Source organism: Lycium ferocissimum, chromosome 4, assembly GCF_029784015.1.
Source record: "Lycium ferocissimum isolate CSIRO_LF1 chromosome 4, AGI_CSIRO_Lferr_CH_V1, whole genome shotgun sequence".
NCBI classification, from domain to species: Eukaryota; Viridiplantae; Streptophyta; class Magnoliopsida; order Solanales; family Solanaceae; genus Lycium; species Lycium ferocissimum.
The window spans coordinates 15,294,666-15,366,754 of record NC_081345.1 but is presented as its reverse complement, the minus strand read 5'-3'; the positions used below and the strand labels follow the sequence as shown (position 1 = coordinate 15,366,754).

Genomic DNA, 72,089 nt, shown 5'->3' with positions numbered 1-72,089 from the left:
GGATGGGCTGAATTATTAATTCAATGAGATTTGAATTAATCCTATGTTTGGTTGGTGGGATAAACTTTTTAATATCTTATCCAATCCCATGTAGATGGGATAAAAGGTGGGATAAGGTGGAATTAGTAATTCCAGATAAATGGTGGGATTAGTAATCCCATCTTATCCCACCCAATCCCATCTATATGGGACAACTTATCCTCCTACCAAACGACCCCGCGGCTAGCCACTTCATATTCGGAGTACATGATTAATAGGGAAACATCAATAATTTGGCATTATGGGAGATCATAGGATGATAAGAACAAATTGGATTTTGTGGCTTTCTGAAACATGTGGGATCGCATCTGATCCACTCAATAACTCATGACAATGGCAGTGACACTCATATTTTTCTTGGGTCTTTTTTTCCTTTCCAAGAAGCTTGAATTATTGTGTGAAGTTAAAATTAGTGTTGATCTGTTTTCTATAAGCATTCCCGTAACAACAATGTTTATATTATCTATAGATATGATTTTGCGACACAGAAATTAATTTGAACAGAATGATAACACTTTCTTATCACGTGTGTAGGTGCACCTTCAATACGTAGAGGGAGGAGTCTGGAACCAAATGACCCAAAAAAAAAAAAGAGCAAATGAACCAAAATACGCCATCAAAAAAACTAGTATCAAAGTATCTTTAACGCAACAAATTACTACGTTAAAGGACTTAACCGTAACGACAAGGTTTAGTCCAATAGCGCAGTAATTTACTGTGCTATTCTGCTTTTTTTTTTTTTTTTTGGTTAATTACTCTTTCTTTTACATTTTCACACTTTTTACGTACTTTAGCCTTAGATTAATCATGCTTCGAGACTCCGGAACTTCAATATTTTATATAGAACCCGACTTATTTTTGTGCTATTAATAAGGTAGGCTCAATACAACAAGGATACGCAAAACTTCGGATTGATGTTTTAGTGGTTGAAAAATGCTCGAAGTAAGTTTTTGTTTGAAAACTTGTTGTCATTAGCTTTAAGTTGTTTATTTTTTAGGGTTTAGATTTAAGCGTGTTATTTTTTAGTCAAAATTGCATAATTCATACCAATCTCAAAATAATTAAATTGCATCATTCATAATAATATCAAAATACTTAAACTAGTTCATTAATAACACATCGAAACTAGTTAAAATACATTCATCAAAGAAAGAAAAAACTTAAAATAGATTCATCAATTTATGCCGTTGACTAGATGTTTCGCCACCGCGAAATGTGTCGCCACCGAGAGATGTGCCGCCACCGCGAGATCTACCGCCACCACAAAAGTTTCTTCCGCTACGAGAGGTACTTCCACCACGAGATGTACTTTGACCACTGTGCCGTAAGGGACACTTACACTTATCATGACCAACATGATTGCAAAATGAGCATTTTTGAGTATATCTCCCTGGTGGACCATCCATTCCATTAAGAATACGAGAGTATGCTCGCTGTTTCAATTTACGGATAAATGCTTTGTTAGCAATCATGGAAAAAGGCTCTGGTGGCCAATAACTCTCATCACCAAGTGGGTAGAACCTTCCGGCGTGCGTTTTTACATAATTTTCCACTGTATATATTTCTTAGCCACATATTACGAGGCGTTCTTTCCCATTATGATAAAACACTTGAAGACAGGAGAACATGGCATGTTGTATGATTTCCACTTGCCACATGTGCACGTTCTTGGTATCTCACAAATTGTGTGAACGTTATAGTTTAAATATACGTTTTGCATGGTTGTACTCCATCTTGTCGCGTTGCTAACACTTAAATTTGTGATACTCGAACAATTGTATTGGTTTTGGCATCCATTTTAGACCGTCTGCTGCAAATCCTTTGGCCACTTTTGATCGAGTCATGAACCACTCCACAACCTGCATAAAAGTCATTCTCACCATTGGGTACTCATGCCATTCTCACCATTGGGTACTCGTGTAGATTTCAACACGCCATTGAATGACTCAGAGCTGTTGTTGTTAGCATCCCCCATCTCCTACCTTCATCCTTGTGTAATGTCCATTTGTCTTTATCGAATTCATTTAACCAGTGGTAGGCTCCTCATCCGTCACCTAATCAACTCCATCCGTATATGAAACTTCTTCTCCTGATGCTCTGTTGCAGCCGCCCACATCCAATTGTTCAATGCTGGGCTTCGATATTTCTACTGAAAATTTACCTTCAAATGCCTTAAACAATAACGATGGTAGGCAAAGGGCAGCTGCCACCCATGCAAATTCCACATATTGCTCAATATGCCAGCATGTCAGTCTGATAGAACACATATATCCATTCAATCCTTGATAACGCCATGTCTCTATGCTCTCATTAGCTGCAATTGTAAAAGCCAGAGGGAATATAGATCCATTTGCATACATTCGAACAAGGGCTGCTTATCGGACGGATCGGGCGGATAATTACATTTAGCGGTTCGGCTTAACAGTTATCGGCTTTTAAAAGTACTAATCCGCTAGCCAGCCTAAAAGATATCGGTTGGTTCGGTATCGAGTTAGAAATTATCGGACGGTTATCGGGCAGTGTATCGATTAAATCTAAGAGAAAATAAATGATAAAATCACATGTAGTCAAGGAAAATTACCTACCTTTAAAGTAACTCAAATGTATTAGTTTCACCTTATTTTACACTGTCCTGATTATAAAAGAAGATATTGATATATCCCCCGCAAAAAACTGGATAGGAATATAACCAAGAAGATTGAAATCTTAGATTCAATATTTGTAACAATAACGTAGCAAGTAGCAACATTTTTCCAAGAAAATTAGCAAACTACAATATAGGCAAACAAGAAACAGGGAATGAACTAATTGATAGAAAACAAACAACTTTCACAATTAACAGAAACAAAGTTAAATATTGTAGGTTGGGGCTTTAGCTTTAGGTTTACAAATTACAATTACAATACATATTTTATATTGTAGGGTAAAAATATAAATACAATAAATTCTTAACGGGTTAACGGTTTACCCGATAAGAAAATTGAGTACTCCGCCCCTGCACCGATAAGCTGTTAACTATAAAATTCTAATCCATTCTCCAACCGCTATTCTGATAACCCAATGCCTGTAGGTCCATAAGCCAATTTTGTGGTTGGGTTATCGGTAGCGGTTCGGTTTTGAACAGCCCTAATTCCAACTGCGATTAGTAGCTTGATGTCGTATTTTCCGTACACGTGTGCCATCTATTGATATTACTGGCCGACAATGAGCAAAACCATCAATGCATGGTTTAAATGCCCAAAACACAAACTGAAAAAATATTACCGGCCACACCATGTTTCGACTTGAGCTTCCATTCAACAACACTACCATCATTGAACTGTTGTAGAGCTGCCATGTGTCTCGGCAACGTTTTGAAAGAGCTATCTGAATTGCCATAAACAACCTCATGTGCACGCCTACGCCCAAATATGCTTTTCGCCTACTTATGATTTTGCGATATACTTTCAAACAGCTATAATGCATTCTTTAATTTTGAACCCGGAGAAGTTGAAATATCAGCAGATAGCAACGAGAAACCTCATATTAACATTAAAATTAATAAACTTAGGCGAAGGGGGCACCTTGGGCTTTTTGCAATGTTGCCAACTAACACAGCAGTAATCACATTGGTATCTAGATTGAAATGATCATCTGGAAGGTCACGCATATCACAAGCGTGCTTTGTGTAGAACTTTGAAATAGTCTACATCTTATCAACAGTCTCCTTACCACAAAGCATTGTTGACACCTAGTTTTTGACCTCCCATAATTTATTTTAATTGATCAAAGTGCCTGAATATTAAATGGGGTGATAAATATTTGTTTTTAGTAAAAATTAGGATGATTTTTTAAACTACACAGATAATATTTTACCTTTATTGTTTGGTAAAATAATTTCTATAATGAATCATTTGGAAATTATTTCACAGTAATTAATAAGGCATTTTACTAACTTCAACCAGAAAATAGTATGAAATAGCCATTTATTTAATTATGCAAATATCAGAATTTAAATCAGCAATTATTTACCCCCCATTTTAATTCAAGGAAATTGAGTAATTAAAATAAATAACCATTTTTACCCCAAAATTTTAATTCTCTGCATAATCAAATTATGTGGACAATTCTCAAATTAATTATAATTGATTTAGATGAATTAATTATGATTATATTTGTAAATTGCCTATTATGTGTTTAATTACGGCTACAATTGAAATAATCAATTAGTTAGCCAAATGGGACCACAATTGAGAATAGAAAATTCATGCTTTAAATTCAATTAAGGCCATCCATGTAAATTTGATATTTTGTGAAAATCAGTCATGTTTTTAATTAAATGGTTGTTTAGTTTCAATTTAATAGCAAATCAATCTCTTAAATTGTTTTTTTTTTTAATGTACCCATTAATTCTTTCCCTTTTGTTTTGTTGCGTTAGTGTGTGTGTGTGTATATATATATATATATAGATAGATAGATAGATAGATAGATAGAGAGAGAGAGAGAGAGAGAGTACTTTGGGCTGCCCATTTTCAAAGGGACTGAGTCCAGCCCAACAAGGGCCAGACCCGACCCAATTTGTGAAATAAGATAAGGGGCTAAGGCCCTATTTGCCCTTTTCAGCCGTCCAAACGACCCTTATACTCTTTTCCCCTCGAAACCCTAGCCGCCTCCATGTGCTTCCCTCTCTCTCATCGTTATCGAAGTCATATTTGGCAAAGTGGCAGGAGCTTTTTGCTTTTTACAGTCTTGCATGGCCTCAAAGGGCAAAGCATTCAATACTTTCACCCGTTACCACCACAAATCGACCAAACGGGGTGCTAACGATCTTATTTACTTGATTTTTTGTATTATTATTGTATTTGTTCAACGGTCTAACACTGCAATCCTTTAATGATTCTTGTTTGTTTGTGATTTTGAATCTTGAGATCCTATTGGTTCATGATGAACTTTTCAGATTTGGGTTTTGTTAGTCGAATCTCAACCCTTGATGTATAGTTGACCCGATCTTGGCCCTTCAACACCAAAGTGTGAGGGAAAATCCCAACTTGGAGGATTGTCCCACATCGGATGATTTGGGATTTTAAAGGTTTAGGGGATTCTGTAAATAGGGTCTTATTTTTTTCATAAAGGGACGCAATCTAGAATTTTTAGTTTGCAAGCACTGAGAACATCTGTGGTTTTTAGCTCCTGCTTGAAACCTTTAAAATTCTCTGTGAGTTTAAAGTTTTTTTTTAATCTTTTTTCTTGGGTGTTCTTGTTGGTTTGGAGCATTTGGAGTTGATTTCAGGCTCAATCTCTTCAAGGCTGTGCCTTAAAAAGGTAATTTCCCATTTCTCTTATGCTCTTTATATTCTGTATGCTATGTGCTCTTTATGGTGGTTTATTTATTTGTTTGTGTAGTATCAAGATGTTCTATCTTAGTTTTTTTTTTCTTTTCAGAATGATTAAGTTATTTTGTATGGTGCATTGCTTGTGGATCATGTGTAATGTGGTTAGTTTCATGGTCAGTCGAATACACAAGTCATGATGGTGTAGTCTTTGTGTTAGTCCAGGTTGTTCATAATAGGCATATCATGTGTTGTGACTTGGTTTATGGGATGTTTTGTTAAAAAATGACATTTAAATATCATCTATATCACCTATGCTTGTCTAATTTATGGTTGACATGTTTTCTTTCTTTTCTTGAGTGGATATGCCCATTAGTTTAGTCCATGTTTGAATAGGAAACTCAAATCTTGTTTTCTTGTGGATGTTTATCAAGGATGAGTTAGACACATTAACTTAGCTATAGAAAGGGTGTTTGGACATCTGCTTGATTTGTTATGATAACTCTAGATATGGCTAAGACCTATTCTGTTGCATTAACCTTGAATTATAAGTGACATAGAGACCTAATGAGAAGTTGTCTCAAATGTTAGTAGGGAAATCAGTTTAGAACAAGATCATTATGTGTTGAACCTGTTCTAGGATGTGCTGTTTAGATGTTATTTTGAGTATAGTTGAGCGGGTTATTGTGTGCTATTGTTCAAACTCTAGAGGGTAATATAGAGGTGGCATAGTTAGATCCTGTTTGCAATTAAGCTTGATTAATGCAAGGGTTGGTCTTAGTTTATTCTGAAAATGGCATTGACCTGTGTTAAGTTGAAATTTATGCTTTAGTCTTTAAATGATATGTGATTCTGATGTAGGGAATGTAGTTTCAATGTGTTTAAACACCATACTAGTTGTTTGGTTATTGTCTTCCTCTTGGTTAAAACCATGCCTACATTTATGTAACACAATTTGTACTCCTTTCCTACACTGTTTTGTGACAACTTATTGAAGGGTCATGTTTGTCCCCTGTTTAAGTTCTGTGAAATAATGATATATCATAGTGTTAAGTTGTCTATGTGCTAGTCTCATATGCATTACTTGACCTCTGTCTACTGTTTTGCATTACAATTTTAAGTACCCTTTTTCCTGGAATTTAACCAAGGCAGTTTGACATATATATATATATATATATATGCATATCATATAGTATACTCGTATCCAATACATTAATAGGGAGGTTTAAGTGGTCATTAAGGATCAAGCTTAAGCCCTCCCCGATGTTTGCCATGCCTGGGTTCGAAGAAACCCTTTGGATCTTGTGTGGCATCGGGAATATAGGGGTAAGAGCTTTCCTATAATTGACCATTCAAAAATCCTTATGGATGTGTGTGATTATGTATACCATGGATATACATAGATATGTCCCCCTCTCTGTTTTGGTTTAAAGGTTGAAGTTGTTCAAATTTTATACTGTTTTGGAGCCCATTCTATTTGAATTTGATAGTCTGTTTAGATGTTTGCCTAAGTATGCATACATGATATTATTTCTTTATCTTTTCATTTGGGGACCTCCTTTTGCATTTCTGGGCCATTTCTTCTCAAATACAAGGATTGGGTTGAGGCCCAATCCCACTTTTGCTCGAGTCTGGTGTTCGCTATTTGCAAGGGAGGCCAATGTTATTTTTTGTGAAGGCCCAACCAGGGGTGAGAATGGTGAAGGCCCAACTATGGGTGAAAATAGTGCTAATGGGCGCGGGTAGCCCATTAACTGGATTGCTTTACTTTCTTGCTTGATCATTTGATGTATGGTTTGTAAAATTAAACCTCTGCTATTAGTGAAACTCTTATGAACATATAATTAGGATTAACACTTAGCTAAGTAGGTAACTATTTTAAATGGGCATTAATCTTTTTTTTTTTTACAAAATCTTCGCTTATGAAAACGAAAACGTTTTTTTCTTACTCGACCTTTAAACGATTTTGGGATATAAAATGGTGAAGATTTGCCAAAATATAGTCTCAAAACTGGGATAAATGGGATTCTTATATTAGCACTAGAAAGGCATTTCCAACTGATTTCATGAAGTGAAGACGTTTTGATAAAAATTAAATGGTGGCTTTATATCTAAATGATCTTTTCAACCAAGTAATAGTACCTTGACATAATATGTTTGCTGAGCTAAAACTGATGATTCATATTGGACCTGGAAGTCCGCAAAAAATTTGGACCAAAACCATTCGTTCCTATTTGAAAGAGGCACGTTTTTGGACTGCATTTTCTTTGGAAAAACTGGACACATTCTTGAATCTATTAGACCTAATGAACTTGAGCTAAAAAACTGGATTTTTACCTTTGGACTGAAGCTGGAAAATTGGACCTTACATGAAAAAAATAACATTTTTTTTAAGGGCCAGCCTCTTGGCTAAATATATTGTGACATTTTGTGGACTAAATTGCTGAGACTGAAGATGGACTTTAGGCTTGATTTGAGTTTGGCGGATCTGGTTTTGAGGATTATGGTTGGACTTGTTAAGCTTCACCTAAAATGGACTTAATAAAAATAGACTTATATATATATATATACTAGTTATGTGAGGCCCGGGCTCAAGATATAAAAGTAGATATTTTAACTAAAGAAATATAATTTGTGTTAGTACAAGTGTACAATAACAACCATATACCCATTCTAGTCCCACAAGTGGGTAGTTATATGAAAGCAAAATTTTCATTCCACTCCTTTAATATTTTAACTTCCATTTTGATGAAATAATTTAATTCAAATCAAATTTGGAACCAGAATTTGACATTATAACTTATGTATCCTAATTTTCTGAAGTTATTTAGTTCTAAATAAATAATCTATACAAAGTTAATGAACTTTTAAGACAAATACATAATTTAACTTGTGCGAGATGGAGCCGCTCCTCTCTTAATCGTGGATTAGGGGTTCGAATATGGATATGAAAAAAAAATCTTTGGAGGAAGCGCTCCCCCGAATAGGCGCGATGCGGCGAATTATCCGGATTAATTGGGCTCAAATGCGGATATCGAGCACCAATCGTAAAAATCAAAGAACGTGAAAAATGAGGTGGGAGGTTCGATAGCTTTTGAAAAGTAGACTTTAAAAACAAAAACAAAAAAATTGACTTAAATAAATAAGATTAGGACCTAAAAGTAATTAATTAAAAAGTTTTAAAAAAAATTGAAAATTATTGTGAGGACTACAAAAGTCCCCAGGTTCGATAGCTTTTGAAAAGTAGACTTTAAAAACAAAAAACAAAAAAAATTGACTTAAATAAATAAGATTAGGACATAAAAGTAATTAATTAAATTTTTTTTTAAAAATTGGGAAATTATTGTGAGGACTACAAAAGTCCTCACATTTGCTCTTATATAATATAGTAATATATATATATATATATATATATATATATATATATATATATATATATATATATATATATATATCAAAACGGGAATATATCCCTTATTTTCCTATAAGTATATTAAACCCATAAATACTAAATACCTTTCATTAGAACTAAAATAGTAGCGACTCTATCCAGAGCGATCCCGGATGTGTCTTAGTCCGGAAACGAAGTGGGTTGAACACTTACGTGGATTTTTCTAAACCAAAACCCCTTATTTATAAGGGGATTTTTTGCCGAATTTTTCCTAAAAAAGGGAAGACGATAAACATGAAAATGTTATATTTTGCGGAAAACTTTAACACATAAGCAAATAAATAAACCTTACAGTGAAGCTCGTAGGTCAACCGTATTCTACGGATCCTTAATACCAGGGTGCTTAAAATCTTCCCTGGGGGATCACCGGAACCCTTACCTTGAACTCTGGTCCAAAAAGACTTTTTCTCAGACTGAAAAACTCTTTAAATCCGATTTTCCTAATTTTTCTTTTGAATAAATTAGGTGGCGACTCTAAAAACTAAATACCCAATTTAGAGCACCAATAACCTCATAGTAACTTTTATGCCTTAACCCGCGTAAAAGCGAACCATAACAGATGGCGACTCTGCTGGGGATGTTCTAGGTTCTAGCCATAAAGGTTTCATTATAATAAGGTTTATTTTACAACTATTTGTTTATGTGTTACTTTCTGCAATTTAAATTAGCATGCATCATATCATAAACTCCGCCGCTCCTAGCACAAAGCATGGTTTCAAAGGGGACATGCGGGATCGCGGTCTAGCCTTCACTAAAAAACCCGAAATACCCTTTCTTTGAAACATGCGGTCACTCAACGGCCAACAACGGTTCAACCCGAGTAGTCCGCTCGGTTCCAAGGTCAATTTGAAAAAACCCACTCTTGCACAAGCCTAAGATAGAGCTAAGCCAAATCCAAATGAGAGGTAGACTGGGTGGTTTAGATATTTTAGACGTATCCAAACTCGATAAGGAGATTACCCCGTGTCAAGTACGGTCTATGACCCGAAAAACACCGCATATCATATTATGTGCTATTTGGAAAACGTTAAATGTGCCTATGAATGCAACCATTGCCTAGTAGGGGGGATTAACATTGGATTTCGTTTTGTAGATGTCAATCAATTTGAACTTTGATATGGTCCTAACCACACCTGAGCTGCTGCGGATTTGGTGGGGCCAAATGTCCCCGGAAGAGAAAAGAGGAATCTCGTGTCACTTAGAAAATTTGACATCCATCATGACTATGACCGGTTGTAAGGATTTGATAGAAGTAATTACCGGATTCTGGGATAGAGACCGGATGGTTTTCAGATTTGGGGACGACATCGAAATGACGCCGACACTGGAGGAGTTTAGGGACGTGTTAACTAGCATAGGCTCGGGGTTGAAAAGAAGAAAGAAACCCGACCAGAATGCTTTGATCCCAGAAAAACCCACCTACTCCCAAATTTGTAGGATACTTTCTCTAAATTAAGCCAATTGGGCTCATGGCCCTACCATACCCTTCAGAGAGTTGTATAGAACATTTGGAAGCTTAGATTGATTTGTGGAACATCCCGGAGAATTCAAGACTTATGCCGACTGGACGGCTACTAAATCCTTGGCCTTCGCCATTTACTTTTTGGGGACTACAGTCTTTCCCAAGGACTAGTCCTTAGCCATAGACACCCTAGGCATTTCAGTCACTCATGCCATTTTTTACGGCATAACCCAAAAAGAAGAAAACTAATACTTTGATATAACCCCGATTATATTAGCCGATTTGTATCGAGCCCTGAGTCTCTGCCGGAATCATTACAAATATTTTCAAGGTTGTAATTTACTCCTGCAATGGTGGATTCTCAAACATATGGTCAAGGTCAGGGATGAACAACATTTAAGTAGGCCGGCTGAAAGGGACAGTCTTCAGGATTTTCGCCCAAACTTCGGAGAACAAAACAGGCAAAGTTGGACATTCATCTTCTCCAGGTTAAAGGAAGAAAGCATTCAATGGATGTTCCATGACTTGCGTATCCACCGAGGTTGTAGTTAAGGGAAGAAAGTGTCTATTTGTGCCGCTTATGGGAATTCGAGGGATTCGCCCTTACGCTTCTGCCCGGGTTCTAAGACAATTTGGGAGAATCCAAGTTGTACCAGATTGGAGACATGGGAGATTTCATCATTGACTACGACATTGACAGACCAGCGAGAGCATTGGATTGTGTCCGAGAATGGAAGGGTCGCATAATTTGGGGTCCCGACACTTTAGCCAAAGATAGGTTTCGTCCAGGTTGTGTTGTAGAATATAAAGATTGGTTGAGGGCCGACTTGCAGGGCATACTCCCTCCCAGGACTATTCTCTATAGCTTTGTCCAAGACAAGTATTCGCAAGCCGAGATTCGAGCCCGTTTGATTCAAAGGAGAACTGACAACAGGGATGCTAAATATTTGGAGAAAATTGAGCATGATAAGGCCGTCATAAAAAGTCTGAGGCATGAGTTGGAGTTTACCAACGATTATTTGGTTGAGCTAGATGACCGGATGAAGAAGATTTTTAGACGATGTCGCTCTACTAACCTTCACACAGAAAGGGTTCCTTATGGAGGCGACTTTGACGTCAGCCCATCTTCATATATAGACTACCCTCCGGAAAGCAAAGAAGGTCAAGACTGATAGAGATCGGGTTTCATTATCCACTACTGGAGGACATTTCTGCTGATTTATTTTTATGCACTGTCTTTACTTTATCTTTTGTACCCCTGCGGGGAAGAATATTATTACTAATGATTATGGGGCAATGGTTTAATTCAAATGGCACATTTATGTTTCAAATGCTTAGTTATGTTTAAGAACGCGAGTAATATACTCTTATGAATTACTTTGTGTGGCTTTATTTGCTTCTATATGTTTCGTTTAAATGCTCAATTGGTCTCGAATACTGTCTACTCACCCAAAGAAAAACAACGAACAAAAGTACCACACTAAGCCCAACGATTTTCTCAGAATCTGAAGACGAACAACAAGACTGCGTTTGAGCTCGAGTTTATGAAGAAGAATGAGGTTTTGTTGCGACGAAAGATTCCAGATCTCTAGAAGCAGATCCGGATAGTAAAGGCCAAGATTAAGGAGGGGGATAAATTATTGGATTCGGCGGAAAGCTAGCCCAAAAAACCTATCAAAGCTCAGGGAGAAAACGTCATTGACACGGGAAAAAGGATTCTTCCCGAGTACATCCCGATAATGGAAAAGTCTGAGGAAGAAGAAATGGAGTCGGACCCACAGGAGCCCACATGGCCATCAAGGGGGGATGCCTCCGCTGTGCCTTTAAGCATAAAAAAGGAAGAAGCCTCTGTTGCAACGTCAAGCCCTAAAGGGAAGGAGCTTCTGCTGCGTTATCAAGTCCTAGGAAGGAGCCCATAGAAAAAATGGAGTATGCTCGACCAGCTTCACCTGAATGGCGGGCTATCGCGGTCAAAGCGTTGGATTGTCCCTACTGAGTCTCACCTCAGCAGATCGCGAATGAGGAGATGATGATCAAATTCCGAAGCAAAGGAATAGTCAGTGTCTGCTTCGACAGATTGCCACCTTGCCCTCCGGCTTTAGCACATAAGAGATGCCCTTATCACTAGGATCAAGCAGGGCATACCCCCAATGAATGTTTAGCCTTCAAAAGGAGACTCATTAGACTGATAGATGAGTAGAGTATCACCAAGCTGTGGGGCCCGCATTCACTATTGGTCCATAACAATATCATACCAACTGAAGGGATTACTCGGAACACTCGTATTTGGCATTAGGACTTCACTATATTCAGAGACTCTTATGCCAATATCTTCCATAAAGTGGTCGGTATTGGGAAGATTCGCCCCATCAGAACCAGAAGAGCTCAAACTGAAGGAGTTGGCCGCCGCAAAATGTGTCTGTATCATTTTGGAGCTTTAGGGCATGACATAGAAGAATGCAATGCATTCAAGTTTGAGTTGGAAAATTTGGTCCACAAGGGAGCCCTTTAGTTGGTGCTCCCTTCTCAGTATTAGGATTTGGGAGCCTTAGGGCTAGGAAAGGTTGAACGGACAAACAACCTATATTGACCTCAAAAGAAAGGTCGCTTTTGGGTAGTTTTAGGGGATCCCATTTTTGTATTTAATACGGATTTGTCCCCCCTCCCCCCATTTTGTGTAAACGAAACTGCACCCGACCTGATGTCTCAAGGAGGGATATGTAAGAAGCCTCTACGGAAGGGCCTGACTTCCCGGGGAGGGATACGTAGGCAGTCTACGCAAGACTCGGTCCCTATATATTATAAATATTATATCCCTCACTCCAACAAAGCCCAAGTACCCAAAACCGGTACAAGAGATCAATTGAGCATTTGAATCAAACATATGATCATTTCTGTGCTAAGTGATTTAAACTGCCATTTATGTGATATCTTGCTTTTCCTTTCTTTATTTTGACGAAACTAACTTTGTTTGCCTTTGAGTTATTCTTTTCTTATAGAAAGAGAAGTTGATTCGTGCTCACACTGGCATACTTCACAAGGTCTAAAGCTGCAATAGCATCCTTATCCGTACAAATAAAGGCTAAGAGAAAATGACTAGTACTTCGGAGAACGAAGCTACTCCCACTGACATCGCTCTCCGGGAATCGCCTCTGCACGAGCTGCCCGAATCATCGCCTACTGAAGACGTCATAAAAATAATGTTCGAAAAGATCTCCCACCTTCAAGAGGAAGTGGCGCGAAACAAAGTTGCTAATGCTGCCCGAGAGGCCCCTGTTGAGGAAAGAAGGCCTCCACTATTTTTTTCCATCTCTGAATTTGCCATTACCAGATCACTTCCCCACTAGGTCTGCTGTGAGCACCATGCCATTCACCCCAATTGATGGACACATCGGGGCCTCAAGCCACATCCCACTACCACTTAATCCCAACCAAATGCCTGGGACCGCCCACTCCATTCCTTCTTACCCAAAGACCACAAAATACCCACACTAGCATCACTATACAACCAAGCATCGCCCCATTACCAACTAACAAAGGCACCCCGATTACTTAAATTCTCCTGTTGTTTCTTTCCACACACCTGTCACGCCAGGTATCTTCTCACCCGATCAAGAAATTGACCACTATGAAGAGATGGAGAGGGCGTGGAAGGAGGAACAGGAAAAACAGGAGGAAAGGCTTAAGCGAAAGAAGACCGCAATGTTGGAACGATCTATGACGACTACCCTTACTGGCACAGGGCTAAGCTATGACGATTTGTGCATGCATCCCAATTTGGATTTACCCGAAGGCTTCAAAGTACCCCGATTCGAATTGTTTAACGGGACGAGCAATCCTAAAGCGCACTTGCGGGCCTACTGCGACCAATTGGTCGGTGTCCGAGACAATCAAGCGCTCATCATGAGGTTGTTCAGCTGAAGTCTGACAGAAGAAGCTTCAGAATGTTTCACGGCGCAAGATATACGCCATTGGGTCACATGGCAAGTCATGGCCGCTGCTTTCATGGAATGATTCCGTTTTAATATGGAGACAGTGCCAGATAGGTATTATATGGAAAAAGTGAAATAGAAATCCATCGAGAACTTCCCCGAATATGCAAGCAGGTGGAGAACGGAGGCTGCCTAAGTACAACCTCCTATGGGCGAAGATTAACTTGTGTCAATTTTTACCTGCTCGCAAGAGACGGACTTCTATGATAGAATGCTTTCAATGGTGGGGAGACCTTTCTTTGAATTAGTCAAAATAGGCGAGGCCATAGAGGACGGTCTTAAAACCGGCCGAATCATAAGCATGACTGGAAAATCCGCTAGTTCAGGTTCAACCGGGTTCATGCGCAAGAAGAAAGAAGACGTGGCTAGCATATCCCATACCCCTAAGCCCAAAAGAAGGGAAGATTTCATGATGGAAGTATATGCTTCGCCTCCTCCACATACCTATGTACCCACCCCTTACAACACGGTTCCCGTATATTACGCGCAATAGACCTTCCAATCACCACCCCCAAACTACCAAGCTCCACCAAATGCCTTCCAATCACCCCTACTAAATTACCAAGCTCCACAGCCAAATTATTAGACTCCCCCACCCATCTACCGTACCCCACAAAATAACCAACCCAATGCCTACCAGAATCAACCCCCACCAAATGCCTATAATGCGCCACATCAAAATTTTGAGAAGAAACCCCCTCGGGTATTCACTCTGCTGATGGAATCCCGGACCGATTTGTTTAAAAGGTTAAGCGCGGCTCGAATGATCCAAGTACTTCCGCCAAAGGCCGTCAATCCAAAAAACCGATTTTATCGAGCTTACCAAACATGTGCCTATCACTCTAATGGCATAGGGCACAGTACTGAGGATTGCATTAATCTCAAGTACAAGATACAGGATCTGATTGACCGGAAAGAAATTGTACTCCAAACGGCCCCTCCAAATGTGAACACCAATCCTTTGCCAAACCATGGCAGCAACGTGATTCACATGATTAAGAGAGAAGAAGACTGGGTCGCAAGAAGGCCCACAAACTGCGATTCTGTGAAAGAACTTGAACGCACAGTAGCGTCACTATCCCTCCAGGAACGCCTGCAATTCAAGGTACTAATCCCTGCACCAGTGACAGCACACATTGCTCAGGTAACTCCAGCGCCACCTCAAAAAGAGTTGGTAGTCCAAGTTGCCGCCACACATGGTATCACAAGATCAGGGAGATGTTATACTCCGGAAGACCTAGCCCAAGGGGCACCCCAAAGGGAGGGCAATCAGAAAAGGACTATCACTGAAGGTGAAGCCAAAGACTTTTGGTGCCGAATGCAGCCGAAGGAATACTCTATTGTTAAGAATTTAAAGGAGACGCCGGCCCAAATATCGGTGCTAGCGTTGCTGTAAAGTTCACCCCAACACCACCTGACTCTAATGAAGGTGTTGGATGAAACGCATATCCCAGCTAGAACAAGCAGTGAAAACTTGGCCGAAATAGTCACCCATGTTATGGAGGAACATCAAATTGCCTTCACAGAAAAAGAATTGCCCAAGGAAGGCAGAAATCACAACAAAGCATTGCACATCACTATCATATGTCACAACAAAGTGGTAACTCGGGTGTTGATTGACAATGGGGCAGGACTTAATATTTTCCCCGAATCTACCCTGACCCAGCTGGGGTATGACCTTGAAAAGGTTCGTCAAAGCCACACTAACATGAGAGCATTTGACGGAGGACGTTATGACGCCATTGGAGTAGTTGATTTGGATTTCCAAATAGGACCTGTTGAATTCACCACTGAATTGCAAGTCATGAAAACACCCACCAATTACAATTTGCTTCTAGGAAGACCATGGATCCATATGACAGGAGCAGTACCATCTTCGCTCTATCAATCTGTAAAATTTGTCTGCAAAGGAGAAGAAGTGGTGGTCCACAGAGAAGCCAGCATGCACAATTATCCAAACAACTCTGTACCTGTCATTGAAGCCACACCTAAAGGAACGGATTTCCATGTCATGGAGTTAGTAGGAGCAGCCCACAAGATAGAGTCCATGGAAAATTCCATGCTGACGGTTTATAAAATGATTGCTTCCACAATGATTCTAAACGGGTTTGAACCCGGAAAAGGTTTAGGGAAGAATCTGCAAGGCATCACTGAGCCCATCCCTATCGTTCAAGATAATTTTCACTTTGGGCTTGGCTACATCCCAACAGAGGAAGAGATACCTACCAAGAAGAGACAAGAGGTTGCAGATCTTTGCAAACCCATTCCAAGTCTATACCAATCATTTCCCCACAGAATGCCTGTGCCTGAGGATGCTAACATTGAAAAAGGGATAAGGATGCTATTCCAAGAGGAAGATTGCTCTATGATTCTGGAAGAATGTCTTAAACGACTCGCGTCGGAGGCGGACCGGCGAGCAAATGTCCAACTGGACCTCTACCCCGCTACTTGCTCTTTGATAGAAAAAGATGAATTTATTTTTAAAATGGGGAGAATCGGTCGAGACCGATTACTCGCCTTCATTGTCGCTTACATACCTCGTAATGTTTTCAAAAACGAAAATGTCTTGACCCAAGCCAGGACCACAGTTTTCACTCCTAAATGTTTTTAAATTAATAAAGCTCGGTTTATTAAAACTGTTTTATTGTTGCATGCATGTTTTATACTAACGTATTTCACCTTGAATTTCTTTTCAATAATAAAAACAATAAAGCAACCTTAAGTCATGACATGTTGCGAAACAAATGAGTCGGGCAGCGTAGATTAAGAAGAATATGAGGAATACGACGAGACTATAATGCTACCCGAGACCCACGGAGGAAGTAGAACAATTGGAGAATGAATAGAAGCCGAACTTGGACGAAACAGAAGCCATAAATCTAGGTGATGAAGAGGATGTCAAAGAAAGAAGGATAAGCGCACACCTAGATATCCCTCTCAAAGAGGAATTGATAAGTTTGTTGAGGGAGTATGTGGACGTCTTCGCATGGTCGTACGCCGACATGCCAGGGCTAAGTACCAAAGATAGTATCCCACAGGCTACCCATCAATGAGGGGTTTGCTCCAGTAAAACAGAAAATCCGACAATTCAAACCGGATCTTAGTATCCGAATCAAAGATGAAGTGGAGAAACAGATTGAGTTCGGAGTGGTGGAAGTGACATCCTATCCCACATGGCTAGCCAATATAGTCCGGTGACTAAGAAAAATGGCAAGACAAGAATCTGTGTGGATTACCGAGATCTTAACAAGGCTAGCCCAAAGGATAATTTCTCACTCCCAAACATACATATACTCATAGACAATTGTGCCAAGCACGAGTTATAATCGTTTGTAGATTATTTCGCTGGCTACCACCAGATCTTAATGGATAGAGAGGATGCCGAGAAGACAACTTTCATCACCCCATGGGGAATGTACCACTACAGGGTAATGCCCTTTGGCCACAAGAACGCCGATGCAACGTATATGAGAGCAATGACTACCATTTTTCATGACATGATCCACAGAGAGATTGAAGTCTGTATGGACGATGTCATTATCAAGTCAAGGGAAAGTTCGGAGCATACCACACATTTGAGGAAATTCTTCGACAGACTTCGAAAGTTTAATTTGAAATTGAACCCGGCCAAATGTGCGTTCGGAGTATCGGCTGGAAAGTTACTGGATTCATAGTCAGCTGAAGAGTCATAGAGCTAGACCCAACAAAGATCAAAGCAATCTAAGAGTTGCCTCCTTCTCAAACTAAGAAAGAAGTCATGAGTTTCCTAGGAAGGCTAAATTACATCGGGCCGTTCATAGCTCAATCCACCATCATTGTGGAGCACATCCTCAAGCTTTTGAAAAAGGACGCTCCTACAAAATGGAAGGAGGAATGCCAAGAGGCATTACAAAATGGAAGGAGGAATGCCAAGAGGCATTCGACACTATTAAAAGATACTTGTCCAACCTACCAGTCCTGGTAACACCAAGGCCTGGGAGTCCTTTGCTATTGTACTTGTCAGTCCCCGAAAAGGCATTCAGGTGCGTGTTAGGACAACACGATGAAGAAGGGAAAAAGGAGCGTGCCATTTATTATCTGAACAAAAAGTTCACAGCATGTGAGGCAAGATATACGCTAGTGGAAAAAACTTGATGTGCTCTAACTTGGGTAGCTCAGAAATTGAGGCATTATTTGTCTTCATTAACCACTCATCTCATATCCAAGATGGATCCATTGAGGTACATATTCTGTCAGCCCATGCCCATCGAGAAATTGGCCAAATGGCAGATGCTGTTGAGTGAATTCGACATTGTATACATAGCCCAGAAAGCCGTCAAAGGACAGGCCTTGGCTGACTTACTAGACGCAAGCTCGGTGGATGAAGAGCTTGAACCGCTTCGAGCTCATTTTCCAAACGAAGGGATGTTGGCTATAGAAGAAGGAGCAACAAAATCCTATACTGGATAGAGATTATTCTTTGACAGAGCAGTGAATGATAAAGGTTCCGGAATCGGAGCGATCTTGATATTAGAAAATGAGAAACACTACCCCATGGCCGCTAAGATCAAATTCCGATGTACCAACAACATGGCTGAATACGAAGCCTGCATACTGGGCCTCAGAATGGCGCTAGATATGGACATCAATGAACTATTGGTCATTGGAGATTCTGACTTGCTAATTCATCAAGTACAAGGTGAATGGGCCACTACGAATGAACAAATCTTACCATGTGTGAGCCTGGTACAGAGATTGTGCAAGAAGTTCAGAAAGCTTGAGTTTCGACATACGCCAAGGGCTTAGAATGAATTTGCTGATGCGCTGGCCACAGTAGCATCAGTGATCCAGCATCCTGAAAGCGTCACATTGACCCGCAAAGGATAAGTCTGAAAGAAGAACATGGCCGTTGTTGCCATGTGGAAGCTGAGCTAGATGGCAAGTCATGGTACAAAGAACGTCAAAATGTATCTAGAAGGACAGGAATACCCCGAAGGCACTACAAATGGACAAAAGAAAACCATCCGAAGAATGGCAAATGGTTTCTTCCTAAATAAAGAAGTACTATACAAACGGACTTCAGATTTGGGTCTGCTTAGATGTGTAGATGCCGGCGAAGCCACCAAACTTCTAGAAGAAGTACATTCGGGAACACGTGGACCCCATATGAATGGATTCGTACTAGCAAAGAAGATTCTACGAGCCAGATATTATTGGATGACTATAGAGAATGACTGCTGCAAGTATGTGCAAAGGTGCCATCAATGCCAGATCCACGATGATCTAATCAAAGTTCCTCCAAGTGAGCTTAACACTATGAGCTCACCATGGCCTTTCATCGCTTGGGGCTTGGATGTTATTGGACCTATTGAGCCCGCAGCCTCGAATGGCCACTGGTTCATCTTGGTTGCCATTGACTATTTCACCAAGTGAGTAGAAGAAACATCCCACAAATCAGTAACAAAGAAAGTGGTGGCGGACTTTGTGCGAAACCACATCATATGCATATTCGGTGTGCCCGAGTCCATCATAACAGACAACGGAGAAAATCTGAATAGCCACCTGATGAAGGATATCTGTGAACAATTCAAGATCACCCATCGAAACTCGACAACTTACTGGCCGCAAATGAACGGAGCCGCAGGGGCAGCCAATAAGAATATTAAGAGGACATTGAGGAAAATGACTGACAAACATAAGGGTTAGCACGAGCAGTTGCCTTATGCTTTACTGGGATACCGTACTACGGCCAGGACTTCAACATAAGCAACTCCATACCTGCTGGTCTACGGAACTGAAGCAGTCATACCCGCTGAAGTTGAGATACCTTCCCTGAGAATCATTCAGGAAGCAGAATTAGACGATGCTGAATGGGTTCGAGCTCGATATGAGCAATTGGCCTTAATTGATGAGAAAAGGATGGTTGTTGTATGTCACGGTTAGTTGTATCGGCAGAGAATGGCAAGAGCTTTCAACAAACGAGTCAGAACCAGACTCTTTCAAATCGGGCAACTAGTGCTCAAAAAGATTTTTCCACAGCAGAAGGAATATAAAGGGAAGTTTGCTCCTAACTGGCTAGGGCCTTACGTAATTCGCAAAGTACTTTCCGGAGAAATGGTAGTATTGGCAGAAATGGACGGTCAAGAGTGGCCAAAACCGATCAACTTAGATGCAATTAAGCGCTACTATGCATGAAGAAGGAGCTTCTTAGTTGTAATAGTACTCTCTGCTTGTAATCATTAGTCTATTTGCTTGTATTTGTTGCTTTCTTTTGCTTGTAACCGTTTTGTAATAGATAGGCTAAACAAAAACATCTTTTGTAATATGAACTACATAATGACCTGATTTCCCCACAGTGGGATACGTAGGCAGTCCATTTGGGACCCGGTCACTTTATTAGTAAAACCAAAAGTCCATTATTTTATTTCTAAACTACGTTCGACCTGAATTCCTGCTGCGATAGGATAAGTAGGCGCTCTTTGAGCTCGGTCGCATCAAAAGAAAAAACCAGAAAACCCCTAGGAAGCCTTAGAGTTAGTACTTCACAAAGAATCGGGGACTGCTGCACGCCCAACTAGGGTAGAATTTTTTAGAGGATCTCAAAAATTCGCGTCGTCAATCCACTACAAAATCAGCCAACCCAGCACTCTAAACTGGGGCAGAAATTTTGAGGAACCGGAAGACTCGGCATGAGAATTTGTAGATCGAAATTTAAACTAGGGCAGAATTTTTAAGAAAGGGTCTCAAAAATTCCGCATAAGGAAGCAAAAACCCCAGTCACGGAAGAAAGGATCTCCCTCATTCAAAGCGCATGTCATGACAATTAATAATGCTTTTATTTTTCCACGAACTAGATACCCTTATGGTAGCATTACAAAAAATAATTTTCTGCATAATGAAAATAGGTTTATCTTTTAAATACCGGAACTAAAGGGGTTTCGGGTCCAGAAAGCTGAAGATGCGGCAACGCCGGCATCGCGAATCAACTTGAAATAGGAAAAACTAACCCATTTCTGATGCAAGTCCCCGAGATATCGAAAGATGATCCTTTTTCTAAGCTTGCTTCATGTGCAGGAAACGTTTCGCTAAAAAAGGGTCCAAACCGCTGTTGAGATCCGACCCTCCAGAATATATATATCCAGCCGCGAGGGCTACAAAAGGCTTTGAATTTCAAAAGGGAAAAATATTAAGCCACAATTGTTACAGAATGCCTAGAAATTGCCACAATGGAAAAGGTTTGGCCAAAAAGGTCATAGTAAAACAAAACGGCACATCCGACCAAGAGGGTCACAGCCGGGATAAAGGACGAAAGAAAGACGATTCAGCCGAAGGGGCCATATCTGTCATTCGCATCACTTCTTCTTATTTTCCAAGAGGGCCATTGCACGTTTATTTTCCTGTTGCCGAGAGGGCCATTCATACAAACTGCTAAGAGGGCCATTGCACGTTTATTTTCCTACTATCGAGAGGGCCATTCAGACGAACATGTCGAGAGGGCTATTCAGACAAACATGCCAAGAGGGCCATTCATACAAACATGCCGAGAGGGCCATTCATACAAACTGCCAAGAGGGCCATTGCACGTTTATTTTCCTGCTGCCGAGAGGGCCATTCATACAAACATGTCAAGAGGGCCATTCATACAAACATGCCAAGAGGGCCATTTATTTTAATTGCCAAGGGGACCATTTATTTCAATCGCCAAGAAGGCCATTCATACATATATTCCAAGAGAGCATTTTATTTCAATTGCTGAGAAGGTCATGCATATAAGTTACAAGACAATAAAGCGATATAAAACTGGTCATGAGATCGCAATATTTGCTAAAAAGGCAAGACAATGTAAATCCAGTCAGATGACCGCAGTGTTCGTCATCTAAAAATCAACGTTACTCAGCAGATTGGTAGCTGCCAAGGAGCAGGCGAATCAAATCAAATCCAGACAGATTGCGGAGCAAACGTGAAACTTTCTCTTACATAGTCGGTCGAGATAGGGTGCCCATGAGAGTCAAGCTCTCCGGCCAAGACTTGGAAGATCACTCCTCACCATGCTCAGCCACACAAGGTTGTTTATTGCTTATGTGCTTTGTTGTTTTCTTATTCTACAACCGGTCGGACACACATCGGAACACATAAAGGCATTCCCACATAAGGTATACCCTTTTCCTCCGACTGAGTCGAACTACAAGTGCCTTAATTCTCAAGACAAGGATATGTAGGCAGACTCAATGCCAGAGAGTCAGTCACACTCTCACCAATCTCACCAATCACGCCGGACTTCCCAGCTAGATAGCCGAAAAATCTGAGAAATTGCTTTAATTTGCATTTAGAAGTCATAATCATGTCGAACTACAAATGACCTGAATTTTCATAAAACTTGAAATATATAGGAAACCCAGAAATCAGGGTTCGGCCATATATTTTGAAAAAAATTGCATAAAAATAAGGGACAATATGACTTGGGTCAGTAAAAAATCAGGGTTAGTCAAATTTCGTTGCTCGGGAATGGTCTCGCCATCCCCGAACACTGAAGGGGCAGTTGTTGACACCTAATTTTTGACCTCCTATAATTTATTTTAATTGCTCAAAGTGCCTGAATATTAAATGGGGTGATAAATATATATTTTTAATAAAAATCAGGATGATTTTTTAAACTACGCAGATAATATTTTACCTTTATTGTTTGGTAAAATAATTTCTATGATGAATCATTCGGAAATTATTTCACAGTAATTAATAAGGCATTTTACTAACTTCAACCAGAAAATAGTGTGAAATAGTTATTTATTTAATTATGCAAATATCATAATTTAAATCAGCAAATAGGGAAAATACATAAAAACCCCCCAACGTATACTCGGATTAATTATGACGCACCCAACCTTTGCGGGCGACCTATTACCCCCTGGCCTTATTTTTTCTGTATTTTTGTACCTTTTTTGGCTGACGTGGCAAAAAAAAAAAAATTAATAGCGAGTGAAAACAGTAAAAACAGTTTTTATATTTTAATAAAAATTAATTTTTTTTTAAAAACCCATTTTTTTCTCTTTCTTCTTCTTTCTCCTTTTTCTCTTTCTTCTTCTTTCTCCTCAACCACCCCCACCGCCGCCGCCACCACACCGCCGCCACCGACGCCGCCATGATTGAACATAGCCCAGTTCGTGAAATCATGGGCAGTTCGTGCAATTTCTACATTGTTATTAAATTCCATTCCCCATGAATTTTCATGAAATTTAACAAATGACAAGAGGAGCGGGTTGGACAATTTTCATGAAATTTAACAAACAACAATTTCCATTGTTGTTAAATTCCGATCCATGATTGAACATAGCCTAGAAAGGAAGAAATTGCACGGTTGTCCTTCAAATGGCAATTTCTTCAAATGGGTGTCAATGGCAATTTCTTCAAATGGGTGGGGCAAGAGGAGCGGGTTGGGGGGGGGGCGGCGATGAGCGGCTCCTCGAGTTTGAGGGGGGGGGGCGGCACGAAATGAAGAAGAAGAAGGGGGGTTTATGATGAAATTGAATGTGTGTGTTAATGGAGGAAGAAAATGGGTTGAAGAATTTAATGGAGGAAGAAAATGTGTTGAATGTTTCTTGAAAATAAGCTCTTTATGATTGATGATTAAATTGAATGTGTGTGTTAATGAAGGAAGAAAATGGGTTGAATGTGTGTGTGTTAATGGAGGAAGAAAATGGGTTAAATGTGTGTTGTTAATGGAGGAAGAAAGTGGGTTGAATGTGTGTGTGTATATGTGTGTTAATGGAGGAAGAAAATGGGCTGATGGATTTCTTGAAATGAAAAAGAAGAAGAAGGGTTTAGTGATGAAGAAGACAAAATTAATGGTTAATTAGTGTAAATATAATTAATAAAAGAAAAATCAAATGAAAAAAAGAAACGAAAATTCAATTAAGGCCATCCCTGTAAATTTGATATTTTGTGAAAATCAGTCATTTTTTTAATTAATTGGTTGTTTAGTTTCAATTTAATAGCAAATCAATCTCTTAAATTGTCTTTTTTTTTTCTTTTTTTTTATGTACCCTTTAATTCTTTCCTTTTTGTATTATATATATCATATATGTATATCATATGTATATATCCTCTATATATGTATGTATTTTATATATAGATGTATATGTATGTATATAGAAATTTGGGCTGCCCATTTTCAAAGGGACCGAGTCCGGCCCAACAAGGGACAGACCCGACCCAATTCGTGAAATAAGATAAGGGGCTAAGGCCTCATTTGCCCTTTTCAGCCGTCCAAACGACCCTATACTCTTTTCCCCTCCCCATTCCCCTCGAAACCCTAGCCGCTTCCATGTGCTTCCCCCTCTCTCATTGTCATCGAAGCCATATTAGGCAAAGTGGCAGGAGCTTTTTGCTTTTTACAGTCTTGCATGGCCTCAAAGGGCAAAGCATTCAATGCTTTCACCCGTTACTACCATAAATCGACCAAACGGGGTGCTAACGATCTTATTTACTTGATTTTTCGTATTATTATTGTATTTGTTCAACGGTCTAACACTGCAATCCTTTAATGATTCTTGTTTGTTTGCGATTTTGAATCTTGAGATCCTATTAGTTCATGATGAACTTTTCAGATTTGGGTTTTGTTAGTCGAATCTCGACCCTTGATATATAGTTGACCCGATCTTGGCCCTTCAACACCAAAGTATGAGGAAAAATTCCAACTTGGAGGATTGTCCCACATCGGATTATTTGGGATTTTAAGGGTTTAGCGGATTCTATAAATAGGGTGTTATTTTTTTTCATAAATGGGGGCAATCTAGAATTTTTAGTTTGCAAGCATTGAGAACATCTGTAGTTTTTAGCGCCTGCTTGAAACCTTTAAAATTCTCTGTGAGCTTAAAGTTTTTTTTAATCTTTTTTCTTAGGTGTTCTTGTTGGTTTGGAGCATTTGGTGTTGATTCCAGGTTCAATCTCTTCAAGGTTGTGCCTTAAAGAGGTAATTTCCCATTTCTCTTATTCTCTTTATATTTTGTATGCTATGTGCTCTTTATGGTGGTTTAATTATTTGTTTGTGTAGTGTCAAGATGTTCTATCTTAGTTATGCTTTTTTTTTCCTGGAATGATTAAGTTCTTTTGTATGGTGCATTGCTTGTGGATCATGTGCAATGCGGTTAGTTTCATGGTCAGTCGAATACACAAGTCATGATGGTGTAGTCTTTGTGTTAGTCCAGGTTGTTCATAATAGGCATATCATGTGTTGTGACATGGTTTATGGGATCTTTTGTTGAAAAAATGACATTTAAATATCATCTATATCACCTATGCCTGTCTAATTTATGGTTGACATGTTTTCTTTCTTTTCTTGAGTGGATATGCCCATTAGTTTAGTCCATGTTTGAATAGGAGACTCAAATCTTGTTTTCTTGTGGATGTTTATCAAGGATGAGTTAGACACATTAACTTAGCTATAGAAAGGGTGTTTGGTCATCTGCTTGCTGTGTTCTGATAACTCTAGTTATGGCTAAGACCTATTCTGCTGCATTAACCCTGAATTATAAGTGACATAGAGACCTAATGAGAAGTTGTCTCAGATGTTAGTAGGGAAATCAGCTTAAAACAAGATCATTATGTGTTGAACCTGTTCTAGGATATGCTGTTTAGATGTTATTTTGAGTATAGTTGAATTGGTCATTGTGTGCTATTGTTCAAACTCTAGAGGGTAATATAGAGGTGGCATAGTTAGATCCTGTTTGCAATTAAGCTTGATTAATGCAAGGGTTGGTCTTAGTTGATTCTGCAAATGGCATTGACCTGTGTTAAGTTGAAATTTATGCTTTAGTCTTTAAATGATATGTGATTCTGATGTAGGGAATGTAGTTTCAATGTGTTTAAACACCATACTAGTTGTTTGGTTATTGTCTTCCTCTTGGTTAAAACCATGCCTACATTTATGTAACACAATTTGTTTTCCTTTCCTACACTGTTTTGTGACAACTTATGGAAGGGTCATGTTTGTCCCCTGTTTAAGTTCTGTGAAATAATGATATATCAAAGTGTTAAGTTGTCTATGTGCTAGTCTCATATGCATTACTTGACCTCTGTCTACTGTTTTGCATTACAAGTTTAAGTACCCTCTTTACTGGAATTTAACCAAGGCAGTTTGGCATATATATATGCATATCATATAGTATACTCCTATCCAATACATTCATTAATAGGGAGGTTTAAGTGGTCATTAAGGATCAAGCTTAAGCCCTCCCTGGTGTTGCCATGCCTGGGGTTCACAGAAACCCCTTGAATCTTGTGCGGCATCGGGAATATGGGGGTAAGAGCTTTCCTATAATTGACCATTCAAAAATCCCTATGGATGTGTGCGATTATGTATACCATGGATATACATAGATATGTCCCCATCTTTGTTTTGGTTTAAAGGTTGAAGTTGCTCAAATTTTGTACTGTTTTGGAGCCCATTCTATTCGAATTCGATGGTCTGTTTAGATGTTTGCCTAAGTATGCATACATGATATTATTTCTTTATCTTTTCATTTGGGACCTCCTTTTGCATTTCTGGGCCATTTCTTCTCAAATACAAGGATTGGGCTGAGGCCCAATCCCGCTTTCGCTCGAGTCTGGTGTTCGCTATTTGCAAGGGAAGCCAATGTTATTTTTTGTGAAGGCCCAACCAGGGGTGAGAATGGTGAAGGCCTAACTATGGGTGAAAATAGTGCTAATGGGTGCGGGTAGCCCATTAACTGGATTGCTTTACTTTCTTGCTTGATTATTTGATGTATGGTTTGTAAAATTAAACCTCTACTATTAGTGAAACCCTTATGAACATTGAATTAGGATTAACACTTAGCTAAGTAGTTAACTATTTTAAATGGGCATAAATCTTTTTTTTAACAAAATCTCCGCTTATGAAAAAGAAAACGTATTTTTCATACTCGGCCTTTAAACGATTTTGGGATATAAAATGGTGAAGATTTGCCAAAATATAGTCTCAAAATTTAGATAAATGGGATTCTTAAATTAGCAATAGAAAGGCATTTCCAATTGATTTCATGAAGTGAAGACGTTTTGATAAAAATTAAATGGTGGCTTTAAATCTAAATGATCTTTTCAACCAAGTGATAGTACCTTGACAAAATATGTTTGCTGAGCTAAAACTGATGATTCATATTGGACCTGGAAGTCCGCAAAAAATTTGGACCAAAACCATTCGTTACTATTTGAAAGAGGCACGTTTCTGGACTGCGTTTTCTTTGGAAAAACTGGACACACTCTTGAATCTATTAGACCTGATGAACTTGGGCTAAAAACTGGATTTTTACCTTTGGATTGAAGCTAGAAAATTGGACTTTACATGAAAAAAATGACATTTTTTTTAGGGCCAGCCTCTTGGCTAAATATATTGTGATAGTTTATGGACTAAATTGCTCAGACTGAAGATGGACTTTAGGCCTAATTTGAGTTTGGACGGATCTGGTTATGAGGATTATGGTTGGACTTATTAAGCTTCACTTAAAATGGACTTAATAAAAATGGGCTTATATATGTTTATATATATATATATATATATATATATATCAAAACGGGAATATATCACATATTTTCCTATAAGTATATAAAACCCGTAAGTACTAAACACATTTCGTTAGGACTAGAATAGTAGTGACTCCATCCAGGAGCGATCCCGGATGTGTCCTAGTCCAGAAACGAAGTGGGTTGAACACTTACGTGGATTTTTCTAAACCAAAACCCCTTATTTATAAGGGGATTTTTTGCCGAATTTCCTAAAAAAGGGAAGATGATAAACATGAAAATGCTATATTTTGAGGAAAACTTTAACACATAAGCAAATAAATAACCTTACAGTGAAGCTCATAGGTTAACCGTATTCTACGGATCCTTAATACCAAGGTGCTTAAAACCTTCCCTGGGGGATCACCGGAACCCTTACCTCGAACTCTGGTCCAAAAAGACTTTTTCTCAATCTGAAAAACTATTTAAATCCGATTTTCCTAATTTTCCTTTTGAATAAATTAGGTGGCGACTCTAAAAACTAAATATCCAATTTAGAGCACCAAAAACCTCGTAGTAACTTTTATGCCTTAACCCGCGAAAAAGCGAACCGTAACAAGCATCCATTGACAACCTTGATTTTTTCGCCTGCAAACCAATCGCCAATATGTTCGAGTGGAATCATCAACTTTGAACTCCCTTATCTCCTAGATGCAATAAATCTTAACAACCCTTTGTAATGACTTTTTTGAATTGAAAATCATGCCTTTTTCAATATGAGGAGCATCTTTTACAAAATCGTTTGTCTCTTTCCACAATCTTCGACGAATATAATCATCATCCCTTGTAAAGACAAAGGCATCAGGGCGACCTTGAAGATGATCAAGATAGGGAATCTCATTGGAATGCCACTGAACTGGGGTCGACTTTTGCTGTTGAAACTGGCTTTGCGGCATCGACTCTTGCTGGTGAAATGGGTGCTGCGAATTCAGTTCTTCGTGGTGTAAAGGACTATTCATCATGTCTTCTAACAGTTCTACTTGATTTTAAGGATTAATACCATCCTCACTTTCCTCCGCATTAGGTATGTCGTCGCTATCACTGGATGATGTATCTATATAATTTGAATAATCAACACCATCTAGAGCAGGTCTTTTCCTATAGAAAATAAGTAAAATATATTAACTACCAAACATCAATATATATATTATTTAATATAAAAATGCTGGACCTACCGATAAGAATTAACATTCTATGGGTTTGAGGAATGATCCACATTTGGTGCAACGAGCTCATTTTGTGAAAAAAAATTCCTACACAAGAAACTAGAGTATTTTAACTACTAAACATCAAATATAATACTATTGATGTTAGAAAAGTAGACGTACCGATAGTAATCAACTGCACCGAAACTTGAGGAAGGAGCATCGCTTTGAATAGTTGAATAGTTGGACTGCTTGATATTATTCATATCAGGTGTATAACCCCTAAAAATTATAATCAACACCACTGTTACCATAAACATATGCTACTAATCATGATAATCATGATCATAATAATAATAATCATGATGATAATAATAATAATCATGATGATGAATATTTACCACTGTCCATCAAATTGCTGGCTTAAAGTTTCCAGAGACATTTAACCCCTCAAAATGCCTTCATAAATACTCATGTCAGGATAAGTGTTTTCATGCATAGGCTCCGCATCAGTGACTTCAGGCTGAATTTCTTGGATAATTCTAGACAGGGCTTCCCGACGAGGTCTATTTCGGGCTTCCCGAGGAGCTCTAGCCGTGACTTCAAGATGATTTTTGGGGACTTTCTCAACATACATCTCAAAGACGTTCAAAGTAATACATTCCCTATAATCGTAAGGTGCCTTTAAATAATCAGTCAAAGAGTCATTGTCTACGATATACCACTGTCCATAACTAACTAAACCTTGCGGTGTAAAAGAAAATAGATATCTCCCAATTATAGTTAAATTAAATTCTCGCCTACTAACATTTAGTCTACTATACAAGGCTTGGAGTAGTTTTGAGTATTTTAAGTTAAGTGGAAACTTAACATGGTATTTTGGGGGAGAGTCATAACGTAAACTATTAGACTCATAAATAATTTCACCGTCCCAAAATAAAGAAACCCTAACAGTTGGAACATCCTCCATTTTTGACTAATTTAGAAGTACAAAATGCAGAAGTTGGATGAAATTTAGAAGTTGGATAAAATTTTGTGTTTTCCTTTCATCCAAAATTCGCTATCCCCTTTATATAACGTGTTTAAAGGTTTCATATAACACAACAAATTACTGCGCTATACAACTTTACGTCAAATCAAGTACGGATGAGCAGTAGAACCTACTGATTTCTACCGAAAAATCAGTGGAATTATTGATTTGAATAACGCATGAAATTGCTGCGTTATACTTGTATAACGCAATAATTTACTGCGCTAAAGGTGTAATAAAGTGGTCCAACGTGTGCATTGTGTTGTCAATCAGTGTTGCCATTCAGAAACGTCATAAATCCACCATGCGCTAAAGGTGTATAAAGTGGTCAAACGCGAGCATTGTGTTTTCAATCGGTGTTGTCATTTAGAAACGTCATAAATCCACCATGCACAATGCATCTAAAATTAGCACTATACATCAATATGATTGCTAGCGAGTGTTATATAACGTAATTGACAAATAACTAGCAACCACACAAAATAGGGTTATTATGTCATTTTTTTAACCAACTTGAAAATATTAGTCGTCTTATATCGTTTTCTCCAAGAGACATATTCGAAGCAATGGGTAGGACATGAGAATTGGGTGAAGATTTTGAATACTCGACTAACCCAAACGAGAGATACAATCAACGATACAACAATACAATGACAGGTGAGTGGAATTGGCGTGTTAGGAAGGTTGCAGCACTGGAACAAAACTTGAGGGCATTTGGACTTAAACGCCCAAAAAGTCGTGCTACGTCAATGCCTCGTGGCACTCCATAAGAATTGAATTTTTCTCTTAACAGTTTTCGCGAAGAGAACAACCGAATGCAAATACGTTGCATTAGGGTTGGATATAGTCGAAATGGTTACGTCACATCTAAGTGGGACTCGGACTGTGAGATGTCCGATGACAATGATTCCCCATGATGTTGTTAATTTTTGTTTTAAATAAAGTAGATGGGGTCATAGTCATGAACCCACAACCTATTGAGTTTGATACCTATATAAGTAGTCTTTCGCTACTTAGTAAACTACTAAAATTTCAATGTCGAATAGTAGAAATGTAGATTGGTCAGTATTTTTTCCAAAGGATCCGAATAGCAGTGGTGACGACAACTCAAATCATAGTAGCTATTGCGATGATTCCTTAACTGATAATAGTGAATTCGTGCTAGACGATTCGAAGTCCCACCTTTTAATAGAGCGTAATGATGATTTTCGCCAACTGAAATATTCAGGTCCATGTGAATATTATTGTGGTTTACGTCGCGAATGGGCATATCGGTACGCCAAATCACAACGTCTTGTTTGTGACTTGAAAAATCTCAACGCTCCAATCCCGACAAGATTCTCATTGAGCATGCCTCGAACTGATCAAAATTTTTGCGAGGTTGCGGTACAGAGGATTAGGAAAGAGGACAACCGAATGCTAGCACGACGTTGTAGATTTTACATGCTCAAGTTGGCCGAAAAACAAGCATCATCAACTAGTAGGGAACTAACATCTACAGAAAGAAGATTTGTCTTAAGAAACCCAAGATATTTATCTGAGGATGATATTGACAACTTCAATTCTAATGAATAAGAATATTGTGATTTTAATTATATTTTACATTTATGATGATGTCGTTAATGAAGAATATTATTATGTTTAGTTTTTCATTTATTCTTATATTTTATTATTTACTTACTTAAAGGTGTTAGAATTGACAAACATTATATACATAAATACAAAGTGTAACGATTCAAATTTTATAGCAAACATAAATAAACTACTACATAAAAAGTGATTATAAAAACCATAGAAAATACATAATACATAAAAAGTTAAACTACTAAAAATAAAAACAAACTACATAGGAAATAATAAACCTAGCCGACAATGCAACACTTCAAAATTACAAAAACAACAAGAGACCACACATCATCCTCCAAAATTTCACTTTCTCTTTCAAATCATTTGTCTCGCGTTGAGAGTCTCTAAGATTATCCTTGAATTTTTTTTCTTCCGATTCTTTTAGCAACATCTTCAGAAGTTCAATTTTTTCTAGGGCTTCCCTAAGTTGACACTACAAATCAAACGTTGACACTACAAATCAAACTTCACGGTATCTACATTGCTTCGTGAAGTTGCGGTATCTCTATCAACTGGAGGCTTTTATACTTCGCCGCCACCGTTTTATCCGCGAGAACTTTATCTTCCCACCGAAAATATGTGCACCCACCATCTACCTAATAAAATAACTAATAACATTAGTTTTGTAACGTAGAAAATGTAAATAATGTGAAAAAAAGCTTGATAAAAGTTACAAAATAAACTTACTTCCGGCATTTTACAACGCTAAAAACAATGGTCCAGATTTTCTGGAGTCCTTGAAATTTTGAGCCGGCAGTATACACCGCAATAACATACATCGGGTTCTATAGAATAAAACAATGATTCGGAGTTTTGAGACATGATTTATGAGGGGGTAAAGTATTGCAAAAGAGTGAAAATGGAGAAGTGTTAGGAAAATGGAGGTTAAGCCCTAGTTTTATGGAGTTGTTTAACGCAGGAATTTCGTGCGTTATTAAAACTTTGACGGCGAGAATAACGCGGTAATTTACTGTGTTATTAGACTTAACTGAGCAGTTACAGTTAAGTCCAATAACGCATTAAATTACTGTGTTAAGAGTACTTTGGTATCATTTTTTTTTTTGGGATATTTTGGTTCTTTTTTTTTTTTTTTTTTTTTTTTGAGTCATTTAGGTTCCGGACTCGTTGAGGGAGGTAACTGAAAATTTAAAACAATTTTAAGGAATATTTAAGCGTATCATTAAATTTTAATCCAAGTCTCTAAAAAAATGCAAATCAAATCAAATCAAATCAAATCAAGAAGAAGAAAAAAAAACGTACAATTGGAAAAGGTTATTTTATGCATGTCATCACTCATGATTGATCAGACAGATAATGTAGAGGCGGCTCACTCAGAGCACTTGTTTTAGCGTTATTATCTGGCCGAGTGTGACTGCGAGCGGAATTTTTCCGCGTACTGAACTTGGTAGTGTCATACTGATATCAAGTGGACGTATGGGTACTTACTTGTATACTCCTTCCTTATCACTTGATTGTCTTAATTTTAAATTTGAAAAGTGTATAAAATAAGTTATATAAATTAAAGAAATTCATTAAGTAGGTCCCTAGGAAAGCTCAATGTTTTGGGACTAAAATGTCGACATCACCTAGTTGCCATAGCTTATATTTCTAAAACCTAACTTGAGTTTGGTGGCTGTTTCTAAACTGTACAAGCTACGTAACTTGAGTTTTCCAGAGGTAGTATTTATCTTAATCAGGAAATTACACTCAATGATCTTTAAAATAGACGATCTTAAACTTTTAATTCTCACTTGCTACATTGGTTAAGCTTTGAAGATAAAAGTTAAAAGTTATCAAACTTGAAGTTTTGCCCATGAGGCAAATAAGGTAAAAAAAAATTAAAGCCACCGATTTTCAATGCCCTTTTTGTAACCCGTCCAATAAAAAAGAAACCAAAATCTCATGGGCCTGAACAAATATCTGATTTAAAAAAAAAAAAAAAATCCCGAAATTAGTTCAATATTAAAACGCAAAAAGTGTAAGCACTTAATATGCGAAACATGGTTTGACTGTCAAAATGATAAAAATTCTACTGTATATTTGTTTTGAAGGGAGTAAAAGAGTCAGAACGTCTCAAAGAGAGAAGGAAAATTGGAATAGCATATGATAATTGTCCAAAAGGCATAAAATACGTTTTGGAAATCATTCTTCTCCTTTGAGGATACCTCAACTTTAACTTCAAATAAAATTGATGCCGCGCCACAGCTGACACTCCTCCCTTCATAAAACTATCATATAGGAGAAGAATATAATATATATTTTAAAATTTAAGTTATATGTGCTGATAGTTTAAAAAGAAATTATTCCATAAATGTAGTTTATTATGTTATGCGACTTGTCATTTATTTTAATATATCCTCTTTTTTTTTTGGTGAAAATTTATTTTAATATATCAATTAATACTAGTTATTAAATAAAATTACATGTAATTTTTTTTTAATTATCTGATTGTATAATTATTAGTTTTTTATATTATTGACACATATAACTTAAACTCATTTGTTTACCAAGTTGGACGAACCAGTAGGAATCCATTTTATCCTTCATGTGTCCCTTTATTCCGTACTAGTGAAGTGATCCGCGCTTCGTGCGGTAGGATCATACCACTTTATGTTGATGAAGCTTCGTTAAAGTAACAAAACCATATTAACCTTTCAAGATCCTTTGTATTCAGCATCATTTTCCCAGAAATACAGTAACAAATTAAATATTTTTTTAAACTCCTGGAATATGGTGTTTTCGACACCACAAGCTCCCTGTAACCCTTTGCTACTTAAGTAATATAGTATTTTCTTTCCAGCGCAAAAAAAATAATAACTTATTTTAGTTTATCCTTGGTAAGAATAGTTTCTTATTTAGGGGAATGAATGTTTATCTATATATGTATGCACACTAAATCACCAAAAAAGTTTGATATCCATTCCTCTTGAGTAATATTCTCACGATTAGACTTAGGAAAATTAAAGCAGACGAAAGAATCAGATACGACGATCCAAACGTAAGTGGGCGGAAAAGTGTCCAAAGAATGCTCGCCAAGTTTAACTTACAAGGAAATCTTTTCACCAACCGTGCTTAAGGAAATGCTTAATAATTTTAAACTACGGTATCGTTTCAATTAATGTGGCATAGTTAACTAGGCAAAAAATTAAAAAGAACTTGTGACTTTAATCATGTCATGAGATTATTGTGGTTATGAGAACATGCCATCAAAAGCGCACGGGTCACTATTTGAACCCTATGGCTGGTTCGAGATGCCACTAAATTCACTAACCATTTGAGTTATTAGGTTCGAAATTTAATACTTGTACAAGTATAGTAGATTTTCTAAACATATACATAAGGTTTTGAGTCAAATCAAAGCTAATGAATAGCTAAAACTGTACATTTGTTCCTGCCTGTCATCAAGAGTAAAATAAAGAGTTTCAAAGTTAATTTATTTTCAAATAAAACATATATTTTGTAATTTGTAAACAAGTACTTGTACTATTCTGTAGGTACGTAGGAAATCCAACTTCTTCATTGTGGACAGTGAAGGATGTCCAAGTCTCATGTGTCATGGACTGATCTGCTCTTCCTTCTTTATTGTTGCTACGTGCCAATATGTGTACTTTGCTTACTCTTTTATTCTCTGGCATATTATTTAGGAATAATTACTTGATGTAGCTTCTTATAAGACCTATTTATTGATAATAACTATCATTTTAGTTATTTATATTTAGTAACTAATTTATTTTTCTAATTTACCATTCATAACTATATCAGTAACTATACACATACATGGTTAAACAAATCATTTAATAATAGGCATTGACTGTTATACCCCAATTTAATCAGGTCAAAGCGAAGTACAACATATTGGTGATTCCTAATTATTTAACTTAAGGAGTCGTCACCTAATTATTTTTAAAGATGAATTAGGACACCTATTTTAATTAAGTAAATGCTAAAAACTAGCTCCGATTATAATGGTCTACTTAACTAATGTGATTCTAGGTAAGGGTTCTTAGTTATCCTAAAGGGAAAGGGTGAAGCATCCTTTAAGATCCGTTAACTACGGTTAACCGGCCAAACTTAGGTTGACTTGAACTACATCTTTACTAGGTGTTTTAAAACTTTGAAAAATTTAAATGTAGTAAATAAATGTGCAAGACAAGGTGAATTGACGATAGTAAAAATCGTTAAGACCATAACCAACAAATTAAGGAAAGGTTCAAGTTGAAAAGTAATTTCAATGCTTGAATTTAAAAGTCTCAAGTCCCAAAATATTTAAAGGTAAAGTGGGATATGATTTGAAAAGGTGTTTCAAAGCATCATATTTAAAACACTTCATCATTTTAAAGGTTTGTTGACCTTGTTTCAGAATAGTGAAAATGCACTCTTACTCATTAAAAGGAAAACCATTTTGTATTAAGGAAACGGATTGCAAATTTTGACCAGTGAATTACGCTTGAATGTTATAAAAATAGATTTTGGTAGAAATAACTAACTTGTTTCAAAAGCCTTGATGAAAAGGATATTGAACTATTAAAAAAAAATAAAAATAAAAAATACCTTACTAAAAATTAGAGTGGGGATCATGAATGACTAACAAAGACTTCATTTTAATCTCATGTTAAACACTAATCCAAAAGTACAAACCCCAAACTTAAGAGAAATCTGAAACGCACAAACAAATTAAAAACCATAAAAGGATTTCGATAAAATGACTGAGGAAAGAAAGGAGCAGGAAGGACGCCATAGGCGGCCAAGCTTTTTTGCTTGTTTTCTTGCCGTCGGTGTGGTTAAAGAATGTGAAGTGTGTCGACTCCATGCAAGGATATGGTGATAGCGTCGAGTCTCATCTTAAGACTCTGTTCTGGGAAAGTCCCGAATTAAGACTCCATTTGCTTTTTCGGGTGCAGTGAACAGGAGCCTACGTCAAGAAATCTACTCGAGTCCTCGATTTAGAAGTGACGCAACCAGAATGGAGAAAATAGCTAGAGTTGTTGTGAAGAGGATGTAAGGCGGCTAATAAACTTTGGGAAAACTGATTGAATAAAGCTTAAAAGAAGATTTTTGTTGACTTGAAGTACAACTCCCCCCAAACACAATAAAATAAGCAGTATTTATAGGACATGACAAGTAAGTTTTGAAATTCAAAAGATTTTGGATTAGGCTCATTTCTACATCAAAGAGCCGTTTGAAGATGGAGTATGGCAGAGGAAAAAAGATGAGGAGCAGAGGAGAGAGGAAGGAGAAGGACGTTCACACTAGGATGGAAAGAGACGTTTTTGTGTTTTTTAGAAAAACTATAGTGAATAGTCAATGATTTTGGAAAAAGGCATATATTTATTTACTTGAAAAGAGGAGAGATATGTGGGATGTGTAGGGATTCTTGATTTGATAAAAATAGAAAAATATTAAATAAGGAAAAATATTAAATAAGGGCTATATATATATATATACATATCTGGAATACATGGGAATGGGCTGCATCTGGGTTTCCGTTTTGGGCTGGTGAGAGGAAAGACTTGGGTAGTTTGGGCCTTTAAATTAGCTGAAGGCATTGGCCTTTTTCCTTCTTCCTCACCAAGGCTTCTAGTTGAATAAAACTATACTTTTAGCCATATTATATAATACCATGTAATATTAACATATTAATATTTAATATACCTTTAAAAATTATAGCACTTAAAATAAATTATGAAATATTCTAAAGTTTAGTGAAAAATGCCATAGTAAAAATATTATAAAGCGTAAAACTAGAATAGTATCACTACTTTATTAAGTCGATGAACATGAGAAGCCTTAAAGATGAAAATTAGAAGTTAAAAGAAAGACGACGACGACGATGACGATGATGATGATGATGATGATGATGATGATGATGATGATGATGATGATAATAATAATAATAATAATAATAATAATGATAATGATAATGATAATGATAATGATAATAATAATAATAATAATAATAATAATAATAATAATAATAATAATTATAATTGAGTGTATGAATAGTAATCCTAGTACTAATAGCAATAATAATAATATTAATGAAAACATTAGCGATGATAAAATATTTGATTTATTATTAACTTAGAAGCTCGAGGAAATAAATTGGGAGAAAGGAGGGTCAAAATTGGGTGTCAACAGCTTGCCCCTCTTGGACCGGAGACGATGAAAGAGTTTTCGGGCAAAGAAGTTGACGTAGTAGCCGATTTTGTCCCGACCATCAGAGCTGAAACAAAGGTTAAGAAAGGTATGGGGACAAAGAAAATTTTGAAAATATTGTGGCCGAACTCTGGTGTCTGAGTTGTCTACATATCTCAGGTTGCATGAGAATCAGGCCATATGTAGTTCAAGAAGAACTATGATACTGAGGAAACAAGGTTGATGCGAATCCCAAAATATTGCCCCAGTGTCGAATTATGATGACACTGGGTATTGTGGTTGGGGAAAAAGTGTTTAAAGGGGGGAATCTGACCATCGACTAGACTTAATGGTCGAGTTACACAGGTAAATAGGACATTTAAGAGTAAAGTCGAGCGGAGTCGAGTAGACCCTTGACCTTTGTTGGGAAGTTTGGTTCCTTCCTAACAAATTGCCCTAGTTCACTGCCTTAGATAAAGTTTCACGTTGTGCGATGCTATCTGCTAAATCTGCTGCAAAGATCTAAGATACAACCATTAGTAATAAATGAAAGCATTAAGATAGAATTCAACGAAAGTGATAAAATTGTGCAAATGTAGCAATCAATAGATAATTACTTCTACATAAAATTAGTGCAGGTATTAAAATTAGTGCAAGATTAGTTGAGATAAAAACTAGTGCACCTGCGAGATTTCGAAGGAGTATTTATAGGAGTAGAAAATTAGGGTTAGCTCTTCGGCTGAGGATTGAAGGAGTATTTATAGGAGTAGAAAATTAGGGTTAGAATTTAGGCGGGATTTCGAAGTGAATAGACATTTGAATTTCAAAAGAATCAAAGAGAGGAGGTGGGTGTCGACTTCTGTAGAGTAAAGAAAAATAAAGTACAATGACAAGAAAATGAACCTTCATGAAAGAGGAAATAACTATCCGTTGCTTGTCTGAAGAGCTATCTCAAAATCTTGACTTGTTCTTTTTCGGAGATTTTGAAAAAAAGAAAGAGAGAGAATCCTTGACGAAAATGGAGTGTACAAAATCTGATCCATGGAGCTCGGAGTTTAACTTTTGTTTAAAGGGGAAAATGGAGTAAAGTAGCGGCTGGCAGGGAAGTTAGGTTTAGGAAAAAGGGTGAAAAAAATCTTATGGGCTGGGTTCTGTGATTAATAAGCTAGTGGGCTGCGGATACACGAATTGGGCCAATTTTTTGAGCTAATTTGGACAGTATTTTAAGCTAACATGTGGGCTATTATGGGTCTTGTAATGGCTGAAATTCCCTTTTCCTTTTAAGTTTCTTTGGGCTTCTAACTTAATAACTAGTACAATATATTATTATGTGATGACAATCGACGACTAATATGTAGAGAATAAAGTACTAATATTATAACGTTACCATTTATGTAGTAATTAATAGATATTTATAGAAAATAAAATACTAATATTATAACCTTACCATGTTTGTAGATACTAATAAAGTATTTGACTTGAAATGAAATAACGACAATCCATTAAAAATGGTGATAAAATAATACTAGTATTGTGGATAGTAAAATAGTCAAGATGACAATAAAAAGGATAATAATATTAATAGTAGTGGCGTTAAAAATAATAGTGAAAATAAAGTATTTAGTTTGTTAATAACATAGAAGCTCAAGGAAATGAATTGGAGGAAAAGGAGGGTCAAAATTGGGTGTCAACAAAATACACAGTCATTTAAATTCGTTTATGAATGTTTGAATATATTTGTGTATTTGAATTTTTCAATAAAAACTTAAATACAATTTTTTTTAAAATGTTTTGAAGTTACTAATCATGTATTTTTCGAATTACCGGTTGAATGATCGTAGTCTCTGTTTTGAAGGGAAGAGAGAAGGAAAATCATGGTTGGAGAAAGAAATGGAAGCTAAAATTATGGAACAAAATTTACCTTACCAAAAGAAGGGAAGAGAGAAAGGTATTAAAAAAAGATGTTATTCTGTCTATTAATAAACACCACTGTTAATGCCTAAATTTAAGGGATCTGGTTATTGTTTACAGATTAGTTATGTATTTGAAGACCTTCAAATACACGCGTCCAAATACATAAACTAATGAAATGGTAGCAAAATATCATAATATTGAAAAGGGTAGCTACTAATGGTACGAACCTATAATAAGGTTGTTATTTTTGTAAGTGTACCATTTATTTAAGATGTATAGGCCTTCTCCTTATCAATCCCTTCACCTTGCCACTGTAAAGATCTTGAGATAGATAAAAGTCAGGCGAAAAAGTCGAGCACAAGAGAGTTTCTAGTTTCAGCAACAGTTTTTGAATTTCCTGGTATTCTTTTCCTAGTATTTTGCTCCATGCATCTTGCAGCTCTCACACTTATGAGGCATAGGTTATGATAGTAATTTGAACTTGATATTGCTGGTTAAATTCTACGTTACTCGGACTCTTCACTTGGTGCCGCGCCCATGTCGACACGACATGGGTGTGGGATCCTTACCCGATCTGGCCAATCGATTTTGGGTACGTTGATCAAAATCGACGGATAAATTCCAAACGCATTTAATGATTTATGTAATTAAAACAAAAGCTAAGGTGAAATTGAAGAAAATAGACTACCTTGTACACAGAAATTTCTATGTCACTCATTTCCTTTTATCTCCTTCCAGGGTTTCTTTCTTGATCAATATTTTCTCCTCAAGTTTTCCATATTATATCTCATAATTTAGGTTTTATAGCTCTATTTTTAGATATTGGAAATATTTTTAGCCGAATTCCCGCACCTGGATCCGTATCCCTGAATCTTAAAATTTAGATCATGAAGGATCCGACCTTTAGATCCGCACCCATATCGGAAACCCGCACCCAAGTCAGAGCAACTTAGGTTAAATTGGCTGCAGAACAATAAATGGCTGTTCATGGTGATTAAGATCTTGTTTTGATTTAATTGTGTGATTTTGTATATTTAAAATCTGGAGATGATGCTATCAAGAAGTATAATAGAAAGAGTTCAGGAGGATAAAGTGGTTTGCATTAGTTTGGTGAAATTTAGGAATAATTTATTGGAGAAACTACAGATAATCAGCCACCAGATGCAGAACGGCTTTTCTCTTTTTCTTTTAAAATTTATCTCACCTTAATTCGGGGCACTTTGAATTGTACGACAATAATTAAAGGGTAAAGTACGTATATATATACAGTCAAACCTCTCTATAATTGTCATTCGTTATAACAGCAATTCACTATAATGGCCTGATTTTCTCCGGAACCGATTTTTCATGTTATATTTTACTTCTCTATAACAGCATTCTACTTATAACAGTAATGACATTCATTATAACGGTACACTCTTTGTAAAATTACCTCTCTATAACAGTCATACTCAAATATTGTGCAGTAATATTTTGTCAGAAATATATTATGTATAAAAATAAACATTAAAATATTTCTGGTGATCATCATTAACATCATGCACATAGTAAATTTGAAGTAAAAATATCTAAAAGGAAACAAATGTATTTCTCATAAATCTGATTTAGTCTTGAATATTTTCAAAATCACCTATTTTCTATCTACCGATTTTGTATATATTTGATACTTATTTCCTTGATTTTGGTAGTTGTAATTAGACTATTTTAAGTTTGAAATTTTGCAAGACCAAATCTAATTATTATGCGAAATATATATTTTTTCCTTTTAATATATGCAAACAATCAAATCTTACGATTTAATGTAGTATCAATTTAATTAATTAACTCAATTGGTATGATAATATCTATGAATATTTGCGGAACTTTAATTTTGATATCTTCCTTTTATAATTTGAATTCATTGCGAATTTTGTAACTATAAATACAATTATCTTTCTAGTCAAAAATAACAATGTTCATCACATATTCTTTATTCAAGCAATATGGGGTCTAAACGTCAAGCTATTTCTCTAGAAACAAAAATAGCATTGTGTCAATACAAAGAGGACAATCCAAAAATCACACATGAACAACTGAAACAGAAATTTTCAATTGGTAGTTGTCAAGCTGTCAGGGACATCCTTAGCAAGAAGAACAAGTACATTGAGGCGGCTAAGCAAGCTGAAGGTGTTCAAAAGCCCGTTAAGAGCAAGAAATTGTGTGAGTGTTTAATTAATGAGATATGAAAATCAATTGAATTTTTAAAATTTACAAGTATATTGTTTTCTTTTATAACATAAAAAATATAAAAAGTTAATTGTTTGCGTACTTTTGTTTATAATAGCTAAATGAGATCTAAATATCAAATGTCAGTATACATGCATAACAACACCTCACTATGGCAGCCATGAAATTTCTGGACAAACGCTGCCACTATAGAGAGGTTTGATTGTATATATATTAAGGAGAAATATTTACGAAACGTGATGATAGTTTTCTATTTACAAAACATAACATTACAAACCCTATACAAATCATGCTTTAAAAAAAAATTTAAAACTATTTTTTTTATTTTTTTCCGCTCAAAATTTATGTATAAAATGTGTATATCTCGCTCAAGGCTTAAAAAATTCGCTCAAAATTTAGTGTATGAAAATGGTATGAAAAATGTATGAAATATGTATATCTCGTTCAAGGCTTAAAAAATCCGCTAAAAAATTGCGTGTATGAAAACGGCATGAAATTTGTATCTCGCTCAAGGCTTAAAATTTCGCTCACATTTTTGTGTATAAAGTTCATGTTAGATTTCTGTAAAATTAATACAACTACAACAACATTGTATACAACTTTGATACAACATCCAGGGCTTAAAATAATCGCTCAAATTTTTGTGTATGAAATGTGTTTATCTTGCTCAAGGTTTAAAAAGTTTGCTCAAATTTTGTGTTTGAAAAATGTTTGAAATGTCTATATCTCGATCAAGGCTTAAACATTATGCTCGAAATTTTATGTATGAGAATGGTATGAAATGTGTATATCACGCTCAAGACGTAGAATTTCATTCAAATTTTTCGTGTATAAAGTTCTTATTAGGTTTCTGAAAAATTAATACAACTACAACAACATTATAACAACTTTCGTACAATATCGAAGGCTTAAAGTTTTAACTCACAATTTTGTGTATGAAATTGTATTAAAAATTTCGCTAACACATACACATTTCATACAGCTTTTATACACAAAAGTTTGAGGTAATTTTTTAAGCCTTTGAGCAAAAAAACAAAAAATTTAATTTTTTTCAAAAAAAAAAAAGTTTGAAATATTTTTTTAAAATAATTTATTTTTAAATATATTTAAAAAAAAATATATTTTCTGGAAGAAAAAAACGAAAAATATATGAAAATTCGTCATGTTTCGTAAAATATCGTTATGTGTTGTAAATAAGGAAAACTATCTATAAATTGGCCTTGTAATAAAGAATTTTAAGTAGATACCCTGTGTCATTTTCACATAATGAAATTTGGAGGGGTGCTTACTTAAGGTCTGTCCAAGAGGTCGCTTATGTCATCATTTGTGACAATGGGCCTTGCGTAGTTGCATTCGCACGGCCCTACTGATTCTAGTTTAAATAAAGTTCAAGTATTTATGAGATTTAAACTTATACAGTTACAATTCCGTGACTAAATCTTTGGAGTACTTCCTTTCTTAGTTAATAGGAGTACTATAACACTATTCACTGTGAGATGTCGTAAATTCTTCCCATCATTTCAGTAACAATAATGTTTTTATTCCCTCTATCTCAAAATAATGATAGTTTTAGCTCATTTTACATCCAATAAGAAAAATAATAAATACAATGTATACTTAACTAAGTTTCCTCTATTTATTAGATATTTCTTGAAAATTAAGCACTATTAAGAAGAAGTAGTTCTTTAACATAAGGGTATAGTTGTAAACAATTATTATTTTTTGTCTCGAATTCCTAAAGCGATATTTATTTTGGGACAAATTTTTTTTACTAAAGCGGCACTTATTTTTGCAGGGAGGGAGTATTATGTATATGTACAAATTTAACAACTTTCAAATATTCAAGTTCATTTAACTACTCGAACTTTAAATTAAATGTGTTGTATTCTATCAAAATCACTATTGTAATATTTATTATAATACAAGGAATAAATTAAATTAGCATCATCATAAATTGAGCAGCATAGATGGTGCATATTCGAAAATCGATATCAAGTCTAATGAATCCATGACCCTACCAAAAAACAAATTTAACACGTGTAAGACATCAAGGACCCAGGACGCAGATGATGTAGTTGTATAGAAAACACACATAATTTGTTACCGTTAGGAGCGGCGTGAAGCTAGCCGTTACAAAAGAGTCAAGCAAATACTAACTATATCAATACTAACTATATCAACTTACACCGCACATATGCACAGACTGGTTTCCACAGAGGAATAGCAAAAACAGGGGGTATTTACCTGAAGATGCTGGCCGAGACGGATTTCTTGAGCTGCTCTTCACTAGCTGCTCAGGAGGACATTGATATTCCTATTTCCTCTAATGTCATAAGCAATGCTCAAAGAGACGTCACCTACAGGTACCTTCTTTTATTTATACCACTTCATTCTCTCCCTGTTGTACAAATTTACTACTCCCTCTCTTTTTATTTGTTTGACTTACTTTCATTTTCAGTCCGTTTAAAAAAAAATGTTTTATTTCTTTTTTGGCAATTCTATAATTTCAACTTTCTACGTAATATGTTTAACACAAGAAGATTAAAGCGCATTTTGGTACATTTTGCATATCTTTTAATTTAAGACTACAAGATTCGAAAGTTTTTTTTACATTCTTCAACTCCTTACCAAGTCAAAAACCAGATAAACAAATTGAAATAGAGAGAGTCGTATATGGAAAAGCACACTCAGCACAATTCACAATTTACAACCAACATTGAAGCTACTATTATCCTGATTTCTACTACTTCCTGATCAAAAATGCTTTTTGAGTACTTTTTCGTCTAAATTATACTCTGTTCTTGTAACTGGATTTTTTTATTTTATGTCGATTACGGTAGTTAAGTAAGGTCATGAAATGCAGAGGACTATTGTGATGGTATGATTCTAATTAGGGATGTCAGATGGGTGGGTTCACCTGGATTTGGACGGGTCAAAATAGAAGTTAGAAATAGGTGGGTACTTGGACAGAAATGAGTTGGACTATGATGGGCTAAAAATCAGGTCATAACCCACCCCGTCCAATTCTTACTAAATTTTAATTATCCTTTTCTTTCCCAACCCGCAATCTTCGGGTTGGAGGGTGTTTACCATATAAGCAACCTCTCTTGTCAATTTTTAATTTCTTTATTTGTTCTTTTATAAATTTTTAAATACCTAGTAAAACTATTTTTTTCATATATAAAATATTAAACCAAAAAAAGTTGTTTTGAAAATATTTTGACTACGTTTCTATGTGTCAATTTGGGCTACATATCAGCCTAATTTTAGATAGGCTGGAATGATCTGAGCTAATAAATATCCGCTCAAACTTGAGCTGGTTAGGCGACGAGTCATGTTTATATTGGCAAATTTCCCACCCCTAGTTCTAATAACAAGTTGCTTAATTTTGCTGCAGTTGTGGATCCTGTGGATATGAATTGAACCTGAACTCTTGCAACCGCAATACTACAATCATTGGATCAAAATATGGGAAAACTATGAGGAGAGGGGTTCTCTCATTTTTATGCATAGACGAGAGCAGATTCACTCAGATAAGTAAACTTAGATGCTCACCTTATTTTAGGTCAAAAAACTCGTGGGGTTTCTTTCAACGACGCACTAAACTATTGTGTCGAAAATGCAGAAGTTATATTGGTATTGCTTATATAGAGAATAATAGTAATACATGCGATGCCTCTCTACCTGGGATTATCAACGTCAAGTCAGATGCAACAACACCTAATTGGGACGGGTTGTCAGCTTGTAGAACTAATTACGACATCAAAATATGTGCGTTAAGGCCATCTGTCGAGTCCGTTGCTTTTGTTTGAAGGAAGTCATTAGACACCAGTAAAGTAAGAAATGCTCCTTCTTGTATCACACGTATCCAAGAGTCAATATGTATACGTGCCTACCTCAAGTTGAAGAACTCATTGTATATTTTGAAGGAAGTCGCTAACTGCTGCCACCACCAAGTCCACATTTATCACCGGTGCCTAAGAAAAATAGAGTCAGATATGTGTATACGTGCCTACCTCAAGTTGAAGAACTCATTGTATATTTTGAAGGAAGTCGCTAACTGCTGCCACCACCAAGTCCACATTTATCACCGGTGCCTAAGAAAAATAGAGTCAGATATGTGCCTTAGGAACACTTGTCGAAGAATCTGTTGTTAAAGGTAGTCGTCCTGCAACCAAAAGGGAATGCTTGTTGTTGTGACCAATCTCATAAGAAAAGGACGACAGAGTCACTCTACTCTTATACTTCTGGTTCTTCCTTATGTATGATGATTGATAAAGCTTGTAGGTTGTAGCTCAAAATGTAACTAAGAGTGTTTGTTCAAAAGTGTTGTACAAGCTTCAAATGTAGTTGAATTTATAATGCAAAAGTAAAAGAAAATAATGGAAGCGGAGGCACGAGGAAACTCGTCTTCCCCAGTAACTTGTATGGAGGAGTCTTCATGAACGGGTACTCTGAGGTTCTAATTGATCATGGTGATCGAGTACTTGGCCTGACAAATTTGGCATTTAAAGGCACTCTTATAGCAGCAAGGGTAGTAAAATGTAAAAAGATATCCTTTTAAATGCTAGCCAATTAAATTGATTTTGGTCACTGATGCACTATGATTGATGGAGCTATCAGGAATCCATTGGTGGTACAGACTAATAACCATGCAGCTAAATTAACAACTGGCTTTTACAACCATTGACGCCGTGATGGCTATCCTCAAATTTTGTCAATGTTAAAGAAGCAGGAGGGGCAGCTTTGAATTTCACACATCTTGAATTGCGCAGAAAAGAAATTTCCAGGAGCATTAGCTGATCCATAGGGATTAATTTGGGAGGTAAATATGTGTTAGATTAGCTTAATTTTCCAAAGAATAGTGCATTAGCTTTGGAAATCCTGGAAGAGGTGGTGCTGGAGATATTTTCTGAAACTATAGAGGAGAGAATCCATTGGGCAGGGTAGTAACAATGCAGCTAAAGGAAAAACCATTATTTGGATACAGTTTGGACAGTTCAATTAGTGAAGTTCAGCTTGAATTTGATTCACAACAACTGATTTTTTAAGGTAATGGAGAATGCACTATTCTTTAGAAAATTAAGCTTATCTAACATTAGTGAAGTTCAGCTTGAATTTGATTCACAACAACTGATTTTTTAAGGTAATGGAGAATGCACTATTCTTTAGAAAATTAAGCTTATCTAACATATATTTTACCTCCCAAACTATCGCCTCCAAATCAGCTAATGCTCCTAAAAATTCCTTTTCCTGATCAACTGTGCGCAATTTAAGACATGTGAAATTCAAAGCTGCCTCGTGCTTCTTTAACATTGACACAATTCGATAATAGCCATCGCAATGTCAATGGTTGTAAAGCCAGATATTAATTCAGCCTCATGCTATTATTAGTCTTCTACCACCAATGGATTCCTGATACCTGCTCATCAATCAGAGTGCATCAGGGACCAAAATCAATTTAACCATCTAGCACTTAAAGAGTGCTTTCAAATGCTAAATTTGCCATGCCAAGTACTAGATCACCATGATCAATTAGAATCTTAGAGTACCGGTTCATGAAGAATTTGCCATACAAGCTGTTATATTCTCCAAAGTCACGAAAAGAAAAGCCCTGTTTCTTGTGATTTTGAATTATAGGAACCTGCATCCCTAGGTCCTTTACCCCAAGATGAGATTCCCAGTGCCTCTGTTGCTTTTTGCAGGCTCTTGAGAAATTCTCAAAGCTGTTATATTCTCCAAAATCACGAAAAGAAAAGCCCCGTTTCTTGTGATTTGGAATTATAGGAACCTGCATCCCCAGGTCCTTTACCCCAAGACGAGTTTTCCAGTGCCTCTGTTGCTTTTTGCAGGCTCTTGAGCAATTCTCAAAGAGACGTCACACATACAGGTAGCTTATTTTATTTATACTACTTCCTTCTCTCCCATTTGTGGAATGTTATTACTAGTAGATCAAAAGATACAAGTATTACGACACATTGTACAACCAATAATGAAGCGAAAATTATCTGATTTAACTACTTCCTGATCAAAAAATGTTTTTTGAGTTTCCCGTCTTAATTAAACTCTGTTCTGATTGGATTTCTTTTCTTCTTATGATTTTATGATTATTTTGGTAGTAAAGCCAATGATTCAAACAAAAATTGGCTTAATTTTGTTGTAGTTGTGGATCCTGTGGATATGAATTGAACCTCAACTCTTGCAACCGCAATACTACAGTCATTGGATGAAAATAATGAGGAGAGGAGTTCTCTCAGTTGTTTGTATGCATTGACCAGAGAAGATTTACTCACATAAATAAACTTAGATGCTCACCCTATTTTAGATCCACTGACTCATGGGGTTTCCTTCAACGATACGCTAAACTTTTGTGTCGAAAATGCAGTTATATCGGTATTGCTTATATAGAGAATGGTACTACAAGAGCAACTTCCCAGGAATTTTACTGTCAATTTAGACGCCTCATCTAATTAGGATGGGCTGTCACCTTGTAGAACTAATTATGACATCAAGATATGTGCATTGAGGCTGTTGAGTCTGTTGCTTTTATTTGAAGGAAGTCATTATGCACCAGTAAACTGAGAAATGATCATTGTTGCATCACTCGTATCATAACACAGAGTCAAGATATGGTATATGGTATGTGCCTATCTCAGTTGAAGAACTCATTGTGTTTCTTTGAAGGAAGTCGCTACCTGCTGTAACCGGGTAGCGAAACCGCCAAGTCCATATTTATCACCGGTGCCTAATAAAAATAATCAGATATGTGCCTTGGGAACACTCATTGAAGAATCTGTTCTGTCTTTGAAGGAAGTCGCCCTGCTACCAAACAGGAAGGCTCGTTGTTGTAACTAGATCATATTATCATGAAAAACGGACGACAGAGTCACTCTGCTCTTACACTTCTGGTTCTTCCTTATGCATGATGATTCATAAAGTCTGCAGGTTGTAGCAGGGGTGGAGCTAGTATATTATTCAGGGGTTCGGCCAAATCCAGTAACTTTGGTCTAACCCCTGTATTTGTCTAGAAAATTCATTGAATTGTTAATTTAGAACCCAGTAACTTAAAGAAATTAGAATCTCGAACCCACAAGCTTTGAATACTGACTCCGCCTCTGAGTCACTCATAACACCAAATGTAACTAAGAGTGTTTGTTTGAAAGTGTTTTATCAGAACCTTCAAATTTAGCTGAATTTATTATCAGGTCAATATTTTCTGCATAGGTTTTTCCCAATCCAGAATGATTTGGGTAGCTGCTACAAAAGATCAACTGCCATCAGGGCTCTAGTGGCACTAGGACAAATTGTATTTTGTGGACGCATTTCCAATTGGGTGAAGATTTGCACCAGTGCGACTCTTTTAAATAACCAAATATCATATGACCAATACCCATACATTGACGTTTTTGCCTTTAAAAAGAGTTTTTCTTCAATGCAAAAGTTGTGATAGTTGCCTGCCTTGAAATGTGGCCGCCGTCCCTTACGGTGGACTTATAAGGTTATATTGTGTTTTTTTTTTTTTCAGTGGATAGTTTCATTTATGATGGACTATGTTGATTTATTGTGGTTGAAATATGATTATGATTTCTCTTGGATCAGGGTTTGCTGTTTTTCTCGCCCTTGAAGTTAAATTGAATCGGTGAGAAAGAAGAGAAGTGTGTGCTAACAGCAATTAACAACATATTAGTCAAAGATTAAGGTTAACAAGTATAGCATAAAAAAATTGGCATTCCAATTTCACTTAATAACCGATAAATTTCCCACTAGGTCCCTGGAAAAATGACAGGTCGGGGGAAAGTACCATTTCCAACATTCTTTTTACCAAATATTGATTCTATATTTTCATCTCAAAACATGTTTCTTTGTTTTTTAAAGGGTGTTCTTGAAATTGCTTGGAAACACTTGGACAAGAACCTCAATGCCACATATGTATATCACACACATAAATATACATGATATACAGGAGTCATTTTGAGATAAAAGTATGTCTATACGATAAAAATATTCTCATTTGTATCATTTAGTGGATTGACTGGACATAATATCAAATTCTCAACAAAGAATCTAATTAGGCCATTAGGGATATGGGAAGTGGGAACCCTACCTGCTAGTTGGGGAGTTGGTTTAAGATTTTCTCAGTTCATTAAAGATGAGGCTTTTAACCCAGCCCCAGTTGGCTGGCCAACTTCATGGGATTTGACTGGGCTGGTTCGTGAGGATAAATACTAAAAAATTATAAAAAATATTACTTTAGTTACGTAACCAAATAACATAAAAGAGCACAGTTTTAAACTAAACTAAAATAACATAAACCCCATGCTGTATATTTATACTGTTTTTTATTTGCATTGTACATAAAAGTAGTATGTTACGTAATTTCTCAGTTTGACTACAAAAACAGAGATATAATTGAAGTGTTCATAAATCACAACCACTCGTAACTAATTGTGAATATGAGTTTTCAAGAAAACACAAGAGAAAGCAATGTACGTAGAAATGAGAAAATTTGCAAGTCAACTTAATACCGAGCAGTTTCATCGAATTAATATTGTGTGTATGTCGTGATAATGTACAAAAATAATTTGGTCAACACGTTCGGTTTGTGTAATGATGCAATATTCTGAACATAGCGTATAGGGAAGGACGAATTCTTTTCGAAAAAGTTGTTCATAAATGAAAGGACATAAAAATACTCAGAGGAATAATATAAGCACACGTGAAAGACTCAATAATGGCTATATAGAAGATATTTATCAAACTAAAGAGAAAAGGTAGGAGGCTTTACTTAATAACTCAAAACTCTTGAATCTCACTAAAATAAAAAAAATATGACAGATCATCCCTATTTATAATGCTAGAAAACCAACATACACTAGGACTAGAAAACTCATTCCAACATGAACTAGACAAATAAATCTTAACTAAGTATGAATTAAATAAATACCAAATACCAATCTTAAACAACTTTGGATTAGTAATCTTGGTTTAATTCCAACATAGCCTCCCTTAAACCAAGATCTTCAAACTTGAGTGTGCCATTAACAATATCATATCTTGTAGAAGTCAACCACCTCAGACTCTCGAACAATTTCCTGAAGTACGTAGCATCGACAAACTTGCGAGTGTCATCTTTAGTCAGCTTCAGTTTCTCTTCAACAAGATTCAAAGTTAATTTGACTTTCTCCATCTTCAAAATATCATGAGCATATTTGTTCTTCTTTTTGTATCCTTCAATAACTCGTCTTGATTTAAAATCATCTGCTTCTTCACTTGATTTGTACTTGGTCTTGCGTGCCCATCCGACTCTGGTTTACCTTCCAATAGGTGGTAGAGCAGTATCATCAACAAATAATTTTTCTTCAAGCTCCTCAAAATATACAATCTCAGGTAATGGTTCAAAATTGATTGCGTCTTCAATATCCAAAATCATGCACGTTAATTGTGGATCTAGACCCTTAATTATTTCTGCTTTAATTTTGGGTAGATCATCAAAAACTTGCTCTCGATGAACTCTTTTGCTTCTCTCATCACTAGATTCATCTTCGATGCCTTCAAACAATTTTTCTTGTGTGATAATGGCGGGTACTTCTATTCCGTTTTCAATAGCCCCACGTTGTATAGACCAATCATATCTATTACATATTTCATTACTTGAAACACTAGTAGCATCTACCGAAAGAGCATCAGCCCCAATCAAATTATCCTTTTTAGCTATCCCAGAAATCATTGATAAATCAATTTGAACATTATTGGATTCTGTACTGCAATCAAAGACATCTATACCACAACAAAAATTACCTCTACCTTCTCTTATTTTCTCCATAATTTCTAAATTCTAGCCTTCTTAATTTATTTCTGCCAGATTTGATGACTCTTCTTTATCTTTTGGTTCATCCTTTGTTTGCAATGCCTCATCCACTATCTCATGTGTTTGCTGATTCAATGACATCTCATATGCCACCAATTCATCTTCTAGATCATCAACTCTCAACGCATTAAAATCCTGGGTTGTCTCAATAACTGTTTTCTTAATGTGAAATTCTAATCTCAGAGACTGTAATATCTTCTCAACAACTTTAACATATTCCAATACTTCTCCATTGACCTTCATATCATTAACTATTTTTATAATTCTTGTAAAAAATTCTTTGATAGATTCTGTTGGTTTCATCTGGGGCAACTTATACTGTCTCCGAAGCTCTTGAAGTTTCTCTCTCTTCACATCTGCGGCACGCCTATATGATTTCACTAATATTGTCCGCCTCTTTTGTTGATTTTGCATGCAAATATTTGTTATATACATGTAATCGGACTTTGCTATTGAGGTAGTAGAATGCCTTATAATTCAATTGCATATTTTTCTCCAATTGTGTAGCTGCTTCACCAGTCAGTGGTGTGCCTTTTGCGGTTTCCACGAACCCTTCATCAATAATGGATCATAGTCTAACAACATTAAAGAAATTCTTCATCTGTTGATACCAACTCTCAAAATTAATTTTGCCATCAAACACAAAAACGGGACAATCCGGTAAATATGGAATATTCATATTCTTTTATATATGCCGGATTTCACACGAGGCTTTGATCGGATCTCACACAGGCTCTGATACCAATTTGAAGGACCTAAAAATACTCAAAGGAATAATATAAGCACACGTGAAAGACTCAATAATGACTATATAGAAGAAATTTATCAAACTAAAGAGAGAAGGTAGGAGGCTTTACTTAATAACTCAAAACTCTTGAATCTCACTACAATAAAAATATGTGACAGATCATCCCTATTTATAATACTAGAAAACCAACATACACTAGGACTAGAAAACCCATTCCAATATGAACTAGACAAATAAATTCTAAGTATGAATTAAATAAATACCAATCCTAAGCAAAATTGGATTAATAATCTTGGTTTAATTCCAACAATAAACAGCCTGCCTGGCCAGCTTAAGGATGTCACAAGAATCAAAGCTTGTCGTTTTAGGTTTTTGTGTAGGGTGAAATCTTACATTACTCGTGGCACGAGTTAGTATCGACAATTCAACATGTGGCAGATAAGAATGGTTGAAGATGCATTTCACACAAGAACCTGAAGGAAATGATTCCACACGAACCCGGAGCAAAGAATATGGAGCAATTACGAGTCATTTATGAGTTTCAGGCGCTACATATCCGGATCGGATATGTAGCCAAACGTTATGCCTTTGTAATTAAGTAACATTTATTAGTCATTATTGTCCATTATGGGGCACGATTCACAGCTCTATGCTGATAGTTTTCACCTATAAAAGGAGCCCAATGTCAGTGTTAGAGGGCATCCAATTTTAGCTTAACAATATACACTTACGTTCACAAGCAAATTATAATACTTTTACTTACTTTTTGTACCGAATCCAAAGTGTTCTTCAAGGCTGAAGTGTTCATCCGGAGTCATCCTCATTGAGAGATTCCTTGAGTTCATATGGCCCGGGCTCAATCTAATATATTCTTGTTTCATATTTACTTGATTGTTTTACTTGGCATTCATAATTTATTCTTGTCTCTAACGAATCAGTTCACGGATCCTTTAAACCACTAAACAAATTCAACTGCACCTTTTTGGGGTAAAAGTTTTTACTAACCGAAAATTTTGTTACACTCTATCAAATTAATCTCTAAAATCTGATTATTCTAATGGAACAGTATCGAAAACTTCTGAGCTTGTTCTTTTGCCCATTGTTTAAACCGTTTTCACATGACAATTGACAAGCTTAACTTCCCGTCTTTTAAATGATGGTCTTTCTAGCATTTGAATAGAGATTTTGTTGTGCAACAGTTGTGCGACAACAAGAAGTTACTCATACGAAAAAAAAAAAAAAAAAGCACACACACACACACACTTCAAAGTTATTTGAATTTAGGCATATCATATCATCACCCTTTAGAATTTAGATTAACCATAATTGACTATCTAGCATAAATTTGTACCACGCATTATAAGACAATAAGTAGTAGAATATTTTGGTCAACTATTAAATTCCCCATATTTCCATGATAAGAAGTAACTAAAGCTATATTGTCTGGTATAGATCGTCTTGCTGATTGCATCATGTAATAAACGAGAGTTGAAGAGCAAACAATCACATTATGTATGTAACCCTAATGACAATGTAAATCCTTTACTGAAACGAGTTTAAGCTTTACACCATCCTAAAAATAAATTTTCACTTTTACTTGTCCACTTTAGCATATCACACAAACCTTTATTTTCTGTTTTACTCTTAACATTAATTACTCATTTTCAAATCATTTCTCAATTCTATTGAGACTATACACCAATTAATATGGGTATTATGGTAAAATATACACTTCATTTATTAATTCTTAAGGAGCGTGCAAAGCCCATCGTGGACAAGTAAAAGTGAACGAAGGGAATAGATATTTTATTACATGCTACAATAGGTAAAGATAACCGAATGGTGCAAACATTATTTACACGGATGGCATATATTATTTGAACTCGATTGAAACACACCCCAAATTAATTAGAGGTTTATTTTCCTCTTTTATGGTGGGGACGGAGTTTAGTATTTCTTGCATGTATTGATTTGAAGATGCATATACATGTACAAGACAAGATTTCCTTCTTTGGTCAAAGAAGATTGGTTTGATGAGCTAGCTTTTAGTATTACTCAAAAATAATCAAGATTAACGATAGAGAAGTTTCCTTTAATCTATGGGGCATGGCGTATAAATTATACAGTATAATCATAACAAGAAACATGCATACTGATAATGTGAATAAGTAAAAACTTAATATTGTAACCTCAAGAAGAGACGTATGAAACAAGCATTTACAAAAATTTCTGCAACAGTGGGTGCAACAACTTGTACAGGGTATTAAACTATACTTGGCCGTATAAAATTAGCTGACCTTCATGCTGAATCAAAAGCTAATCTGCAAACCTCAAACCACCCTTTCTTCCTTCTTCCTCTCCTATAAAAATATTAAGACTCAACTATCAAATCTTTACTATTTGCAAATCTTGCATGCATTTTCCATTACTTGACAGAATTTATGAAACGAAACACAATGGATGCTGGTAACAGAATATCCAACAATTTGCGCTATTTCTTCTTCATCGCCATTTTGCTTCTCTTAGCAAATGCAAGTGCAGAAACACACTACCATGATTTTGTTGTATGTCATTCTTGTTTGCGTTAATCTTTTTTGTCTCTTGCTGATTAACATTTTGAGATTTTAGTTAGAATTTGGAAGATGCTGAGCTCTATTGTTATGGAACAGATTCAAGCAACACCAGTAAAGAGGTTGTGCAAGATCCATAATACTATAACAGTGAATGGACAATTTCCTGGACCAACCTTGGAAGTGAACAATGGTGATAATTTAGTCATCAACGTAATTAACAGAGCTCGATACAATGTCACCATTCACTGGTAAGTTCATGCATGCAGAATGCAAATGAACTTATAAGATGTGAATATATGATTAATTTAACATATGTAGTACACAGACAATATCAACTTGTTATACTATCAAGTTATCTAAACAATAATTATAAGTAATCGTCTAATAAAACTAGACGTAGTATCTTGAAAATTAAAGACAAGTTGTAATACATATATTGATAGTGCGAAAATTCACATTGCCGTCTATCAATATATACATATGTTAAATCCATATACTGAACACAACGATATCATGCATAAGCGTTGTCCTTTTGTGTGGTTTTTACAACTTTGTTGCATTTGGAAAGGCATGGAGTCAAGCAAATAAGAACAGCATGGGCAGATGGACCAGAATTTATAACACAATGCCCAATTAGACCAGGAGGGAGTTACACTTACCGCTTCACAATTCAAGGACAGGAAGGCACACTTTGGTGGCACGCCCACAGCTCATGGCTCAGGGCCACTGTTTACGGAGCTTTAATCATCCGCCCAAAAGAAGAAGAATTCTACCCATTCCCTAAGCCCAAAAGAGAGACGCCCATTCTGCTTGGTACCGATTTCTTCCCATTTTAAACGAAAGACTTGAAAAGAATCGAGGGTGTATCAATACTTACTAGCTGAGCTGTTTCCCATTGAAGTAATTGTATGGCATTTTGTGATTAGGTGAGTGGTGGGATGCAAATCCTATGGACGTAGTAAGACAAGCCACGAGAACAGGAGCAGCTCCTAATGCATCGGATGCATACACCATTAATGGTCAACCAGGTGATCTCTACAGGTGTTCGAGTAAAGGTTAGTTCTAAGAAATGGATTTGAGTTATATAAACTAATAGCGTAAAGATTTTTTACACTACCAGTGTAGTATAATAGACATGTGACAGCAGGTTAGTTATCATTTTTACCAGGTTACTATTTATAGTACTTACTGCTTAGCATAGAGAATACTCCTTGTAAGTGACTTCGTGGTGTAAATATTTCATACATTGTCAATGCATAGAAATTAAACTCTAAAAACATCTCTACTCCCTTTTTATTAAGACTCATGATCACATAACAGAGCTAGAAATATCTCAAGAGCACTGACGATATTCAATTCAAATATTACTCCAAAACTTTTAATGTCAATTTCTCCTATGATAGTCAACAAAAAGCATGTGTGATACTAATGCTAAATAATGGCATAAATTTATCTCATAGTATAAGGGCCCCTTGTCAAACTAACTAGTTCATCCTAACATTCATTAGTTTGGATTCAGAGTAACATGCTCAGCTATCATGTTCTCATAGAAATCATTTAGTTGGATTCACCTTCATGCAGATACTACCGTAGTCCTGGTGGACTCTGGTGAAACAAACCTCCTTCGAGTTATCAATGCTGGACTCAACCAGGCGCTTTTCTTTACTGTGGCAAACCACAAGCTAACAGTTGTTGGAGCAGACGCCTCTTATGTTCAACCCTTCACCACATCAGTGCTTATGTTAGGTCCAGGCCAGACTACTGATGTCTTAATCACTGGTAACCAGCCACCAGCCAGATATTACATGGCGGCGCATGCTTATGCAAGTGCTCAAGGAGCACCTTTTGACAACACCACTACGACAGCTATCCTTGAGTACAAGAATACTCCTTGCTCTGTTCAGGGAATCAAGATCAATCCAGTTTTCCCATCTTTACCAGTATATAATGACACTGCAACTGCCACTGCCTTCACAGCTAGTTTCAGAAGCCCAAGAAAGGTTGAGGTGCCAACTGAAATTGACGAAAATCTCTTCTTCACGGTTGGGGTGGGACTCAATGACTGCCCTAGAGGTGTGTTGGAATATAAGCTAATCTCTTTACAAAATAAGTATTTCTTTTTTTTTTGGTAAAGTAATAAAATTTCATTAGTAAAGCATCAAGAAGATGCAAGGTTACAGATGGGCAAAAAGCTGCTTCAAACAGAAACACGAAGCAGACTTAGCAAAAAACTTGTAGAACCAATCTAAAGATACCCCATCTCTACTGAAACTAGAGAAAGGGAGCTAACAAAATCTAGAAAGTTACCCACACTGTTTACAGGGGCAAAAAAATGCCAACTAGAAAGACTAGCTAAACACCTAGACTTTAGGGAGCAAATAGGAGTTGAGATTCCTTCAAAGCATCTACTGTTTCTCTCCTTCCATAGGGTCCAAAAAATTACTGCTGGAATCATTCTCCAGATTCTTTTAATGGATTTGTCAACTCTCCAGAGTATCCAGCTAGCGTAAGCATCTTTGATGTTGAATGGCATTGCCCATTTGAGACCAAGCATAGAGTAGAAGAAATACCAGAGGCTAGCTGCTGCAGGGCAGTGCAAAAATAGATGGTTGACACTTTCATTGGCCTGCTTGCACATGGCACACATGTTAACGACGATTACACCTCTCCTCCTAAGATTGTCTTGTGTTAGGCATGCTTCCTTCAGTGCAGTCCAAATGAAGCAAGTAACTCTGAGAGGCTGCCTGGTTCTCCATACAAGCTTCCAAGGCCAGACCTCTAAAAGGCTATTTTGAAAGCTCCAGTTGTAACATTCCTTCACAGTGAAAATCTTTTCCTTAGAATTGCCCCATAGGATTCTGTCCTGAGATTCAGCCACCAAAATACATTGTTCCAATCTTTGTAAAAGAGAAAGAAAATCATCAACTTCCCAATCCTGTAAGTTTCTCCTTAAAATTGGTGTCCAGTAGTTGTTATCTCTATATTGAGCTAATGTTGCTTCTTTGTTAGAAGCTATCAGAAATAGTGAGGGAAATGAGTCTTTTACTAAAGTGTCCCCAAGCCATTTGTCCTGCCAAAATCTGATCTTGAGCCCATTTCCAGCCTTGAATGAGACAGCCTTGAAGAAATCCTCTTGGAGACTACTGATGTGTTTCCATACTCCAACACCATGTGGTTCATTGCTTTTCTTAGCAGTCCAGTGGTCTTGAATACCATATTTAGCTTTGATAATTTCCTTCCAGTACCCTGGCTCATTTTGACCATATCTCCAAAGCCACTTCATGAGTAGACTGTTGTTATGAAGCTTAAGATTTCTGATTCCCAGCCCCCCTTGGCTTTTGGGTTGAATAACTGATTGCCATTTAACTAAAGAGAATTTATGAGTAACACTGTTACCTTTCCATAGGAATTTCCTTCTGAGCCTGTCAATTTGCTTTAGAACTGAGCTTGGCATAGGGAAGAGTGACATACAGTAAGTGGGGATGCTGTCTAGGACACTGTTGATGAGGGTGAGCCTACCACCCAATGAGAGGTATTGCATCTGCCAAGTGGCTAGTTTTTTCTCCATTCTTTCAATGACCCCACTCCACATCCCAGATGATTTGAATATAGCACCCAAAGGAAGTCCCAAGTAGGTGGTGGGAAAGGAGCCTGTTTTGCAGCTAAGTATATCAGCAAGAGCTTCTAGATTGGCCACTTCATTCACTGGATATATAGTGCTCTTAAGCATATTGATATGAAGTCCAGAGATGGCCTCAAAGATCATGAGAGTGGTGTTGAGATTAGAGACCTGCTGACAATCAGCTCCACAAAATATAAGGGTGTCATCTGCATATAGTAGATGAGAGACTGAGACTGAGGTGGAAGGATTTCTGCCCACTTGGAACCCTTGAATCCACTGAAGTTCTTTGGCCTTTGCTAACAGTTGAGATAATCCTTCCATCGCAATGATAAAGAGGAAAGGGGACAATGGATCCCCCTGCCTGAGTCCTTTTTGAGAAGAGAAAAACCCCACTGGGCTCCTGTTCACCAGAATTGAAAACTTCACTGTCGAAATACAGTAATAAATCCACCTTATCCACCTTTCCCCGAAACCCATTTGCTTCAAAATGCTTACTAAATAAGCCCAGTTAAGCTGATCAAAAGCTTTCTCAATATCTAATTTGCATAGGATCCCAGTCTCTCCACTTTTAATTTTCCAGTCTAGCACTTCATTGGCAATCATGGATGCATCAGTGATCTGCCTATTCTTCATAAAAGCACTCTGCTGTCCAGAAACTAAGGAATCCACCACTTTTCCCAGCCTCTTAGCTAGAATTTTGGCCAGCAATTTGTAGACACTGCCTATAAGACTTATAGGTCTATAATCTCTAAGCTCTGCGGCCCCTTTCTTCTTTGGGATAAGAGCAATGAAAGAGGCATTGCATGATCTCACCATTTGGCAGTTCTGATGAAAGAAATTAAAAGCTGCTAGCAGGTCTGCTTTGATGAAGTTCCATGATTTCTGAAAGAAGGCCATAGTGAAACCATCCGGACCTGGAGCTTTGTCAGGAGCACAAGTCATGAGAGCTTCTGAGATCTCCACTTCGGTGAAAGGAAGTTCAAGGTCCTCTTTATCAACTGTGTTGAGACTTGGCAGACCTTCAAAGACAGCTGAGGGTCTCCAAGATTCAGTCTCATTGTAGATTTGTTGATAGTACTCCAGAATGCCATTCTTGATCCTTCCTTTATCTTCAATTACTTCATTCCCTATTTTGAGTCTGTCAATGGTATTACCCTTTCTATGAGAGTTGGCCATTCTTTGGAAAAACTTTGTATTTTTATCCCCCTCTTTCAACCATAAACATCTTGATTTTTGTCTCCATGAGATCTCTTCAGCGGTTGCTATTTTCTGAAGTTCAAGCTTAAGATTTAATGTCTGACCTTTCTCTTCTGTAGATAGAGTTCTGAGCTCAGCTAACTGGTCCAGCTTTCCAAGTTCTTTGAGTGCCTTGTTCCTTTGAGTCTCAATTTTTCCATAGACCTCCCTATTCCATTTAGTAATGTCTTTCTTGAGATTCCTTAATTTCTGCATTAGCACAAAGTCTGGGGTGCCTAGTACAGTGTAAGAAATCCACCATCCTTCTATCATGTCCATGAAACCCTCAGCTTGAAGCCACATGTTTTCAAATTTGAAATAAGAAGGTGTGGCCTCCCAATCCCCACTTTCCAGGATAATTGGTTTATGATCAGAAAAAACTCTAGGCAAAGGGTACTGTTTGATAGCATTGAACAACTCACTCCATTCTGTTGAGATAAGAAACCTATCAATTCTAGAGGCTTGGAGAGACTCCTCCCCTCTTGACCAGGTAAATTGTGCTCCTTGAAGCGGAGGGTCAATCAAATCCAGGTCCAGAATAGTGTTGGAGAAGCCCATCATCGCCTTTGATCTTGAATGCTTCATTCTCTTTTGATCCTTTTGAACTAGAAATTCAAGCTTCCAATCTCAGGGATTTAGAGCCCATGGAGGGTACACTATCCGAGCCTGAAGCAGATGATGAAGCAGACCACGCAGGACACTCGATGGACCCTCATATACCCAAATCGATACTCCCAGTAATGTCAGTTCCAGATGAATCTGACTCTGGTATCTCATCGCAGTCCTTCAACAGTTTTCTTCCTTTGCCTTGGAATGATTCACAAATTCAAACTGTTGACATCCCTGATGTGGTGGAAACCTCAAAATGGACGAAGTTGACAATGATGAAGGCTTGCAAAGTGTTGGGGGTAAATGTTGCTGGGTTTGAACATGAAATTCTAGGAATTATTCTGAGAATGGAGGAAAGAAGGAAAGTGCAGATTCTTGAGCAAAAAAATAAAACAGGAGAATTAAAGAAAGGGAAAAGCAAAGCGATGCGAACTTAAAAGATTGGATTGGGGTCTCCATGACGGGAGTGGGAAGAAAGAAAGGGGCAGGTCTCACAAGGCTCTTTCCGGATGAGAGTTAAAACACTCGGTTGAATGTGCGGGTCTCAACGATAAAGACAAGAGAGCACTTTGAAATCTCTTATTCACAAGTGGGAGTTGATATTATTTGCCTGCAGAAACCAAAATAGAGACATGGAATCCATCTCTAATCAGGCAAATTTGGGAAACGGATGGGTCTCTTGGCGAAGTCAAAGCAATTGGTACCAAAGGAGGGATATTAATAATGTGGGACAAAAGAGCTTGGAAATGTGTTGATTTTGAAACAGGAGCCTTTTCTTTATCATGTAGATTTGAAAGTCTTGCCGAGGACTTCAAATGGGTTTTTACTAGTGTCTATGGCCCTCATACCAATCCAGAAAGGGAGGATCTTTGGCTCGAGTTAGCTTCTATCAGGGGATTATGGTCTGACCTATGGGTCATAGGAGGGGATTTCAATGTGTGCAGATTTGTGGGGGAAAGATTGAACTGTGTTAGAAGACAAAATAAGTATTTCTATAAGGCACAAAGAGGATGAAAAAAGGAAAACAAACCTATAAAGCACACTGCTATAATATTAAAAGAGAGTTTACTCTTACGAAACAACAAAGTATACTCACATATATAGCTATTAGATCACCAACCATGGGGTGTGGTGGCATGGATGAAATTCCTCTGCTCTTAACTAGAGATTTTGGGTTCAACTCCGAGAAATGGAGAAACTTCGACAAGGGAGCGGTTTCCCCTTTAGTGAACCCTATGAGGTGCAAATTCGAATTAGTCTGAATATCGAATGGCTATACAATAAGCTACTACATCAACATTTAAACCCCTAGTTACATGAACTACTAATTAGCAGTACTACTGAACATTCTAGGATGCCCCAAAAGACGCACCTTAATTGGATAACTCAAAAGATAAATGAACATAGACAATCATATTTTTAACATTTAAGTTTATTATTTCCAACCAGGTGCAAGCTCCAGCAGCTGTCAAGGCCCAAATGGAACTCGATTCACCGCCAGTATGAACAATGTGTCTTTTGTGCTACCGCCCAACTTTTCCATTCTACAAGCACATCACCAAGGGATACCTGGCATTTTCTCAACTGATTTCCCAGCAGTCCCACCTGTGAAATTTGATTACACTGGCAATGTAAGTCGATCACTCTGGCAACCTGTTCCAGGAACTAAAGTTTACAAACTAAAATACGGGACAAGAGTTCAAGTTGTATTACAGGGAACAAGCATCGTCACAGGTGAAAACCATCCAATCCATCTTCACGGATATGATTTTTACATCATTGCGCAGGGCTTTGGGAACTTTAATCCTCAAACTGATACATCTAAATTCAACCTTGTTGATCCACCTAGCAGAAACACAGCAAGTGTACCTGTCAATGGGTGGTCGGTTATCAGATTTGTTGCTAACAACCCAGGTGAGAAAAGTGCCACATACGTGTATATTTATTACAAAAACAAGTTTTATCTACTGTTAGTGTAAAATATTTTTAGACAATTTGGTCACTTGTTTAAGTACTTACATATAAGGTAAATTTCTACGATAAGCAGTAATTGATAACCTGATAAAATGCTACTCCAACGAATATGCTACAATAGATTAAATTACACTTATAGCATAAAAAAAATCTTTACATTACTTAAATCTCTTTTAACAAATGCTTATTCTTTTCTGCTGAGCCTTTGGACTTACAATTTTTTGTTAAATAGGAGTCTGGTTAATGCACTGTCACTTGGATGTTCACATTACTTGGGGTTTGGCCATGTCTTTCCTGGTGGAAAATGGAGTTAGTGAATTGGAATCATTGGAAGAGCCTCCAGTCGATTTGCCTGTATGTTGACAAACACAAAACATAACTTAGGACACAACATAAATTACATCTAATGTTTTAGCCATACAGGTCTAAATGAGGTCCCTTCTCCACAACCCCACAAACAAACAAACATTTGGGGCTAGCTACTTCCTTTTTCCTTTCAATTATATTCTTTCATTTCTATTTTTTTGGATGACTAGCAGAGACGAAGCCAGGATTTGAAGCTTATGGGCTCAGGATTCTAGTTTTTGTAAATTACTGGGTTCTAAACTAATAATTTGTACATATTCATTGAATTTCTTAAGACAAATAGAAAGTTAGGACCAAAACACCCCATGGTTTATTTTCCTCAATAATTTGTACATATTCAATGATGCACTGCCAATTCTCGCAAATATAAGTACCGTCTTCTAGAATTAATTCCTATTTCCCCAGATTACAGCAGTTGTATTCTTTCTATTGTAACAAAAGGAGAAGAATTTATTTGATTCTTGAATAATTTAGCTCCCTTATCACAAGCATCAATACAAAAAGGCCTATTCTAAGAAGCAACATGACATGTCCACTGCTATACCAATACTGATAGTTCAAAAAATAATTACAGAGTAATATTATCAAGAAGCAGGAAATTTCATTTGCATACAGTGCAAGAATAAGTAATCCTGACAAGAAAGTTAATCAGAAGTGAAGATAGCAAATTTACTTGGAAAAATTTGGACTAAGACAGTTCTCTATTAAAAACCTGGATATATGAAGTGCATTGATACCAACTATAAAGAAACATGCTAAAGAATACAAATACACCTTCCAGTAGTCAGTTTCCATCCATTTCAACCAACTTCGAGAAATTCAAGCCAAGTAATCCCAAAAATCAATCTAATTGGGTTAAATTTTTGGGAGTTGGAGAAATGGATGGAAATTGACTAATGGTGGCAATTTGAGGCCGGGGGGTTAAGGGCTGGCAGAGTTCAAATAGGTGACACTTCCTTGTTTCTTTCTCTACTCCATTATGGACCAGTTTGGAGTGGGCTAACGTTACACTACTGGATACTGAGCTTTCATTCGCTCAAAATATTAGGGCCCAATTTGCAAACTGCCCCTCCTTGTTTGTCCCTCAAATTGCTGTTTGGGCCAATTTGCAGGATTGCCCTTCGCTGGGGGTGCCCTTTAATTTTTACCCCTCAAAATGGTGGTCTTTAAATTCTCCCTTCATGCAGAATTTTGCTGGGCAGAATTAACAGAATTTTATAAAGTCTGCCTTGTGAGTTTTTTTTTTTTTTTTTTTTACTGAGCTGGGGTTCGAACCCTTGGAGTGTTAGGCGAGGGGTAAAATTTAAAGACCACCAATTTGAAGGACAAAACTTAAAGATCACCCCAAATAAAGCGCAATCCGCGCAAAAAAAAAGTGTTTTTTGTCCCTCAAGTTGCTGGTATTTAATTTTTGTCCGTCGCAAAAAAAAAAATTAGATTTCGGATTCAAATCCCCGTTCAGTCAAAAATTAAAGACCAGCAGCGCCTTTGAAGGTAAATCCATACGAAAAAAATGAAATATTAAGGGTCATTTGCACTAATGTGGGGGGGGGGGGGGGGGGGGTGGCCTTTAATTTTTGTACCTCAAATCGCTGGACTTTAATTATTCTTTTTTTCCCCTTAGGCACTTTAAGTAATAAAAAGTGATCGAAAATATTCTTGACATCTCGGTTCTAACCCCAGCAGAATAAAAAAGAAAATTCCCAAGATAAGGTTTTCATAGAAACTATGCTTATTCTAGCAAAGTTATGCTTTACTGCATAATTCTGTAGTATGCCTCTTCCGACATAGTTTTGTAGTATAACTTAATTTCTACAGAACTATATCGGACAAGACATAGTTTCTATGTAAACTATGTCTTGTCCGATATAGTTCTGTAGAAATTAAGTTACATAGAAACTATGACTTGTCTGGCATAATTTTAGAAATTAAGTTATCCTACAGAACTATGTCGTAAGGCATAACTTTGCCCTGAATAGGCATAGTTTCTATGAAAACCTTGTCTTGCGATTTTTTTTTTTTTACTCTGCTGGGTTCGAATCCAGGAAATCTGGTTTCAAGACTCGCGAATAAAGGTACTATGGCCCACAATTTTCATTAAATGAGAAGTAGGGCCAAAAATTGAAGACCAGTCCATATGAAGAGCAATTCGCGCAATTTTTTGAAATATTAGACTAAATTTCAGGGCGTGCCGTATTTGAACACTACTCTCTCCGATTAATAATAAGAGCCGACTTAACTTTTTGTTTTTTAATTAAAATAAGTGTTCATTTACATAATCAACAAGGAATTAATTTTGCTTTCTCAGATTTGGCCTTATTAAGTGCTTAGTGACCAGATCTCAATGTGTCAAGTTAATAGTAATATGCAAATTTTAAATAAGGATAATTTAATCAAAACACCTATTTTTTTTTTTTTTAGTATTTTCTTAAAGGATGTTTTAAAGTCTCAGTGAACACTTATTTTGAACCGGAGGGAGTACTATTTAACTTGTACTCAATTTTTAAAAATTATTTAACATATACATAGTTTTGACAAACATCAGATAAAACACGTTGTTTCCTCCTCGTTCTACTTGAAAACATTGAGAAATTATCTTTGTGGTAAAATTTATTTTGTTAGATTTGTTGTTGTTTTGAGAAATTAATCATTGGTCTTTGTTTATGATATGCGAAACTTAAATTTTAAATTTGAGAAATTTTACATTGATATGTTGTTGTTGTTGTTGGAACTTAGATTTTAAATTTAAGCTCATTTATAGTAGATTTGGTCATTAAATTGTGTATTGGCCTTTTGAAGTTCGAAGAACAAGTTGTTTTGGGGGAAATTTTGTTTCATTGAAAGTCATGCAAAAATGGATGAACTTCATCTATTTGTGGGTGAAGTGCGGTCAAAATGTAGCTGAAGTGCAAGCAAAAATGCCTGAAATTCAGCTATTGTGGTTGAAGTTCAGTCATGTATGTAATCTTCCAGCTTCAGACACAAATTTTCGTAACTTCAATTCTGTATTTCTAAAGTTATTCTGAAGTGAGTAGACTTGCAAAGTAAAACTTAGGACATGACTTAAACATAGGTCCCAAAATTGGTTATATGTGCACTTACCCCAAACATTATGCACATCCTTTACTTAGGTTAGAAGAATGCACATAGGCCACTTTTTTATATTACTATGTTGGAAATTTAAATTTTACTAGTAACATTTCAGATAATATCTTATTGTTTTATTTGTGGGATTTTAAAATCCAAAAGTGATTTATGTTTTAATTACTAAAACTAGAAAGTAATTATGAATTTTGCCATTTCTATAGGCAGTCCCTGGCTCATTGCATCTTTGAGCCACCTGAAGCCTAGTATAGTTGATTATCAAACAACTATGAGAGATGAAGTGATGAACCATGATCTCTTTATTATTGGCTTAACGTTTTCCTTACTAAATTTCTTTGACATTTATCGTAGAAAAGTTTTAAAATTCGTCACTTGTTAAATATGCATGCGCATACAATGTTAAAGATTTCAAATGATACCTAATCAAACTAAAAAAGAGGAACTTTAAAAAAATAAAAAATAAAAAATATTACATAGGGGGTAGGGGAAGGGAAAATGGGGAGGGAGATTACAATGTAGGGATTCGAACCCTCACCAAGGTGAAAGTTTAGTAGCCAACCAACTGAACTAACTTAAATAAAAGTGAGCAGAAAAGGATTTTTAAAAAATGGGCATCATTTAATCTGCCGTTATGGGCAAGGAATAACGCAAACAAATTTACATGACAAAATGATTTATCCCCTTACATTTTGCGTTTGGGAAATAATATCCATTCACAGTTTGAATGGAATAATAGACCCACATGATTTTTAATCAATTCCTAGAAATGAGTCGAATTATTACATATATTTTTAAAATGTGAAAAACGATCTTTAGTAATATAAATTTTACACATTTTTCAGTACTAAAAATTTTAAGTAATAGCATTTCATAATTAAAATTCATACATCTCTCTTTTCTTCTTCTTTTTCTTTTGGTTTTCAAACCAGAGCATTTAGCGTCATTGTTTATTTTTTTAAAAAAAAAAAATTTAGAGCTTAAATTTTAAAAATGTCTTGATAAATCTCGTTATTTATATTATTATTATTATGAAGTTTTGCTACAAAAGCTAAATTGTAAAGCATTTTTCTATTTTCATGTTATACTTATATACTCAAAGTCTAATTATTTGTAAACTATTTTATTGATAAATATTTAAATGGAAAGTAATAATCTCCAATATAGATATAGTTAATAACTTATCTGATACTTAAATTTTTTGAAAATGCTAATTTAAATAAGGTTCTTATTTCATAATACACGAGATGAACAAGGTATTATTTTCTTATCTCAAAATTTTAGGATTATTAAGTAAAATTTCCTCACTTATACCATATTGTTGAATTATTTTTGGTAATTTTTCATTCTTCGTTTGAAAAGCGTATACACGTCTATCATAAATTGAAAGTTATTTTGACATTATATATATATATATATATATATATATATATATTGCACTATTACTGATATGAGCCCGAGGAGCACACATGATCCAAGATACTTTACCTGAGGCCTAGCTAATGAACTTCAATCCTTACAAGCCATGTTGATGCAAAGAGAGGCTTTGGAGACCTTTGAGGAGCTTCATAGTAGAGCATATATGATGTATGGACGATTGCTAGATCACATGGAGTAAAGATAAGATGGAGGGAAACGATGGTGGCTAGCCAAGCTAAGAGGCTATTCCGTAAATACAAGTCATCATCCCCTAAAGAAAACTACCAAACAAGGCCCTTTACTTCATTAAGGGTATTTTTGTAATAGCTAGCTTAGTCTTCTTTAGCATAGTAGTATAAATACTACACTTGTTATTTCACTACCTAGATTATGTTGAATTGAGAATAATCCTTCGGAGTGATAGTTTGTTTAACTAGGTAGCATAGATTGTAGTGTTAGAGATAGTTGATTATGGTGGATTCCATTGTTGGCTATTGAACCCTTTTCATTGACTTTCATAATAGAGTTGCTCATTTGTGGATTCATTTGATTAACTCTTGACTGTATTTCAAATAGTATATTTTCCTTAGTAGGATTAGTTCCTTTACTAAGTGGGTCTTACTTCTCTTCTCATCCCTTTTCTTCACTTCTCATCTTTGATTTCTTCCTATCTTTGTTTGCGTGTTATTGTTGTTTGAATCCGTATCTTCCACAAGCCGGATCGTATCAATTAGGCTTATGATATGTAAGAATGATATGAAAATAGAATATTTTTATACAAAACTGAATAGTTGAATAAAGTTTCCCTTCATTTTTTGTCCAATGAAATAAAATTTTCAATACTAGTAATACTAGATAAAATGGATCTAGAAAATTTGAAACTCAACAAAAACACTTCATGCAGTAAAATGACACTTTAAATACCAAAAGTGAAAGATTAAAGTAAACTAGAGTGAAAGAACAAAAAACTACAAAAATAAGGAGAACATTTTGGGATGACTGGAGTCTTTGCTCTAACTATGACTTGGGGTGTTCACGGTTCGGTTTGACTCGGTTCTTGGTTAAAACCAAACCAAACCAATTAAGTCGATTTTTTTTTAATATTCAAATCAAACCATTATAGTATAAATTCTATCGGTTTCGGTTTTCTCGGTTTGGTTCAGTTTTTGCTGTTTTTTCGGATTTTAAGAATGTATTAATACAAAGAACCTTTGAATTAAATGGTAAGTAAATACGGCTTTGACGTGATCCATTCAAATATAAGAATCTTCTTAATTATTTCATTAACTTTATTTAGGTTTAGGCTTATGGCTATGGGTATAGGAATGACAAAAACATTGTTGACACCCAATTTTGCCCCTCCTTTTTATTTAATTAATTTCACTATGCTTCTCAGTCGTGAAAATTCCCCGAAAATGAGTTTGGAATATTTTCGCCAATTATTACACCATTTTTTCGAGATATATTTCGCTAAAATTAAGAACATTTTTATTGTCTCTTAAAAATGACCAAACATCCTATTTTATAATTGAAAAGGAGTAAACATTTTTTTTTAATTAAAGTCATTCAAAAAAAAAAAATAATAATAATAATAATAGTAATGTTGATATTCGTATATCAATATTGGCATTGGCATTTTTCCTTTAATCATCTTTTACTCTATTTTAAAACTAAATGCGTATATCAAATTACTTGTGTCATAATTTATATAGGTATGCATTTTGTAGGGAATTAATTAAGACAAAGAAGCATATTTTAATTAATTGATTGAAATAGAGGGGATTAGAAATTAATTCATCCACGTAAAATTTGGGCCAAATCCTATTCTGTTAACAAAATCAGTAGCCCATAACCCCTCAGCCCAATTCCAGCCGACCCGGCCCAAGACTACCAAATCCCTAACTCTTTCTCTTTCAACTGAGTCTCTACCCCATCTTCCACTAAACTCCCTAACCAAACTGAACCCGTCTTCTCTCTCTCGTCACCACCCACCCACCCACCACGACCGCCATCGCTGCCACCCCGTCACCACTTCCATCACCTCGTCACCTCCACCATCATCATCAGACTGCCAAAACCACCTTCCCTCTCTCTTGAATCGAAAAAGGGTAGCGAATTAGAACTTTTCACCGCCTCCACTGCTACCACATCTCTCTTGATTGAAGCGGTGGCAGAACGAATCAGTGGGGGGTCGTATCAACTTCTGTAGAAGAGAAGTATGGTGAACCGTCGGTTCCAGCCCCGACCCGATGGGTAAAGGACCTCATGTGCGCGAATCCACCTATTCAGAGTCCCAAGGAACCTCTGGATTGGGAAGCATCTCTGAAAAGGTGATTCCCTTTCCCTTCCATTCACCATCTTTTTTTTCCGTTGAATTCAATTTCAAACCATGGTTGAATCTGTTTTCCCTTCTTTTTTCGGCTATAAATACAACCCCTCTATGGGCTGTTAAGGGAGGTCAAGTTGAACAATTAAGAAAAATCTGATTACTTCATTAGTTCTCTAGATTGTTGAAAGTTCCTTTCTTTTCATAAGCCTTCGCAACCAGTAAAATTCGTAGTCTTTTTTTTTAGAAAAATCTCGTTTTAACTCGTAAAGTTTTGGTTGCATTATTTTGGTGGTTCTCGGCTGAAACGACAAACTTTCGAGCGGATTCGAAGACTCGACGACACAAATAACCTCAGTTCGCTGTCACGAAGAAGGTAACATTCAAACCCCACTTTGTTCCTATCATTCATTTTCGCATTAGCATATAAGTGTTTATTCTGGTTTGTTTTGAGAAGATTTACTTTAAAATATGTAGCTTAATGTTTGACAGAAAAGTGGTACTGTTTTAAGCTTTAAAGGCTGTTGGCAATCGTTTAAGTACTGCAGTACTGTTGGTTTAACCGTTAGTATGATTTGTGCTTTGCTTCTCTCATTATGATTAGTTTAGGTTAGTGCCAATGTAAGAACTGATTCACAAGTCATTGTGGGAATTATTTAGCATGAATGTTGTTTGGTAGCTGTTAACATACATTTGGTTTCAATTAATCATCATGGTTGGTTTAAATAAGTGTTCAATGAAGTACTAGTCCGAGATTGTGACATGAGCATGAGACTAGGATGTTTAACCCGTGTGTCTCCTTGAAAGTTTCTTATTAAATCTGAGATGAATGTTGTCTTAAGCTTGGATTATAGTTTGTTTGTGTGTCTGCTTAAGTGTGGGTTAATTGAAGTCTTGAGAGGTCTCCTTTTTGTTTAACTGAAGTAGGAATCTTTAAGTGTAAAAATCTTCCATGACCATAGGCATTAAAGGGATTCAAACATTGTTTTGGTGCAAAAGTTCACTGATAAACTCATTTAGCTTTCAGGAACTCAAATATAGTGTTTCCAGTTTTGAAACTTCATTGATACAGCTTTTAGTTCAAAGTCTTCCCTTATGATCGCTAGACTGACTATGTGTGGTTATGAAACTAAAATGTAGTTGACCCCTTTTTCTTTCTTTCTGAAATACAAATAGCTTAAAGTTTGGATCTGTGGCAACCTTATATTGGTGTGTTTTGTTGTGACCAAACTGCCATTATTTGTTCAAAAGTGTTGTTCAAAATATGACAATGCACTAGAAGGATAATGGTTTAAAACATCTTTGTTCTGTGATAAAATATTAAGTGACACTATGACATCTATCTAATCAAAGACTTTAAGAGGCTGTCAAATTTTAGATAAATATTGAGTCTGTTAACAGTTTAAACAACCAGAATAGGATTCTTGAGCCTGTTAACAGTTTCTGGGATCTAGCCTAAGTAGAATTCACAATTGGCTAAAGAGCTGGTTCTAATGATAATCATTCTTCTCTTAAACATGAGGTTGCTTTAAATATAGTTAGGAATTATTTTGGTCCCTCTTTGTTGTAGGCTGAGTTTAAGGACCCTCATATCATCATAATAATCCGGTGACTCTAGCTACTATGATTAAGAGCTAGTTATAGCTAGTTTGAGTTGATGTAGAGGTAGCATACCCTTCTCACTTCCAGTTCATTGTTTTCTAAATCTTGTGAAGGTGTGTATTATTTGTTTTGTTATAAGCTGGATTAGTTGCAAATAGTTAATTAAGTTATGTGATTAGTTGTTATTAAATCAGCCTATTACTAATGTTAACCTGCTGTCACTATCAGTAATATGATTTGTTTAGATAGCATAATGTTGGTTTCTTAGTGATTAAAGCTGGTTAATTGACTGTTAGAACTGATTAAGGGGCATAGGATAGGGGAACTGTTTTATATGAATATATAGTGCTGTAAAATGAACATCATGGTATTCATCACTCATATGCTTCCCTTTATTGCTAAATACTCTAAAAGTATATCCCTATTCCCTTTTCCTTCATATGTTTCTGATCCTTTTTAGCTATGAGATTCTAGTTTGGTAAAACTATTTTAAGTGCTTATTAGTTTCTGTCCATTATAGACAGTTTGAGTAAAGTTTGATGTGGAATTGAAATAAAGTTCCAGATCTATCCTAGTTCCAGAATATGATTTTGAAATATGATCTTTGGTATATCTGTTTCTATTTTTGGTTCCTTTTATGTTTGCTTGTATGCAAGTATTCTTTTCTAAGAAATAATCAGCTGGTTAAGACTGTCTAAGTTTAGTTTCCTGGTGAGATTAAGTGATGTCTAAACTCTATTAACTCCTGGACATATCCCCTGAATGTTATGAAGTTCAGATAG

The 72,089-nt window shown here is 36.3% G+C and overlaps 2 protein-coding genes and 1 long non-coding RNA gene across 11 annotated transcripts; 2 read left to right on the top strand and 1 right to left on the bottom strand.

Annotated features, from left to right (window-relative positions):
- Window positions 1-44,032: 44,032 nt before the first annotated feature.
- On the top strand, window positions 44,033-46,245 carry LOC132051610 (uncharacterized protein At4g08330, chloroplastic-like). The gene is made up of 2 exons (XM_059442763.1): window positions 44,033-44,225; window positions 45,260-46,245. The coding sequence occupies exons 1-2, from the start codon at window positions 44,113-44,115 to the stop codon at window positions 45,672-45,674; spliced, it is 528 nt and encodes a 175-aa protein (XP_059298746.1). The 5' UTR covers window positions 44,033-44,112; the 3' UTR covers window positions 45,675-46,245.
- An 8,325-nt stretch (window positions 46,246-54,570) lies between these two features.
- LOC132051609 (uncharacterized) lies at window positions 54,571-63,828 on the bottom strand. 9 transcript variants are annotated; one of them, XR_009413795.1, is made up of 7 exons: window positions 63,532-63,828; window positions 62,708-62,844; window positions 62,232-62,387; window positions 61,615-62,123; window positions 56,623-57,118; window positions 55,711-56,086; window positions 54,571-54,838 (listed from the first exon to the last, which is right to left on the bottom strand). It is a non-coding gene; the product is annotated as an uncharacterized LOC132051609 (long non-coding RNA). The 9 variants fall into 9 exon arrangements; XR_009413800.1 differs by having other exon boundaries at window positions 54,572-54,838; window positions 55,929-56,086; window positions 63,532-63,824; XR_009413801.1 differs by lacking the exon at window positions 54,571-54,838 and having other exon boundaries at window positions 55,370-56,086; window positions 61,615-61,751; window positions 61,891-62,123; window positions 63,532-63,825.
- Window positions 54,920-62,855, top strand: LOC132051608 (laccase-12-like). The gene is made up of 7 exons (XM_059442762.1): window positions 54,920-55,042; window positions 55,148-55,299; window positions 55,620-55,864; window positions 55,978-56,106; window positions 56,633-57,124; window positions 61,968-62,432; window positions 62,725-62,855. The coding sequence occupies exons 1-7, from the start codon at window positions 54,920-54,922 to the stop codon at window positions 62,853-62,855; spliced, it is 1,737 nt and encodes a 578-aa protein (XP_059298745.1).
- Window positions 63,829-72,089: the final 8,261 nt, after the last annotated feature.

Excerpts from the sequence above, each read along its gene's own strand:
- LOC132051610 (XM_059442763.1), top strand. The coding sequence starts at position 44,113 with ATGCTGGCCGAGACGGATTTCTTGAGCTGCTCTTCACTAGCTGCTCAG. Across the intron at positions 44,226-45,259 it reads CAAAGAGACGTCACCTACAG|TTGTGGATCCTGTGGATATG; the intron begins GTACCTTCTTTT and ends ATTTTGCTGCAG.
- LOC132051608 (XM_059442762.1), top strand. The coding sequence starts at position 54,920 with ATGAAACGAAACACAATGGATGCTGGTAACAGAATATCCAACAATTTG. Across the intron at positions 55,043-55,147 it reads CACACTACCATGATTTTGTT|ATTCAAGCAACACCAGTAAA; the intron begins GTATGTCATTCT and ends GTTATGGAACAG. Across the intron at positions 55,300-55,619 it reads TACAATGTCACCATTCACTG|GCATGGAGTCAAGCAAATAA; the intron begins GTAAGTTCATGC and ends GCATTTGGAAAG.